The sequence below is a fragment of the Medicago truncatula genome, chromosome 4, assembly GCF_003473485.1.
Source record: "Medicago truncatula cultivar Jemalong A17 chromosome 4, MtrunA17r5.0-ANR, whole genome shotgun sequence".
NCBI lineage: Eukaryota > Viridiplantae > Streptophyta > Magnoliopsida > Fabales > Fabaceae > Medicago > Medicago truncatula.
The window spans coordinates 3,714,286-3,771,614 of NC_053045.1; the positions used below are offsets into that span (position 1 = coordinate 3,714,286).

Here is a 57,329-nt window from a genome sequence, read left to right on the forward strand (position 1 = left end):
ACCGGGGACTAGTATGCCTATTATTTGGGCTGCCCTCCTCCAATCTTGGAGAGGACTATGGAGATCATCCCTCATGTCGAAATCAATAATTTGACCAATCTAGGCCCTGTTGGTCAGAGGATACCTTCGTTGAAAACTTTTCTGTACACTATACTCTAACAATTCCATGCAACTGAGCAGTAGTTCATGAGCTACGATAAGGTCTATCATGGACAAGCATCTTTATTAAGAAACTCAACCAATTCAATTGATTAATCTTCAAATTTATAAATGTCCATCGGGATCATCATCATTTCAAATTATTTTGGCATTTGCTACTTTGATCACATTGTGGTAGAAAAATTCCCGGCTAAAACATCAGGCATATAGTTCAGACACATTATAGAAAAACCTAAAAACATGTTAACATAAACCATAAATAATTCGTGAATAACATAAACATAGTTCAATAGAGTCATGTAGATTAAACCAAGGGAGTTAACAGTGGCTTTCCAAGGAAATGAGCCTCCAAGTTTCCAAGAACAAGGTCGGCCATGGCAGTTCTAGTTTCTACCGTGCCACTTCCAACATGAGGCAGCAACACAACATTTTCTAGCCCAAATAGCTCTTCGGGAACATGAGGCTCGTTTTCAAACACATCAAGTCCAGCTCCACCCAAACGACCTTCAAGCAGTGCAGAGACCAGCTCTGGCTCATCAACATGCTTACCTCGACCGATGTTAATTAGGAAACCCTTCGGACCAAGTGCATTGATGACCTCCCGGTTGATGATGTGATGGGTTTCATCTGTAAGAGAGCAGGCAACGACTAGTATGTCGCAGTTGGATGCTAACTCAACAACATTTGGATAGTACTTGTATTTTGGTTCCTGCTTTTGAGTTCTAGAATAGTAACATATTGAACAATTAAAACCTTCAGCTCTCTTCGCAATTGCTGTGCCAATCCTTCCCAGCCCAATAATGCCAACCGTTTTACCAGAGAACTGCAAAGACACAATTAATTTGTCGTTGGAAAATGGCGGGGAGGAATACTACATGAGAATACATGTAACCGATTTTAATGAGAAGTATGGCACAATTATATGATTGAAGTTTTGCAAACCTTACAGCATGATAAATCACTGTGTCACATTTTAAATGTTTTTAACCGTTTCTTGAAAGCTTACAAACTGTAAATATTGAAAAATAGGTGGTTTTGTCAATCTAAGAAAATTGAATTGGGATTCATGCTGAGAGGTGCAGATGATATTCACGCTCTGATATGTATGAATTATGTTAATAAAGTTGTGAGTTACATAACTATGACAAACAGTGGAGATAAAAGATCTTAAAAGTGCAATACTATACTCCGAACCTTTATATTGTGGCAAATAGTGAACAAATGCTGTCACAATTGTGACTGTGATGCCGCTGTGATTACATCTAAAGCTTTTATATTGCAGCTGCAGTTGCAAACCATAATTTAAAACTATGTTCCTACTTAAAACGTTTTTAGTGTAAGTTTGGATTGAAAGTGAGAATGGTGGAATAACTGCAAGCTGCAACGATTTTGGTGGTGAAAACTACAGTTCAAAGTCTCAACAAAATCACAGTACCATTTTGCCAAACTCAACATCAATCCAAATATACAATTAGTTTGTTTCCACATTGGTTTCACCACTACTACCTTTTCATTATATTAAGAGTCGCGACCCGCAATATGACCATAAACGCAACGAGACTTAAAACAAAAAGCCATGGTTATTCTCATCAATACTATTAGACCACAATTCTTCACAATATCAAATCCACAAAAGAAAAGCAACATCAGTTTAGGAACTTGGTTATAGGATACTTTAGCTTTTGCTTTTTGGTGTATATAGAAGGAGCACCATCCCTATAACAAACCACCAAGCATTTTTTCTTCACTCTAATTCTCTCATTGATCTTCATCAGTCAATAATTAACCACACCACACTGTGAGTGCCAAAAATCCGATTGTAAGATTATTCCTTCTATTTACTAATGCTAAATCATTCTAGTTATTGAATGGCCTTCAATTTGCTAAAACATAATTTTGTATGCAATTGAACTCAATTTTCCTATCTAGAAACGTTAGATCATGCAAGTTAGATAACCATGATGAAATGAACAATGAAGATAAAACTTTTTTAAGTCTTGTAATGTCATTCCAGAGACCTCAAACTTTATGACTATGCTCCTATACCTTAAACATTTTTAGAGCATGTTTGTATTGGCGGTAAGATTGGTTAAATCACGATGAACTACCTCGATTTTGACAAAAGCTACAATGACTTGTGAGTTTCTACAAAATCACGGTACAACTGTTACCTTGTTAAACTCACCGCCAATCCCAACATACAATCAGCATGTGTGTTTTTACATTGGTTTCACCACTACTGTTTTGGCAAAAGCTACAATGGCTTTGGGGTTTCAACAAAATCACGGTGCCACCATAACTTTGTCAAACTAGTAGTTTTTCATAATACTATCAAGAATCGCGTTACAGCCATGATCATGACACGACTACGACCATGATCGTGACAAGGCTTAAAACAAAAAACCAATATGATTAGAAAGTTGGGTATTATGGTTTTACCTTAGTGGTCAACTTATAGTCACCATGCTTCCAGTCTCCACTTCTAACAAATCGATCACATTCACAAATCCTCCTAAGAAGTGTAAGCATCAAACCAATAGCTAAATCAGCAACATCATCAGTCAACACATCAGGTGTATTCGTCACACAAATCCCTTTCTCCTTACACTTGTTAAGATCAATCTTGTCAACACCAACGCTGAAGCTCGAAACAATCTCTAGATTTGGCAGTGCATCAATGAGCTCAGAATCGGCGCCGCAGGATCCGTTTCCCACCACCGCACGGATCAACGCGCCATGTTGAGTTAAGAATTGAGATTTTTGCGGGTAATCACATATGCGGAAAAGGTTGTAGCGTTTGCTGAGTTCTTGTTCTAAGTAAGGGAGTACTTGAGCTACGAGGAGAACATCTATGGATTCCATTAGGGTTAGTGTTTTGAAAAATGGAGTTGCATATGGTTGGATTTGGTGCGTTAACTGGTGGAATAAGCACACGAAGACGATGCTGATTCATATAGTAACATTAATTTATAAAAACAAAAGTTCTTTTATAATAACAACAATATTCTATCAAAAGAAACCATAAGTTGTTTTTAACTCTGTCATGTTTTATTATTTTTGTTTACATGAGAAAAGTCAAACCAAAAAGAAAAACTAAACGACACACATGATATCAGCTAAGAGGGGCATCCTGCACCTAACTGATTAATTAAATGTTCAATTTTGTTAATGAATCATGTTGCTAGGGAACGAACAAATGAATGAAGGTGGTATTCTTATTTTATTCTATCACAAAGTAATGTTTATTTTATCAGAAGGAAAAGAAAAGACAACAGAAGAAACACTATTTGTGGAGGATGAGAATTTTATATCTTCAAAGTATCAGTATTACAATATTAGCAGCCCCAAATTTAACTAATCAATCTGCACATATTGATGTTGAATAAAGCTATATTGATTCCAAAACACAGAGTATATGACAAAATTCTAATATGTATATAAAAAAAAGGATCAGAATTCACTACACTTAAATACTGGTGCAATCACCGCAGATAAAATAACTGTTTCAGAATTTTTATATTTATATCTGACAAACCTGCTCCATACGTACCATATTATTTGTTAGTTGATCAATAAATTTGAAGCCAACTTAATAACGTAGTTATTTGAACATGTCATTTCTTGGCTAAAGTTCAACCAAATCATGATTGATATTCAGATTAAGATGTCACACGATTAAGATGAAATGATTTATTCTTTACAACAATTGTTGAAGCACCAATATAGATATCTGAAGCTCTCACAATCAATCAATTCCATATCACAAGAATCCTTAATTGATGATGTAACATCAAATTTTCTGGGTCAATGGCCAATCAATCATATGTCCATAGTTCAATAGAGTCATGAAGCTTAAACCAAGGGAGTTAACAGTGGCTTTCCAAGGAAATGAGCCTCTAGGTTTCCAAGCACAAGGTCAGCCATGGCAGTTCGAGTTTCAACCGTGGCGCTTCCAACATGAGGCAACAGTACAACATTTTCAAGCCCAAATAGCTCCTCAGGAACATGAGGCTCGTTTTCAAACACATCAAGTCCAGCTCCACCCAAACGACCTTCAAGCAGTGCAGAGACCAGCTCTGGCTCATCAACATGCTTACCTCGACCGATGTTAATTAGGAAACCCTTTGGACCGAGTGCGTTAATGACCTCCCGGTTGATGATGTGATGGGTTTCCTCTGTAAGGGGGCAGGCAACAACTAGTATATCACAGTTGGATGCAAGCTCAACAACACTTGGATAGTACTTGTATTTTGACTCCTGCTTTTGAGTTCTCGAATAGTAGGATATTGGACAGTTAAAGCCTTCAGCTCTCTTGGCAATGGCTGCGCCAATCCTTCCCAGCCCAATAATGCCGACAGTTTTCCCAGAGAACTGCAGGGAAAATACCAGACAAAAGAAAATTAATTTCTTGTTGGAAAATGGATGGGGGGAATACTGCATGGGAATACATATAACCTCCCTTTTTTGTGGTACAAACATATAACCAATTTTAATGAGTATGACAATTATATGATTGAAGTTCTACAACCCTTAAAACATGATGATGGATCATCGTGTCCAATTTTAAATGTTTTTCACTGTTTTCTGAAAGCTTACAAATTGTAATTATGGAAAAAAATAAGTGGTTTGTCAAACTCGAGAGCCTGTGCAAACAAGTAGAACTTCTGCAGATTCATAAAAATATGTCCAATAAGATCATTGTGTCGTAAGGAAAAACAAGTCAAACTTCTGCAGACTCGATAAAAATATCATTTTTTAAGTGAAAACAAATGTCATAAGCAAAAACATTTAGAAACCAAGTCGTCCAACTCGGCCAGTTTCTGGGATGTACCCACCATGATTGAATTCATATCATGTGATTTAACTGAGATTCACATCTCCCAACTCCATGAGATTCAGCAAATTGAATTGGGATTCATGATGAGAAGTCCAAAAGAGATTCACACTCTGATATGTATCAATTGTGTTTGATATCGTATCAAATCAAGATGTTAATCACATGAATCGTGAGATAGTGAGGACACTTGAGTATAAATTTGCGATTCTAATCAAGAGTATGTATGAACGAGTCCATACAACTTCAACTGAGTGCTAAATCAAGAGTTTGTATGAAATTGAACACAATTTTCATATCTAGAAACGTTAACTCATGCTTGTCGACTTGTGTGTTAGCTAATCATGATGAACAGTAGAGATAAAGGATCCTAATAGAGCACTACTAGTACTATGCTCTGAACCTTGATATTGCAGTAAAATGAGGACAAATACAACCGATGTAGCCACAATTATGATTGTAATGCTGTATGCAGCCGATGTAGCCACAATTGTGATTGTAACGTCGTTGCAGAGACCTCTAAAACTTATACAATGTGATTATAGTAGTGCCCGCAATTTCAAACTATGTTCCTATCCTACCTAAAACATTTTTTGTGCATGTTTGGATTGGTGATAAATTTGACGGAATCAGATGAACTGCCGCGATCTTGACAAAAGCAATAAGTTTCAACAAAATCACACACCACTCTGACTTTGCCAAACTCATTGCCAATCCAAACCATAGAACTGTGTTAGTACATTGGTTTTCACCACTACTATTTTGACACTAACTACATTACCTTCAAAGTTTCAACAAAATTACAGTGCCACCGTGACTTTGCCAAACTCACAGCCAATCCAAACATACAATCACGGTGTGTTTCTACATTGGTTTCACCAAAGCTAATTGTTTACAATATTACGTAAGAAAAAAAAAAAAAAAAAAAAACTTTTTTCAGGTATCTGGTCTATAACTTATAGACAGGATACATCAGTTATTATTCAATGAGTCCGAAAAACAATTTTTACTTATATCTAAGACCGGAGCGAGTATTACGATTGGCAATATGATTGTAATCGCCACAAGACTCAAAAAAGCAAATCAATTGAGAAATTTGGTGGTGATTAGGGTTTACCTTTGTGGTCAATTTATAATCACCATGCTTCCAATTTCCACCTCTAACATAACGATCACATTCACAAATCCTTCTAAGAAGCGTAAGCATCAAACCAATAGCCAAATCAGCAACTTCATCAGTCAAAACATCAGGTGTATTCGTCACGCGAATCCCTTTCTCCTTACACTTGCCAAGATCAATCTTATCAACACCAACACTGAAGCTCGAAACGATTTCAAGCTTCGGAAGTGCTTCAATGAGGTCAGAATCGGCACCGGCGAATGCATCTCCGACCACCGCACGGATCGACGCGCCGTGTTGAGTTAAAAGTTGAGATTTTTGTGGGAAATCCCATAAGCGGAAGAGGTTGTAGCGTTTGTTGAGTTCTTGTTCTAAGTATGGGATTACTTGATGAGATACAAGGAGAACGCCAATGGATCCCATGATTAGGGTTAGGGTTTTGAGAAATTGAGTTGCAGAGGGTTCGATTCAGCTACGAGGATGGTGATGTGATGATTCAGATAACATTGTTTTTTTTTTTTTTTTTACAAATATAGTAATATTTGCATTGAAAGTTGTATAATCAATGCATTTGTCTTTTTTAACTTGCAATTTTTACTTTTGGTTTTCTTAACCAAACGAGGTTAACAAGACCTTTCTGTTTTTAGAATTTATTGAAACAGTAGAATGTTTATTTTTATTTTTGGTGGTGTTCTTTTTTTTGACAAGTATTTTTGGTGGTGTTGTAAAATGTTTATTTTAATTCTTGATTTTTTTAACCGAACAAAAAAGTAAAATGTTGTTTATTTTCCTCCTCTCCTAAGAGACAAAATGACAAAACAATACCATAATATCCTTTAAAAAAAACAAGGGTTAACATGTCTTTACCCTTTTTAACATAGGTAATTTTCAGTTTTTCTCCTGTAATTTCTTTTTATTTACCTCTGTACTTTTTTTTCTTTCAGAATACCAACTAATAGATCATTCGAAAACCTTTTTTTTTTTCAGAAATTTTCGTTTTTGAATGACCTATTAGGGGGTAAATAATTTTTTTTTTTACAAATGGATGAATAAAAAATTTTACAGGGAAAATCCGAAAATGACCTATATTACAGAGGGTAAAGACTTATTAACCCAAAAACAATACCATAATGGATCACTTTCATGTTAAATGAGCTATTTTTTTTTTTTTATGGTGTTCGGGGTTTGAACCCCAGACTTCGCATATATTATACATTATCTTTACTCAATAGGACATCAAATTTTACTTTTAAAGAGTATTGTCGATTGTCTTAGAATTTCTTATAATTTTAAGCACCGATCTAAACCATAACATTCACCTAAACTAACGTACATCGAGTGGAATATTTAGATTGAACCCGCAACACCATAGAAAATATTTGATTTAACAATGTCGACATTGTTGATTAAGATAAGTCTTACAGATATAATACAATATTTTTTATAGATAAAAATTTAAATGTGTTGAGTATATCCGCTCTCAAGGGGTAAGACAAATCTCAAGCCTCGTGAAAGCAGGCCGATAAACTGTCTTGATAATGAAAATTGAACTCACATCTTTGCATATGTAATTGATCAACTCTAACTTGAACGTTTAAGTGTTTGCAGGTATACCATCCTATACAAAATAGCAACACAACCATCTGTCACATTCGATCAACTGTGGTTGTCATCTTCTGTGCGGCCATAAGATATTTAGGTTGTGCAGATGCATAAGGCCCCATAAAATTTGGGGCACGGAAATTGTTTTTTATAATTTCAAAAGGTATGTAGTTTAAAAAATTATCATAATATATTTTATTTAACATTTCTTTTTCAATAGATATAAAGTCAAACAAAAAATAATTGAGACCGAGAATAAGAGACGAATAGAAAGAAGGTGCACAAACATTAAAAAAGGAGTGCGAGCAACATTAAGAAAGGAAACTACTACGCTCATTCTAGAAAATTTCAATGTATTACAGTAGATCCATACAAATTTTTTTTTTGACAAGCCAGTAGATCCATACATGTTTTTTAATTTTTTTCTAAAAAAAAATACATATTAATTCAATATTAACCATAGTTTAGAATTTCAAATCACAAAAGTCAAACTTTCGTTGAAACTACAAATGTAAAAAACAAACTTCGCTATGTCATTACTGGTAACTATATATACATATATACTAGTCAAGAAAAAATTAAAATTTGCGGCCTAAAAGAGGAGCTTTATTGATCAAATGGTTGAGGCGACGCTCTAATTTTAGTATCGATATGACACTCAGAATCTCAATACGCCTCCCCTAATAAAACAAAAAATGTCTTGACGACTTTGCATCTATATCTATACTTCTAATAAAGGAAATATATATTTTTTTTTTAAACATAGTTTTTTTTTTTTTGTGTAGCTTAATTTTAATATATATTTTAGTACAAATTTTTAATATATTTAAATTAGCCTCAAACAATTTTACTTATGATTCAGGTGCTACTATAGCCTATAAGTGCGTCTTTGTACCCTTAACAATTCATTTTTTTTTTTTACAAATTTAAATTTAAGTATACATCATAATTTAATAAACTAAAAAAATTAAGTCCTCGTGAACTTAGCTCAGTTAGTAGGGACAATACATAATATATACAAGGTCCGGGGTTCCCCGACCACCACCAAAAAAACTAAAAAAATTAACTACAAATGTTAGCATATCTTTTTCTAAACCATTTTTTCTTGAGTATAGAAATTATAAAATTCAAATAAATGAATTAAATTAAAATTGATATAATACAAATTGAAAATACACATGCTCTTCTTTATGCTTGTATATTATACAATAGGGATATACAATTTGGTTCTAAAAAATTTCTTATGACACGATTTCTTCTTAATAGATAAACGAAATAACAATAACTGTTGAAAACTCAAGGACGCCACACAAAGGAACAAACCAAAGTGTAAACTCTAATCACTCAAGGACGCCACATAAAGGAACAAACCAAAGTGTAAACTCTAGTCACTACCTTTTTCAATTGAGCTGAGATTTGTGGATCGCAAAGGCACGATATATATTTTTGAGAAATGTTAACATGTGTCCTTAAGACACAAGTCAATAAGTCCAAAGTAGAAATATTTTGTTGTAATCAATGCATTTGAATTTAATTTATTTTATTTTTGATTAATTGAATGCACAAAATATAAGAGAATGTTTCTACTTTTGGATTGTTTATTAACATGTTCCCTTAGGACACAAGTTAGCATGACCCTATATTTCTTGGGATAATAATCACTTTGGTCCATAAATGTGTAATGAATAGTCAAAATAGTCCCTCAATGTACCAGAATTTCAAAATAGTCATTGATTGTGCATTCTGTTAGTTAATATAATCCTTGACACTAAAATAATAGGCTTAATACATGCTTTGGTCCCTTAACTTATTTTTATTTTGGTTCCTTAACTATAAAGTGTCTCAATTTGGTCCCATAAGTTTTCCTCTGTTTACTAATGTAGTCCTCTCCATTAGTTTTTTAATGTCTAATTTTTTTTATGTGATTTTAACCATTTGATTGCATGTCCATTGTATCTAATAGTGAACCGTCAACACCTAATTTTATTTTTCACTTTTCATCATCTTCTCTCTTCCTCCTCCTCATGTCTTAATTAACTTTTTTTTTCTTTTCAAAAACCTAAATCCATCTATATACATAACTATAGTTAATAGTGAAGAGGTGTGAACAGAAACCAGACACAACACACACTTTACCCTTTAGGTTCTTGTTATTTGACACTTTCATTTCAGTGCTTAAACTCTATCGCTTTACCATTCAACAGTTGAAGAAGTTATAGATATGCTTTTATCTTCTTCCTCTTTTCTTAACACTAGCCTCAAACCCTTCACTTTTCTTCCTCCAAAACCTCGTTTTAATTCTACAGCATTCAAATATGGAATATTAAACCAAGTTTTGCCAACCCATTTTAGAAAGATCCACAACCATGATTTTTGTCTTTGACAACAACAACAACAAACTCATCGGAAAATCCATAGATCTTTGATGAAATTAGAAGAGTGTAGAAAATGGATCTCTGATTTCTGGAAGAGAGAGGGTTTGTTGTTGTTGTTGTCACAACCAATGGACTTGAATTGGGTTGTGTGTTTGTTGTTGAGAAGAGAAGAAAACATATTGGAGAGAGTAAAGAGAAGGACCAAGAGAAGATAAGGAAGATAAAGAGATAATGAATTTGATTTGTGTTTTTTTTGGGATTTGATGTTGTTGCTATTGTTGTGTTATTGCTGTGTTTGGGTTGTTTTTTAATGAACTGGTACAATTTTTAATAAAAAAATTATGGATTTGTGTTGTGAATCATGGAATCTCAGGGGGATAAAGGTCATAGTGATCAGCTAGAGAGAGCATAGTAGTATTCATGTGGAAAATAACCATAGAGACTCATAGGAGAATCAATAGATTTGATAAAAGATAATGAATGAGTACAATAGTGTTCCTATATATAGAGATTAGTTTGAGTAACTAACTCTAACTAACTTCTAACCAAGCTACTAACTTTAGTTTACCTATCAACTAACTACAGTTGATTATTCATACTCTAATAGTTTGTAATGAACATTATGAACAAGTTGATGATTTTTGTGTTTTCTGAACAAGTTAATGTTGTTGCTGGTTTGGGCGTGTGGAGAAGAAGAAAAAATTCTGGACTGCTATGAAAATGGAGGAAAAATTATGTTGAAGATGATTAAGACTAGCTACAATGGGGTGTTGAATATGGGATTCAACATGTTGAAGCCTTGCAATGGAGGGTGTTGAAAGAAGGAAAAATCTGAGTTGGAGGAGGGAAGTGATGAAAGAGTTCAACTAGTTGAATCCTGCCACGGGGGACAGCTGTTGCGCGCGGATTTGCCATGCCAGGCGCGTGCGCTACACGCGCGGACAGGGAGAGTGGGCGACGCACACGCGGAGAGAGAAGAGAGGAAATGGATAAAGCAAGACACATGGCATTATGTGATTGGCTGCTTGGATTTTTATCTTCTTAATAATTTGGACTCAATTATTTCATTGCAAATAATTTTTTATTTTATTTTTTTTACCAAAATTCGTAATTTTTTTTTCTCTATAAATAGAGACTTGGATCATTTGATTTGGACACAGAAAAAAAAATCAAGTTTTTCACTCTCTTAATCTTATCATTAGCTTTGTATTAGCCTTTCTTTTGAAGTTTTAGTGTTTATTTAGTGAAATGGATCCCACTAACAATCAATTCAACACCCAAAATTCTTCTGATTACCATTTTAGCTACCAAAATCCAAACAATTATCAACACCCAAATCAATTTCCCAACCAACATCCTCAAAACCCAAATCAATTCCTCAACCAACATCCTCAAAACCCAAATCAATTCCCCAACCAAAATCCTCAAAACATGTCTAATTTTGGTTTTGCCTCAAATTTCAATCACCCATCCTCTGTTCCAAACAACTTTAATCCATATTTTAGATCTATGATGGGATATCCATCTCAAACACCCCCATTTAATGGTTATATGCCAATGGTGAATGAAAATTTTCAGAGTGTTGGTGAATATCCTGAATTTTCATCACAAATAAATCGTGGTGGAATGACACGAGATAATGAAGTTGCTCCAACTCCAGAGGATACAACTCCAAAGAGCAAGAGAAACCAACAACCATCATGGAACACTGAACAAAATTTGGTGTTAATTAGTGGGTGGATAAAATATGGAACATGCAGTGTTGTCGGAAGAAACCAGACAAGTGAAGCATATTGGGGTAAAATTGCTGAGTATTGTAACGAGCATTGCTCATTCGATTCTCCGCGCGATGTAGTTGCATGCCGAAACCGTTTTAATTATATGAACAAATTAATAAATAAATGGGTTGGTGCTTATGATAGCGCTAAGCGTATGCAAGGAAGCGGTTGGTCGGAAGATGATGTTTTCAAAAAAGCTCAAGAATTATATGGATGTGGGAAGAATGTTCAATTTACTTTAATGGAAGAATGGCGCGCTCTCCGAGATCAACCACGGTATGGTAGTCAAGTGGGAGGAAATGTTGACTCAGGAAGTAGTGGATCTAAGAGATCTTACGAGGACTCTGTAGGATCTAGTGCTCGTCCAATGGGTAGGGATGCAGCTAAAAAAAAAGGTAAGAAGAAAAGCAAGGGCGAGACATTGGAGAAGGTGGAAAAGGAATGGGTTCAATTCAAAGAATTAAAAGAGCAAGAGATTGAACAATTGAAAGAGTTAACTTTGGTGAAACAACAGAAAAACAAGTTGCTGCAAGAAAAGACTCAAGCTAAAAAAATGAAAATGTATCTAAAGTTAAAGGACGAAGAGCATCTCGATGACCGGAAGAATGAGCTGTTGGGGAAGTTGGAGCATGAGCTGTTTGAAAATTAATTTTAATCAAATATTTGTTTGTATTCAGTCAACATTATCAGTGTTGTCTAGTCTCGACTGTTTGCTTTAATATTTGTCAGTGTTGTCTAGTCCGTAGTGTTTGCTTTAATAATTATCAGAGTGTTGTCTAGTCCTCACTGTTTGCTTTAATATTTGTCAGTGTTGTCTAGTCCGTAGTGTTTGCTTTAATAATTATCAGAGTCTTGTGTAGTCCTCACTGTTTGCTTTAATAATTATCAAAGTGTTGTCTAGTCCTCACTGTTTGCTTTAATAATTATCAGAGTGTTGTCTAGTCCTCACTGTTTGCTTTAATAATTATCAGTGTTTGCTTTAATACAATACAATAACTTATTTCGAATCCGTTAGTGTCGTCCACACAATGTACTTATATATAGGGACTCATGTCTACTTCCAATATCACAAATCTCATTCCTATCTATTTCCAATATCACAAATCTCATTCCTATCTACTTCCAATATCACCAAAGACTATCAATGGATCCTTTTGATATCGAAACCTACAAACAAAAACGTGATATTGAAGACACTTATATCGTCAACCGATTCATTCAGCGTCGAAAAGAATTAGAGGAAGGTAGTGGATCTCGTAGTAGAAAATATCTAAATAGAGATCATGCAGCGGCAAACCAAAGACTCATTGACGACTACTTTGCCAATGAGCCTACATATGACGATGCAATGTTTCGTCGTCGGTACCGGATGCAAAAGCATGTTTTCCTTCGAATCGTTGGAGGCCTTTCAATTACTGATAACTACTTCACCCAGCGAGTTGATGCCGCCAACAAAGAAGGTATATCACCGTTAGCAAAATGTACCACAGCAATGCGAATGTTAGCATATGGCGTGGCAGCAGATGCGGTCGATGAATACATCAAAATAGGAGGTACTACAACATTGGAGTGCTTACGTAGATTCTGTAAAGGAATCATACGATTGTATGAGGAAGTGTACCTGAGAGCACCAAACCAAGATGACCTTCAAAGAATACTACATGTTAGTGAAATGCGGGGGTTCCCAGGGATGATCGGGAGTATTGACTGCATGCACTGGGAGTGGAAAAATTGTCCTAAAGCATGGGAAGGTCAATTCACCAGGGGGGATAAGGGAACCACCACAGTTATTCTTGAAGCAGTTGCATCTCATGATCTATGGATCTGGCATGCCTTTTTTGGATGTCCAGGAACGTTGAACGATATCAATGTTCTAGACCGGTCACCGGTGTTTGATGATGTGGAACAGGGAAAGGCTCCACGCGTGAATTTCTTTGTGAATCAACGTCCCTATAATATGGCATACTATCTAGCTGATGATATCTACCCTTCTTATCCAACTTTCATCAAATCAATTAGACTTCCTCAAAGTGAACCTGATAAGTTATTCGCAAAACATCAGGAGAGCTGTCGGAAGGACATCGAACGTGCTTTTGGAGTGCTTCAAGCTCGATTTAAAATCATCCGTGAACCAGCTCGCTTGTGGGACATAGCCGATTTGGGTATCATCATGAGGTCATGCATCATATTGCATAATATGATTGTTGAGGATGAACGAGATACATATGCTCAACGTTGGACCGATTTTGAGCAATCTGAGGGAAGTGGATCTAGTACAGCGCAACCATACTCGACCGAGGTGTTACCCACTTTTGCAAATCATGTGCGTGCTAGATCCGAGTTGCGTGATCCAAATGTTCATCACGAATTGCAAGCAGATCTAGTGAAGCACATATGGACAAAGTTTGGAATGTTTCACGATTGAAGATGATTTGTATCGTACTAAGTAAATTACTTGTGTGTTGTGTGCTTGTTTGTTGTCTTGCATTTTAAGCTATTTGTGTGACCCGTACTTAGTTTGTTGTATTGCATTTTATTTATGTTAAGAAAATAAAAATAAATTATTTAAATAAATTTTGTTTTTACAAAAAAAAAATTTGTTAAGTGTTTCTTCATTTTAATTTAATTATAATCGATAATTGTAATTTTATGTAATTATAAAAACAAAAATATAAAATTAAATAAGAATAAGAAATAAAAGGTGGTGGGGTAGGGTGTTGAATGAAAAAACCATTGGAGAGGTAAAAATTGAATGGGTGTTGAATTAAGAGAGAGAAAATGATGTGGAGTGTTGGGAATTGAAAAAGTGGGTGTTGAAGGTTGTTGAATATTTGTTACCATTGTAAATGGTCTTAAGAAGAGGATGAAGAATGGAGGAAAAATTAGTTGTAAATGGTACACCATAAGATAGAATAGACATGCACAATCCAACGATCCTCTTTTTAATCAAAATATCAAATGGTTAAAATTAAAAAACTTAGTAAGGTCTATGGTGGACCGCCTATAATGTTGGTCGACCTTAGACATTTAGTGTTAAAAACTGACGGAAAGGACCAAAATGGTAAACAGTAGAAGAGTTATCGGACCAAATTGAGACACTTTATAGTTAGGTGATCGAAATGAAAATTAAAAATAAGTTAAGGGGACTAAAACATGTATTAAGTCAAAATAATATCTCAATGCTCATAATGACTCTTTACTTATAAGGACTAAAATGCCAATAAGTAAGACAATCCACAACATAGCATCCTAAATTAGGTGCTTACATTTATTTCATATGTCCACATCACTCATTTTACGGTAATACTTAATAAGCACCATTTTTCTCCAACCCAACACCTCAAAATAAATTATTAAATAGGTCCCACAAATAATTTTATATCATTACATTTTTTACAATATTTATTTATTTTATTAAGATTTATTAAATGAGACCCATGAAAAATGAAGAGAGAGAGTGCTTTCATAGCCACCCATCTCCATAGCCACCCATATATTATTCTCCACAATGGGGGTGCCTATTTAATGTGATGCTAAATAGGTGAAGCACCCCACCGTTGTGGATGGTCTAAGTACTTGTACATACTGATATGACAATATGTAAGTATATTAAAGGACTAATATAAAAATATTAATGAAATATTTTAACATCTGAAACTATTTTGACTAACGAATTGCACAATCAACGACTATTTTAATTTTTTTATACATTATGGAGTATTGTGACTACTAAATTACATATTGAAAGACCAAAATAACTATTACCCTATATTTTTTGGTATTGACTATTTTGGTACATTGATGGTCGCATGTTGATATGTTTAAAAATGTTTTATTGGTATTTTGTAAAAATAAAAATAACAATTATAGTTCTCGCGGCAATTTTGAGAACATAAAATAATTCAAAAAAAATTAACATTCCTGTCCTGCTCCTGCATCTTCGTGATCCCAATCGAACTCTCTGCAACTCAATTTCTCAAAACCCTAACCCTAATGGGATTAATAGATGTTCTCCTCGTCGCTAAAGTAATTCCATACTTAGATCAAGAACTCAATAAACGCTACAATCTTTTCCGCATTTGGGATTTCCCACAAAAATCTCAACTTTTAACTCAACACGGCGCGTCGATCCGTGCGGTGGTCGGAAATGCAAGCGCCGGCGCCGATTCTAACCTCATTGAAGCGTTGCCGAAGCTTGAGATTGTTTCCAGCTATAGCGTTGGTGTTGATATGATTGATCTTAACATGTGTAAGGAGAAAGGGATTCGCGTAACGAATACACCTGATGTGTTGACTGATGATGTTGCTGATTTGGCTATTTGTTTGATCCTTACGCTTCTTCGGAGGATTTTGGAATGTGATCGATTTGTTAGAAGTGGAAATTGGAAGCGCGGTGATTATAAGTTGACAACTAAGGTAAATCGCTAATGATTAAGTTTCTATATTGATGTTGCTTTTTATGATGTTGATATTGTGAAAATTTGTGGTCTAATTCTATGGGTTTGTTTGGCAAGTTCCATTTTTGAGGTTATAGTTTATTGTTTATATGTCTTATAAGTTCATTTGACTGAAAAGACATGTTTGGTAACAGTCACTTTATTGCGAGTTTATAGCTTATTTTTACTAACTTATAGCGTTTTTTGATAAGCTAATTCAAGTAGCTTATAGCTTATCATTATATATCCAAATTTTACCCCTGTATTCTTAATCGAAAAGAATTAGATATATTATTTTTATGTCATTTCATATTTATAAGTTAATTCAACTGGTAAATTTACCAAACACTACAAATTTACCAGGCAGAGTGTATTAAGTCTTGTTGTGTTTAGGGTTTTATCACATTTCACGATTGTTAATATTGTGAAAAACTAATAGTGGCGAGTTTGACAAAATCACAATGGCAGCATGGTTTTTGTTGGAGCTCTAGCATTTGCTAAAATCACGACAGAAACAGTTTTAGGTCAGAACATGAATTAAAAATGTTTTAGGTAGGAGTTTTAAATTGTGGTTCGCAACTGCAGCCATAATAGAAGAGTTTTGGAGCTCTCTGCAGGACTGCACTGGCATCACAATGATGATGTTAACTGCATCGGCTGCATTTGGTTGCAATATCAAGGGTTGGAGTATAGTAGTGCTCTATTAGGGCCTCTTTATCTCCTCTCTTCATCATGGTTATCGATCTCGCAAGTTGACTTGTATGAGTTGATGTTTCTAGATTAGAAAATTCAGTACCATACAAACTCGTGCTTTAGCAAACTCTGTTGAATTAATACGAAGCATAGGGCCTTGTTCATATATCATACTTTGAGTTTATACTCAAGTAGGTGAGTTTGATAAAAAGACAACATAAGAATCAATATCATGTTATTCATTGTAGGGTTTCTACATTTTTGTTCCCTCTCAGTGCTTCCCTGCAAAATGAAGCTGGATTTGCCATTTCTGAATCTCACATAGTTAGGAGTTGTGAATCACATGAATTGCATGGTTTGAGTTCAGTCATGGGTGCATCCCAAAAACAAACCACCTTGCGTGACTTGGTTTTAAAATGTTTTTGCTTATGTCATTTGTTTTTACTTAACAATGTGATTTTTCATGATAATGTATCTTATGATTCATAATAAGATTCAATTAATTTGGAAAATAAGTTTTCATATTCACAATTTAAATCTCGATTTGATAACCTTGGTTCCCGCCTTACCACCCAAGACCTACTCAATTGTTCACTCCTTTTTTGGCAATCTTCCAACAACCCCCAGTAGAAACATCTGTCTAGTGATCCAATTCACTCATGAAGAGTCACCACTGCATAAAAGCAAACCTGTGGTGCTGCTCTTGCCATTAATAGGTTCTTTTAACAATACTTTTATATTTGGTAAACATGTCGAGTCTGCAAAAGCTGTACTAGTTTGCGCAGACTCTCGAGTTTGACAAGCTACAGATATTTCAATACTTACAAATTTGTAATCTTTTATAAAACAGTGAAAAACATTTAAAAATTGGACGCAGTGATCTATCATCATGTTGCAAGGGTTGCAAAGCTTCAATCATATAATCGTGTCACACTGTTCATTAAAATTGGTTATGTGGATTCTCATGTCGGACCCTCCCCCTTTCATTTTCCAACCTGAAAATTATTTGTTTTTTCATTTGGTATTTTCGTTGCAGTTCTCTGGGAAAACCATTGGCATTATTGGAATGGGAAGGATTGGCACAGCAGTTGCCAAGAGAGCTGAAGGTTTTAATTGTTCAATATGTTACTATTCTAGAACTCAAAAGCAGGAACCAAAATACAAGTACTATCCAAGCCTTATTGAGTTAGCATCCAACTGCGACATACTGGTTGTTGCCTGCCCTCTTACAGAGGAAACTCATCACATCATCAACCGGGAGGTCATTAATGCACTTGGTCCGAAGGGTGTCCTAATTAACATTGGCCGAGGTAAGCATGTTGATGAGCCAGAGCTCGTCTCTGCATTGCTTGAAGGTCGTTTGGGTGGTGCTGGACTTGATGTGTATGAAAACGAGCCTCATGTTCCCGAAGAACTATTTGGGCTAGAAAATGTTGTCTTATTGCCTCATATTGGAAGCGGCACGGTAGAAACTCGGGCTGCCATGGCCGACCTTCTTCTTGGAAACTTGGAGGCTCATTTCCTTGGAAAGCCACTGTTAACTCCTTTGGTTTAATCTGCATGCCACTATTGAACTATGGACATAAGATTGATTGGCCGTTGACCTAGAAAATCTGATGGAATGGCCTCCATTCAGTTACATCATCAATTAGTGACTCTTTTGATGTGGATTTGACGATTGTGAGAGCGTCAGATATATTGTTGCTTCAATGATTGTTGTAAAGAATAAGTGAGTTCATCTTAATCGTGTAACATCTTATTCTGATTATCAATCGAGATTTGTTTTGACTTTACCCAAGAAATTATCTGGTGAAATAGTTTTCGTTATTATGTTGCCTTCAAATTTTATTGCTCAACTAATAAAAATATTGTTGACACAGAATTGATACTTTGATTAGGTCGAAACTAGGGTCTAATTTTCTATTTGCAGGTTGTATTGTTCTTCAATCACAATTAATCGCGTAGACTGTGTATCTAACATGGCAAGTATAACTATTTTAAATATAAATATAATTGAAAAGTTAGTCAATTGGTGGACATGTTTTTTCTGTCATGCACTGTGCAGATTTAGGAGCAGGTGGACATGTTTGAAGTGGAGGAAAGAAGGCATTATGAAAATAGTAGTGTGCAATTAGGATAAGGAGTATCTGCTTTTTGTACAAGGCTCTTGAGTCTATGCAATTTTCGAATTCAAAAAGTCAAGATTGGCTGCAGGTTGTGTGACAATTCCTACTTACATCGAATGTAAAAAGGTTGGCATCACAGGGAAATTTGGTGGATTGAAAGCCTTATGTGATGGTTCATTGGCAATGCATATTTGTAATTCTTAAGACTTGTGTGTACTGATACATTCTGATCATAGGGGAATTTGATTTTCAAGAATGGCTCTTACTGTGTTGTTAGAGTGAAGTGTTTATAAAAACTGATTAACTATTATAACATTTGTCTATAAAAAATAGAATAAACATTATGTTCATTTTTTTTTTTTAAGTAAGAATAAACATTGTTTTTTTTTGTTTTGTTGAGGAAAATAAACATTATGTTATTTCCCATAAGAAATGCACTACTTACATGTTTTTATTTATTTTTTTTTTATTTTTTTATTTTATGGAAGCCAAGTATGTGGTTAGCAAAATCATATTTTGCTTCGGCTAAGAAACACTTGGGAAAGGGTTATAAAGAGCCTCACTCAACCATAAGGAGACATTTATTATGAAGACTTTTACTAGCAAGTAAGTGCAGTGCCCTCAAGGTACCGAGTGAGATAAACTGGTACCGCATTGTCAGGATGAACGAATTCATCACCACCATAGGCCATCATAAAGGATGAAGCTGCTTGCTTTAAATATAAAGCGCAGAACAACCACCCAGATTTCCGACCAAGGTGAACAATGCGAATAACAACAAGATGGATCCCCACACAGAGTTCCTTGTCATGAAAGGTTAAAATGAATTGAAATTTTTATATTGTTTGCTTTTTATGGCTTTACTTTGACCTTTTGAGGGTTTGGGTTGGTCCCCCTCGTATAAAATTTTCCATATTAATATTTACGAGTAAGGTGTCATAGGACGGGGTTCTCTTTGAGGTGTCAAATTAGTTGCGATGTCCGAATCTTCCCTTGATTTCTATCCTTTCTCTTAGTTTATTAGAAAAAAAATGATTTAATAAAAAAATATATTGATCCTACCATTCGTTGTTCTTGTGCATAAATTTATTCTGACCTCAATGTTGTATTATACCTTGATGATAACTTTACCATGGTAAAAAACAATATATATTCTCCTTTACTTGCTGATAACTTTACCATGGTAAAAAACAATATATATTCTCCTTTTACTATCATGAAAAAGGTTAAAAAAGAATTGATTTTTTTTAAGAAAGAAGTGATGAAAAGTTAGTTAAATAATATTCAATTTTCATGATTAAGTTTATTATATGGCCTATATTCTCCTGATGATTCGCCGCATTTCACGGGGACTTAGCGTCAATGTATAATTGACTTTTCCCATATTTTTTACACATTCCATTTCAGTACTGACTTGAGTGTTGTAATACTAATGTACCTGCAAGTACCTTTCATTCCACCGTGAAGACCTCGTCTCCACCGTATCGGAGCACCTTCCGCCACCATTGCCTCCATCAGTTCCTCAGAGGACAAGTCAATTTTTACTTCTGATATGGATTTTAATCTTTGTGATGAATTTTTTTTTTGTCACAAATTGTGACGGTTATAAAAATTTCTCACTAATATTCTATGAGGCCTGTTTTTGTTATGAATTTTGGTGCGTCACTAAATCTATCACTAAAATAGTTTGTGACAAATATTTCTTAATTCGGTGACGGATTTGTACCCTCTAAGTTTAATTTTTTTTTTTTTGTCAAGTAGTCTAGTTGTTAGACATTAATGTACAGCTGTTTCTAGATGCATCAATTTCAAAGTCAACACATCAATTTTCATATCAGTAGTTTATTGCATCAGATTGCAAATATTCATTTGAATTCATTGTGTCATTATGTTATAGTTGTAGCTTAGAATAAGTCAACAACGTCAACTTTAATTCCTCATTATTTCATTATTATTATATGGTTGTATATATACTATGTATGTAATTTGTAATTAGAATCAATAATAATATAGCCAATTCTCTATATGGTATCAGACTTAGCCTTAGCCTAACAGCATCTCACGATCCATACATCCTTCACTATGGCAGCCACCACAAACCCAACAAAAACAAGTCTTCTTATTCATGCTTCCATCACTATTAAGCTTTCTCGAGCCAGTCATCGTGCCTGGAAACGTCAGGCTACCTCTCTTCTCTCCGGTATCCAAGACATTGGCCATATTGATGGAACCACACCTTCTCAAAGTCCCACCATTGTTACTGCTGGTGTCTCAACCCCAAATCCACAATACACAAATTGGTTCACTATTGACCAACTCATCATCAATCTTCTTATCTCCTTTATGACAGAAGCAGACAGTATATCATTTGCCTCCTATGACACTGCTAAAACCTTGTGGGATGCCATTGAAGCCCAATATGCAAACACCTCTCGATCTCATGTAATGTCAATCAAAAATCAAATTCAACATTGTACCAAAGGTGAAAAATCCATCACTGATTATCTCTTTTCTGTCAAAAGTCTCGCTGATGAGTTAACTGTCATTGACAGAAAAATTTCTGATGATGATCTCACCCTCTATGTTCTCAATGGTCTTGGTTCGGAATATCGTGATATTGCTGCCTCAATCCGAACTCGTGAGCGTCCCTTCACCTTTGAAGAGCTTCATAGTCACCTACTAGCTCATGATGAATATATTCGTCGTGAATCTCAAGTGGAAATCTAGATTCCAACATCAAACTTTGCTCAAAGAAACTCAAAGAATGATGGTATATTACCATCACCAGCATATGGTCGTGGTAACTCCTCCCTCCACACAAGAGGTTCCAATCATGGTCGTGGTTATGGCCAGTCACGCAAGTCTCGAGGCTTCAACCCTCGTGGAAATAGACCACCTCCACGTTGCCAATATTGTTCAGCTATAGGACACATTGCACGTTACTGCCCAGAAATTTCTAAATCCAGCAATCCTCCAATAGCTCAGTATGCATCTGCTTCCTCCACCACTCCTAACTGGGTGTTTGACACTGGAGCTAGCCATCATGTTGCCAACAGCCTGAACAATATGCACATCCATTCAGAATATGATGGTCCAGAGGAAGTTCAAATTGGTGATGGTACAGGTTTAAAAATTTCTCATGTTGGCTCTACCCCACTCCCCACACAAAATACTATTTTCAATCTAAAAAATATTCTATGTGTTCCTCATGCAAAACACAATCTAATTTCTGTCTCTAAGTTTTGCAAATCTAACAATGTTTATGTTGAATTTCATTCTTCTTTTTTTTGTGTGAAGGATCAGGTAACGGGGGCGGTATTGGTGATCTATACATTTACAACCCAAATTTCACATCACCTACTGCCTTATCAACTGTCACTTCAACTGTCTCCCTCTGGCATGCTAGATTTGGTCATCCATCCCCTAGAGTCCTTACACAAATGTTGTCAAATTGTGGTGTGTCTAGGAATTTTAACAACAAATCTTTGCATTGTAATTCCTGCTCTATTAATAAAAGTCATAAACTTCCTTTTTCTATATCTTCAATACAAACTTTCTCTCCATTTGAACTCATTTTCTCTGATGTTTGGGGACCATCCCCTATAACGTCCATCAATGGTTACAAGTATTATCTTGTCTTTGTTGACCATTTCACTCGCTACACGTGGATTTATCCACTTAAAAACAAAACTGATGTAGCTATCATATTTCCTCAATTTCATTCTAAAATTGAAAACTTTTTCTCCCACAAAGTCAAATCTATTTACACTGATGGTGGAACTGAATACTTTAAACTCAAGCCATACTTCAATACACATGGAATATCCCATTACATTAGCCCACCTTATACTCCTGAACACATTGGCATTGCTGAACGCAAACACCGCCATATAGTAGAAACTGCTCTCACACTTCTCTCTCACTCTTCTGTACCTCAAACATTCTGGTGTTATGCTTTTCAAATGGCAGTTCACCTAATTAATTGTATGCCCACTCCTCAATGTCACAACAAATGTCCTCATGAAATCCTTTTTGGTTCCAAACCCAATTATCTCAATCTTCGTGTTTTTGGGAGTCTTTGTTATCCTTGGTTGCGTCCTTACTCTAAACATAAGCTATCTAATAGAAGTATGCCTTGTGTATTTCTAGGTCCTTCTAATCAGCATCATGCCTATCAATGTTATCACATTCCCACCAAAAAACTTTACCTTTCAAGACATGTTGTCTTCCACGAGTCAATTTCCCCGTTCACCTCAACCGTATGTGACTCTACAAACCCATCTCCACCATCATCCACTAACAATCAAAATATCTCCATGTCTCGCCATCCACTAATACTTTCACAACTTCACCCCACTATCCCTCCTCATAATCCTCCACCAACCATTCCTCAAAATTCTACCACATCCATAATCACTCCCCCTGTAACTTCAAATCTTCCACATACACCTACCTCATCTGCATCCTCGACAAATCAATCTTCCCCCCAAACATCTATAGACTCACCATTACAGATGGACTCTCCTGCATCAGTACAACCTCTGCAACCTGTGCCTCTTCGTCCAGTCACAAGAGCAATGAACAACATTCATAAACCGAATCCTAAGTATCTTCTCACCACCAAGCATCCTCTTCCTATCACAATTGAGCCAACATGTCTGACCCAGGCAATCAAAACAAGTGAATGGAGAGATGCTATGAGCAATGAGTTTAATGCTTTAATCCAACAACAAACATGGGATTTGGTACCTCGACCATCTAATAAAAATCTCATTGGGTGCAAATGGGTTTATCGAGTCAAAAGGAAAGCAAATGGTGATATTGAGAGATACAAAGCCAGATTAGTGGCGAAAGGCTTCCACCAACGACCTGGACTTGACTACACACAAACATTCAGCCCAGTGGTTAAGCCCATCACAGTACGGTTGGTCGTTTCCTTAGCCCTACAACACAATTGGCCATTACGTCAACTAGACGTAAACAATGCTTTCTTACATGGTTCTCTAACTGAAGAAGTTTACATGCAACAACCTCCAGGTTTTATCCATCCAGATAAGCCTCACCATGTTTGTCACCTTAGAAAGTCAATATACGGCCTCAAACAAGCACCACGGGCATGGTATCAAACTCTAAGTAAGTTTCTTTGTGACTATGGGTTTGCTAATTCCAAATCTGATTCATCTCTGTTTGTCTTTCGTAAACAAGGCATGGTACTATACACGTTAGTATACGTAGATGATATAATTATCACAGGGAATTCCACTGCTAAAGTGAATGAGTGTATCAGCAAACTTGCTTCTTCCTTCTCCATCAAAGATCTAGGTTCATTGCACTACTTCCTTGGTGTTGAAGTCATTCCAACCTCCACAGGCCTATTCCTTTCCCAACATAAGTATATAGCTGATCTTCTTGAAAGGACAAAAACGACAGATGCCAAGGCTGTACTCACTCCACTCTCCACTTCCATTGCCCTAACAAAAGATGATAGTTCGCCAAATACTGATGCTACCTTTTATCGTATTACCATAGGCAGCCTCCAATATTTGTCCACGACACGGCTTGACATTGCTTTCCCTGTCAATAAACTTGCTCAGTTTATGCAAAAACCAACAACTACTCATCTTACAGCACTAAAGAGAATTCTTCGCTATCTCAAAGGAACTATTTTTCATGGTCTCCTTCTTCAGAAACCAGCCACGTCTTCACTCATAGCATACAGTGATGCTGATTGGGCCGGAAATAAGGATGATTACACCTCAACATCTGCTCATCTTGTCTACTTTGGATCTAACCTCATCTCGTGGAAATCATCTAAACAAAGAGCAGTAGCAAGATCTTCTACAGAAGCAGAATATAGAGCATTAGCCAACACTGCAGCTGAAATATCTTGGATAAACTCCCTTCTCAATGAATTAGGAGTATCATCTTCCTTAACACCAATTATCCTTTGTGACAATCTCAGTGCCACATATCTTACTCAAAATCCGGTATATCACACTCGCATGAAACACATCTCCATTGACATTCATTTTGTTCGTGATCTAGTCCAACAAGGGAAACTCAAAATTCAGCATGTCAGCACTACTGATCAATTAGCAGATTGTCTCACAAAACCTCTCTCAAAAGGTCGACATCATTATCTACGAAACAAGATTGGAGTTTCTGACGGCACTCCAACCTTGCGGGGGCGTGTTAGACATTAATGTACAGCTGTTTCTAGATGCATCAATTTCAAAGTCAACACATCAATTTTCATATCAGTAGTTTATTGCATCAGATTGCAAATATTCATTTGAATTCATTGTGTCATTATGTTATAGTTGTAGCTTAGAATAAGTCAACAACGTCAACTTTAATTCCTCATTATTTCATTATTATTATATGGTTGTATATATACTATGTATGTAATTTGTAATTAGAATCAATAATAATATAGCCAATTCTCTATACTAGTGGCTAGAATTCACCTTATAATGTGAATAAGTAGGGAGTCCGGGGTTCGAACCCCGGCCTTTGCATATAATAATGCATTGTCCTACCAACTGAGCTATGTTCACGGAACTAAGTTTAATTTTTCTAGTAGTGTCTATATAGTATGGGTTCATACGAGTAATGCCTCAATTTTTTCCCCAACATAAAGAAAATTCTAAAACTTACAGTGTATATACTATAAAAATTAAAAATAAGTAATTTAAACTCTACATGTGAAATTTTTCACTTCAAATTTTGCAGATACTTGTATCACAATACAAAGAGATGTTTACAAACTTTGGTTCCACTTTGATTAGATATTGATTTTATTTTTCACCGAGACGTGCAAAATCTTAAAATTTGTAATGTATGGATTGAAGGCGAGGTGATACCTTCAAATTTATTTGATTAGTTAAATTCTCATGATGAAATTTTTTTTATGCGTTATTTCATTTTAGTGCCACAAACTTAGAGTACAAAAACATAACTTCAAGGTACATGAAATTAGGAAGAAAAAAATTATTCAGTGCATGCATAAAAGCTAAAGGACAACAACTGGATCATTCCAGTATAATGTATATGGTACAACTGGATCATTCATTTCAGTAGTTTCTCCCAACACCAACACAATAGCCTTTACGACACTTACCATTAACCCCACGATGTTTTGGACAATCCTTATCGGTTATACAAGGTTTTAGCATCAAGGGAGCGGAAGAAGTAGATACTATTATGGAAAGAAATAGAATCAGAGCATAAACAAATTTTAGAATTTCAACCATATCTTTCCCTCTTTAATTTGTATATAACAAACAATATATGATTTGATATATTTATAGTGTATAAATTTCATGATATTATACAAATAATTAAATTGTTTAAGCTTTTGTAATAACCCATCATAAAATTAGAATAATCATCAAGCATCTCTTAGGTATATCAATGCGTTGTTTTTTTTTCTTCCCTTTATTACTCGTAGGAAATAGGCCATATAACAAACTTATTCATAAGAATCTAATATTATTTAACTAACTTTTCATCATGTTTTTCTTAAAAAAAATTTAATTCTTTTTTAACCTTTCATGATAGTAAAAGGACTCCTTCAAAAAAAGAAAATGATAGTAAAAGGAGAATATATATTGTTTCTTACCATGGTAAAGCTATGAGCAAGTATAATACAACATTGGGGTGAGAACAAATTTATGCTAAGAGAAATATAGGAATTAAGGGGAGACTCAGACATCGCAACTAGGTTAGCGCCTCAAAGAGAACCCATCATATGGTACCTTACTAATAAATATTAATAAAAAATGGAAAAATTTATACAAGAGGGAGACTAAACCAAATCCTCAAAAGGTCAAAATAAAGCCATAAAACGCAAACAACATACAAATTTCATTTTTTTTTAATCGTTCATGATAGTAAAATCAAAATATATATCGTGAGTTGTTATATAAAAATGCCAAGTTTTCATAGCGGAAGCCTCTATCCAAATGAGAATATGTACTTTGATGTTAGAGTTTGAAAAAATGACTAAGAAAGAATGACATAGATGTTGAAGAGGAGCACGGGATACCAATGGTTCATGGATTTTTCTGTTCTTATTTAAATCCAAAATTAATAAAGTTGAGTTTTGGAATACCCAACTAACAAATTCAACGATGACAGAGTGGAGAATTTATGACACCCTATACAATGGTTCTAAAATCTAATTAAAAGATTCAAGGTATGTGCTGGTGGCATCTTACCAAAAAAAGAAAGCCTAGTATAATTAAAAAACTAAGGACATTTTGGACTTCCCAAGTGCTACTGTCTCCATTTATAAAAAAAAAAATACACTACTCTCTCCTACTATATATATTATTTAAAAATGTATTTAAAAAATATGTATATTTTGTGTATGGATATGCTTAAAATACATTTTTTGTGTAAAAACATATTCAACTATTTTTTTTTGGTACCAAAATATGTTCAACTCTATCACCACAAAAAACATGTTCATCTCCACCTTTATATCTTTCGATACTAATTAACACTTATTTTTTAGACAAAATTACATAATTAGTCCCTTAACTTTATTTTAGGTAACACTTTTGTCCTTTATCTTTTTTTTGGTCACGATTTAGTCCTTTATGTTATAAAATGACAATATCTTATCATTTTTTATGAGATTCTTTTCAAAGAAATTTGATTTTCTAGGCTTGTATGATGAAGATTTACGTTTGCCTATGAGTTTGATGAATTTTTTTTGGAATTTTTTATTATTTTTTTCATAAAAAATGATAACTATGTTGTTATTTTATAACATAAAGGACTAAATTGTGACAAAAAAAAAAGATAAATGACGAAAGTGTTACCTAAAATAAAGTTAAGAAACTAATTGTGTAATTTTGCCTATTTTTTAATATTCTGGTTCAGTAAAGTATGATCGAGTATTGTTCTATACAAACATCGAATTAGGTTTTCTTGAACAACTCATCCGTATCCAACAATTTGACATAGAACTATTTAAAATAGAACTTATACGTTTTTTTTTTTTTTTAAATGAGAGTTAATAAAGATAGTTGAACCTATATATTGATTGAGATACATCTCTTTCAAGTGTGGCATGTGATTGGAGAAAGCAAAGTCAAGTTTATTATTTTCTTTTGACGAAAAAGTGTAAGCAGCATACATATCTGTCTTCCCTGGTCTTAAGCAACATTTGACCCTTAAATTAGAACCTTAACTCAACCACCAAATTTAACACATCATTGTCAAAACAGATTCCTCTATACATAAAGAAAAAATAAATAAAAAGTGCAATTTTATTTATTGTTTTTTTTTTTTTTATTTCTCAAACTCTTAAACTCATTAATTTCTTACAACATGCACCCCACGTTCAATGAACCCAGCTCAAAAAAGAAAGGAAAAGAAACCAACACACAAACCCTTCCATCAAATAATCACATCCAACCTTTTTCTCAAATTCTCTTTCTCCTAAAAAAAACCAAAAAATAAAAAAAAAAAATTAAGAAAAACAAACTCCTTTTGGTTTCATTTGGCTTAATCAAATCTCCTCTTGGTGTTTTCCTTCTCTCCCTTGCAATGCAAGAAACATAATTACCCTATAGGGAGTTGGAAATGGAAACCCCATAATTTGTTCTTGCTTGTTCACCATCCCTTTAGAATTTTCCATAGAAAATTTATAATAAAAAAGGGAGGAAATTTTTTTGAAAAAATAAAAAGGAAATGGTTAGAGCTATAGAACAAGAACAGGAAAATAACAAATCCAAACTATTCAATTCCAGAGGAATGTTTGAGAATTCAGGAAGACATACAAAAAGTTTAAGCATTGAAAGTGCTAGCACATTAGATCCTACTTCTGAAGATGATCCTGCTTCATCAAGAAGTCAAGGATCAAAACCTTTAAATGATTCTGAAAGGGTTCTTGCTGAGAAATCAAGAACAATCAAAGAGGAAATTTTAGCCAAAGAAGCCAAAGAGAAGATATCTCAAGGTAAATATTAACTTTGACTACTAGATTTTAATATACATTCTTTTTGGTAAACCAAGATATTTCTGCGCACAACTGCGAAATTTAATCTCTCGAGGGGATTGATATTCATTTACGGATTTGACCTTTACCACCAAATGTTTTTTGCCATACGCACCGGTCAGGGATTAGACCCCTAACGAAATGGTTAAAGGAAAATCTCAATATACATTAATACATGATCATGCAAAAAGTTTTATATATTTATAACGATTAAAATGCATAAGGGATTTTTGAAATGTCAATCATTGTCACACATTTTATTGGGTTTGTTTGTCTATAAATTTTGATATTTATGGTTGGATTAAATTCAGAAATGGAACAGATGAAGGAGAGATTTGCTAAACTACTATTGGGGGAAGATATGTCTGGTGGAGGAAAAGGTGTTTCTTCAGCTTTGGCATTGTCAAATGCATTAACAAATCTTGCTGGTATGGTTTCTTTTCTTTCTCCTTGAGCTAAGATAATAAAGCATTCTCTCTATACTTCTGAATTTTGATGGAGAAACATTTTGCTTTTTCCTTCCATTTTCAGGAAATGTTTCCAATTATTCATTGTCAGTTTCTTGAATTAATGCAGCTGCTGTTTTCGGTGAACAAAAGCGCCTAGAGCCAATGCCACCGGAAAGGAAAGCAAGATGGAGAAAAGAAATTGATTGGCTTCTTTCGGTCACCGATTACGTTGTTGAAATGGTTCCAACACAGCAGAAATCCAAGGATGGTTCAATCATGGAGGTAAAAAAAAACATTCTCTTTGTTCTCCCCATATGTTTAGTTCATCACATTCTTCTTATATCTGACTCAACATTGTCTTTGATTAATAGATTATGACAACGCGACAACGGACTGATCTCCACATGAACATCCCTGCCTTGAGAAAGCTTGATGCAATGCTTATTGTAAGATCACAAATCCTGAGTTAAATATGATCATTATATGTTGGGTTAAATATGTTTTTAGTCTTGATAATTATGCCGAATTTTGTTTTTAGTCCCTGTATTCACTTCTCAGTCCCACAAGTTACAAAATTGCACACTTTTAGTCCCTAAAGAGAGTGGCGTTTTGTGATTTTTACGGACTAAAGTGGATACAAGGAATATAAACAAAAACTGTAAGTTTTATAGGACTGAAGATATATTTAATCCTGATTTGTTATATAGGATTCAATTGGTTGAAATTTCTGATAAACTTATGATGATGATCAGGATTGTCTAGATAACTTCAAAGACCAAAGTGAATTCTACTATGTATCAAAAGATGCTGATGATCCAGATAGGTCAAATGGGAAAAATGATGACAAGTGGTGGTTACCTACACCTAAAGTACCTGCAGAAGGTTTATCTGAAGCAGCAAGAAGATTTTTGCAGTATCAGAAAGATTGTGTGAATCAAGTACTTAAAGCAGCAATGGCTATAAATGCTCAAACTCTATCAGAAATGGAGATTCCTGAAAGCTATATTGAATCCCTACCTAAGGTATGTCAAAGAGAATCTGTGACAGTTCGAATTGGCTTATTTTAGTTTATCTATTGGCATAAGCACTTATGAGACTGTTTGAGAGAACTTATGAAAATAGTGTATGACATGTCCACAAACTATCTAGGATAGCTCATGAAAGCAACTCATAGGTTATATGAAAATCATTTGATTTGATTTTATCTTTTGTTATAAAGAAACTTATGCATTAGCACTTATATAATAAACGCTTAATTAAGTTGTTTGTACAACGAGGGCGCCTAGTATTTGCTTAGAAGCTATGTTGGTTCATATTCACACACGACATTTGTTTTCACACCTTAAATTTTTGTTTTCTTTCATCATTCACAGAATGGAAGAGCAAGTCTAGGAGACATAATCTACAGGAATATTACCGATGAATTTTTCGATCCCGATCAGTTCCTAGGGACAATAGACATGTCATCAGAACATAAAATTCTTGATCTCAAGAATAGAATTGAGGCATCAATAGTGATTTGGAGGAGGAAGATGAACCAAAAAGATTCCAAATCAGCATGGGGTTCTGCTGTGAGTTTGGAGAAAAGAGAGCTCTTTGAAGAGAGAGCAGAAACCATCTTACTTCTCTTGAAACATCGGTTTCCTGGACTTCCACAATCTTCATTGGATATAAGCAAAATCCAATTCAACGGGGTAAGAATATTTCCTGCACGCATCTTGATCTCTTCAATTACAATGTTGCATAAACTTTTGGCAATTCTCAAAATAAAATCATACTATTAATATAACAAGTATTATCGGAGATGTAGGCACAACCACACTTTTTGTTTGTGTTTATTAATACGTTTTCTTAAGAGCCGGATTTTCTGTTCTAACAAGTATTATTTATTATGGCAGGATGTAGGGCAAGCTGTTCTTGAAAGCTATTCAAGAATATTGGAAAGTTTAGCCTTTACAGTTCTATCAAGAGTAGAAGATGTACTCCATGCAGATAACCAAACACAAAATCCAACTCAAGGAAGAAGAAGCAGTGTTAGAAATCCAGTTCCAAAGCCAGACAAGTGTCCAACTCCAAGAGATGTAGACAGAAGTGACGCGGAAACACCTTGTTCGATGACACTATCGGATTTCATGGGTTGGAGCAATGATCAGGCTGAATCGTTCATTAGAAGGGATCCTTTCGCTGTTTCAGATGATTTGGACAAAGATATTGATACTGAAAAGCTTCCAAAACTTCAACCCATAGTGACTGATAAGAAAGCGTCCTACCTTGAAAATATAGGAGGTTTGAGAAGTCCAACATCACGCCATTGATTATTAAGATAAAAAAACAAAGAAATTCTATATAGCTTCAAAAGAGGGAGAGAAGAGAAAGAAGAATTATTCATTTATTCTTCATCATCTATTCTTTCTTTTTTTGTACATAAAAAGATGAATACACAAAATCCAAAAGGTTTGAAGCATTTTGTCATCTATGGTGTCCTCCTTGTAAGAGGGGTTTGTTGTAGTCTGGAAGCTACAAAATGTGATTCATTTTACGAATTCATGTTATTTCATTGTAACTTATGAAAACCAGATACAATATTCAGCCTATGATGGAAGGAGGATTAATCCTTTATGCATACATGTAATCAAACCCAGAACAGTTATTCTTGCTTTTGGATTTTCCTTTCACTTTCTATCCTGTGTAATATCCCCAACATTTTATTGTTTTCTGATGAGAAAGGAATGGGATCTGGTTTCGAGTACGAGAGAGACTCCAATTTAAGACAACTGAATAATTTGATAATAATGGCAGAGCCAATTCTTACATATATATAGTCTTAATTCCTGAACCCTAGTAATGAGTCACCAATACAATCATAAAAGAACCTTCTAGAATTACCCAATGTTCCCTCTACGCCCTTACACATAATCAGCTAGGTGACGTGGCTTAGTAATTGCTCTCTTGGGCCTTGGTGAATTGGGCTGCTTGTCTTCAGGCGTATCATTCGCTTCCCCAACAAAACTATCCTTGTCCTCAAGGATGGAGGTGAAATCCAGCTGAGCACGAGGAAGCCAAATAGCATCTTCCGGAGCCAATCCTTGCCATTGAACTAACACCATTGAAGTGGGGGGATCTGTAGAACCATCAACTTTTGAGTTCAAAATTGCAGCAGGTGTGAGTATGGGACAGTTCTAAAAACAGCAGCAGGAAGTGGAGAGAGAGTGTCTGTAGGAGGGCCCTGGTGTGGCTTAAGGACCGAGCAATGAAAAATGGGGTGAATTTTTGAATTTGAAGGGAGCTCCAAACGGTATGCGACCTTACCAAGACGCTCAGTAATCTGATAGGGTCCAAAAAATCGCTTCAGAAGTTTGTTGTAATTGTTATGCCCAGCCACCGAAACTTGCCGGTAAGGACGGAGGCGCACATAAACCCAATCTCCCACCGCAAATTCTACATCACGGCGGTGGTTGTCTGCAATCTGCTTCATGGCCATTTGTGCCTTCAACAGATTTCGTTTCAATTTTGCCAAGACATCATCTCTGGATGTTAACAGAGTATCCACAACTTCCACTTGTGAGGCCTGAGGTAAGTAGTCCGGAACAGCAGGTGGGGAATGACCGTAAATTACCTCAAAGGGAGACATGCCGGAGCCGGAATGGACCGCAGTATTATAGCACCACTCTGCCCATGGAATCAAAGACTTCCAAGAAGTGGGTTTGTGTTGAACAAACGCACGCAAGTATTGCTACAGTGTACGATTGACAACCTCAGTTTGTCCGTCGGTCTCGGGATGATATGCAGTTGACATTTTCAAGTGAGTACCGCAAGCCTTGAAGAGTTCCTGCCAAAAGCGACTCAGAAATATAGGGTCTCGGTCAGAGACAATGCTCCGAGGCATTCCATGAAGTTTTGAAACTAGCATGATGAACAATTGGGCCACCTTGTAGGTAGTATATGGATGAGCCAATGTGCCAAAGTGAGCGCCCTTTGAGAGTCTATCCACTACGACGAAAATGATTGAGTGTCCCTCTGATGGAGGTAAACCACCGACGAAATCCATAGAAAGGTCTTCCCAAATACGGTGAGGTAGGGGTAGAGGCTGGAGTAAATCCGCAGGTCGTTTGATAACATACTTCGTCTGCTGGCAAGGAACACACTCTTTAACGAAGGCAGTCACTGAAAGGGACATGTTGGTCCAATAAAAATTCTCTTGCAATCGAGCCAGCGTCTTTTTGGTACCCATATGGCCTCCGGTAGGAGTGGCGTGAAACTCAGCAATGAACAGTGAAATAAAAGAGCAATCCTCAAGAAGCCACAACCTATTATTGTAATGAATGAGACCTGAATCTAAGCGGTATTGTGGCAGAGAGTCCGAATCATTTTCCAGCTGGTTTTTGAGGGCAATGAATCTGGCGTTGTGAGCTAATTCATCCTTTAATTGTTATAGCCAAACCGGATTAGGAACATAAATCACAAAGCATCCGCCTTCGCGGCGAGATAGCGCATCAGCTACGACATTCAAAACTTCTGGTTTATATTGAATTTCATAGTTGTAGCCCATAAGCTTGGATAAGGAAACCTGCTGTTCAGGGGTCTGAATATGCTGAGTGAGAAGCTCCTTCAAAGGTTTGTGGTCGATTTGGATGACGAAAAAGTGGCCCCAAAGGTATTGACGCCATTTTTTGACTGCGGTAGTAATGGCATAAAGTTCCTTAATGTATACAGAGCTGGTAAGCATTTTGGGGGTAAAAAGCTTGCTGAGAAAAGCGATAGGCTTGCTTCCTTGTGACAAAACCGCTCCCATTCCATAACCGGATGCATCTGTTTGTAACACAAAAGGCTTAGTAAAGTCTGGTAGGGCCAGCATGGAGGCATCAGTCATGGTCTTTTTGAGTGCGGTGAATGCTTTAGTGGCCTCCTCACACCATTGGAACACGTTTTTCTTAAGCAAAGCAGTTAAAGGTGCAACAATAAATGCGCAACTCTTGATAAATTTCCAGTAGAAACCAGTAAGACCTAAGAAGCCCTTTAAACCCTTAAGAGATGTTGGAAGCGACCATTCAACCATGGCTTGAATTTTTGCGGGATCAGGGGAAACTGCACCGTGATGGACAATATGGCCTAGGTACTCAATCTGTTGCAGGCCGATAGCACACTTTTCGGGCTTGAGATAGAAATGCCCTTGTAATAAGCACTCAAACACCTGTTTCAAGTGGATCAGACCATGAGGCGCTGTAAATCCAAATATCGTCGAAGAAGATAATAGCAAACTTGCACAGAAAAGGACGAAGACGATCATTCATGGTGGACTGGAAAGTGGCCGGAGCGTTACATAATCCGAAAGGCATAATGCGAAATTATTAGTGGCCGTCATGGGTGCGAAATGCTGTCTTGTGAACATCCTCTGGTCGCATACGGATTTGATGATAACCACTGAGAAGATCCAGTTTTGAAAACCAAGTAGCATGACCTAATTCATCTAACAATTCATCAATAGTCGGAATTGGGTAGTTATCACGGATGGTAATGGCATTGAGACCGCGATAATCCACACAAAACCTCCAGGACCCATCTTTCTTCTTAACCAATATAACTGGTGATGCAAAGGCACTATTGCTAGGTTGAATTTCACCCAAGTCTAACATATGAGCCACTTGTTTTTCAATTTCCATTTTCTGAAAAAAGGATATCGGTAGGGTCGTATTTTGACGGGAGGTGCATTTGGAACGAGGGGTATGGAATGATCAGAGGGGCGTGAAGGTGGAAGAGTGGTGGGAGGTGTAAAGAGGGGGGTGTAGGTTGTGAGAAGAGTCTTCATGGTAGGCGAAGTGGTTGTGGGTAGAGTAGGCGACTGTGTATGATTGGAAGTAAGAGTTAGGTAGAAGAAGCCTACTGATTGACTAGGAGATAATAACTTACACAACTGATGTAAAGAAACCTCACTAGGGATAGGATCAGGGTTGCCCCGCAGTTGAATCATACGACCTTCATACATGAACTTCATGGTGAGTGCGTCATAGTCAGTCAAAACTGGTCCCAATTTGCGAAGCCATTGAATCCCCAATACCGCGTCGGTACCGCTCAAATCAATGAGGTGGAAGTCCACCGTAAATGGGTGTCTCTGGATTGTCAGCTTGGTCCCACGTGCCATGTGGCCACAGTGCAGAGACTCACCATTACCTACCAGGACAGATAGAGGACATATATAGGTCTGGTGGGCTAAGTGGAAAGGCCCAGTTGTTTGGCTAAACGGGCCTGCAGAAAATTGTGTGAGCTACCACTATCCACCAGAATTTGAATGGAGCGACCCGCCAGTTGGGTTGTGACCCGGAAGGTTTGCGGGTTATACTGTCCCATGAAAGCATTAATGCTAAGGCGACCGGAATCCGCTTCTTCCACCGGAGGGTTGTCATCCGCCGTAACAAACGAAAAGTTTGATGCCTCGCTAGAGAAATCGTCGTCGTCTTCTGCCAGGAGGAGGAGGAAACGACTCTTGCAGCGATGAGGGAGGCCAAAATTTTCCTCACAATTGTAGCAGAGCCCTTTCTCACGACGGATCTGTCGTTCAGGTGCAGTTAACCGTTTGAAGGGTAATGGAGAAGACGTCAATCCTGGTGAGCTAGGTGTGAGAGTTGGACCGGAGAGGGGCGGCGGTGGTTGAGCTGGTGAGCGAAAACAAGCCTGTCGTGATTCGTTGAAACGTTCCTCTTGAAACTTTGCGAGTTCTGTTGCGTCAGTGAGAGAAACAGGGCGAAGAGCAAGCACTTCGCGTTGAATCGGTGGTTTAAGGATGGAAATGAAACACTCTAGAAGGAAAGAGGGAGGAACGCCCACGATCCGATTTTCTAAGGATTCAAATTCGGTGAGATAGTCGGACACAGATCCAGATTGCTAAAGCTTGCAGAGACGACCTTGGGGGCTACGAAAACTTGACGGAGCGAAACGGTGTCAAGCTGACGAACAAAATCTGACCAAGAGTGAAAAAGGCCGTTTCGTTCTACCCATTGAAACCAACAGAGCGCCAGACCTTCCATGTAGAAGGACACGATGCGAAGACGATCCGTATCGGAGATCTGGTGGTACTCAAAGAGGTCATTTTGAGTGGAAATCCATGACGGCGGAGCTGTCAAATCGAGGGCAATCCAACCGGACCTTGGGTGGAAATCCAAAAGAGGTTGAGGAACTGGAGCCAGAGAGTGGTGTTTTGGGGGAGGTGGATTTGAGATCCGCGATTCCGACGTGAAGGCGTCGATGCGTTGGGTGAGGGTGGTGATGAGTTGTGTCAAGGGGTCATTTTGGGTGGTGTTAACAGCTTTGGTCATGGTGGAGGGTAGAGTAACAAGAATGAAAGCACCAAATTGATGAGAAAGGAATGGGATATGGTTTCGAGTACTAGAGAGACTCGAATTTAAGACAACTGAATAATTTGATAATAATGGCAGAGCCAATTCTTACATATATATAGTCCTAATTCCTGAACCCTAGTATTGAGTCACCAATACAATCATAAAAGAACTTTCTAGAATTACCCAATGTTCCCTCTACGCCCTTACACATAATCAGCTAGGTGACGTGGCTTAGTAATTGCTCTCTTGGGCCTTGGTGACTTGGGCTGCTTGTCTTCAGGTGTATCATTCGCTCCCAAAGTGGAAAGATAAGGGGCCAAAAGTGGAAAGATAGGGGGTCAAAAGTGGCCCTAGGACAAAACTGTCAAAGATCCAATACATAAGGGGCTGTTTTGTATTTTAATTAGTTAAGGGGTCAAAATCACAACTTTTGAAAAGATAGGGGGCCAAAAATGCAATTAAGCCAAAAAATTAAACTCATAAGTTTTTTTTTTACTAGAAAATATTTATATCCCCCCAAAAGAGATTATATAAAAAACTAAATTAAATTAAAAAAGTTTAAACCACAATTTTTGTTTAAATGAGTTTAAACCACATTTAAAAGAGTCCGGGCATGCTCCATTTAAGCTAAACTTCATTTACTCCATTTAAGGTTTGGATGCAAGACATGTTGCAAAAAAATATCTAAGGGTTGAGATTTTATATTAAAAACAATAAAAGGTTGTTGCGATATGAGAGAAGAAGGAACATGATTTGTTTGTTATTATTATATATTTTTATTAAACAAATATTTGTTTTTTCTAATTAAAATCTCAACCGTTAGATATTTTTTTGCCACATGTCTTGCATCCAAACCCTAAATGGAGCATATTCGGACTTTTTTTTTTTTTTTTTTTGAAGGAATGTCCTGACTCCATTTAAAAAGTACAGGGCCAACCCTAGGAGAATATAAAGCTAACTTTTGGAGCAATCCCTATAACTACAACGACGCTGCCTTGGTATTGGAAACAATCAGCCATGTCTACGATTCCGTCGCCGGTGTTCTTCTCCGATGATCTCCTCGTCGAGATCCTTTCATTACTTTCTGTGAAATCTCTACTTCGATTTAGATGCGTAAGTAAGTCTTGGAACGCTCTAATTTCTGATCCCAATTTTGTGAAATTCCATCTCAAGAGATCAAAATCACAAAATCAACTCTTCACACTAGTCACTAAATACATCAAAACTATTATGGGAGAATCCCCTTACGGAAGTGACTATGAATCTGAGACTGATTACGGTATCATTCCATACCCTATACCCCGTTTACTCGATAACCCGTCCTTTACCCTTATCACTGATCCTCGCTCTCTATTGAATGAAAAAGACTGCTCTGGTATAGCAGGTTCCTGCAATGGGTTGATTTGTTTGACTGGTTATCGTTCCATTTATTGGTCCGATGATGATGAATTATATGACTACTGGCTACGTTTATGGAACCCAGCCACTAGGAAAATATCTCCAAAAATTGGTTGTTTTCGTGATCTTCCTGGTTTCGTCTTCAATTTTGGTTGTGATGATTCTACCGACACTTTTAAAGTGGTTGCATCACGTTACATTCGTGATCGTTTGACAAGTGAGGTTAGAGTTTTCAGTTTAGGTGATAATGTTTGGAGAAATATTGAAAGTTTCCCTGTTGTCCATCTTAATTTGTATTATGAAGGATTTGAGCATACTGATGTGTTTCTTAACAGCACTTTTAACTGGTTGGCTATTTACAATGACATCCCGATCACTTGGTATTGGTTTCCTGATCTGGAGGATATTACTGTCGAGCAGATTGTTATTGTTTCACTTGATTTGGGGACTGAGTCATACAACCAATATCGGTTGCCTCGGGGTTTTGATGAGATGCCGACTGAGGAGCCAACCGTTGGTGTGTTGAGGGACTGTCTTTGTTTTTCTTATTCTTACAAGGAAACCGATTTTATTATATGGCATATGAAGGAATTTGGGGTTGAAGAGTCTTGGACTCAATTTCTTAAAATTAGTTATCATGATCTTCAGTTGAACTATGACTTTAGTGCTGTTACGCTGAAGTATCATCTTCAATTCTTGCCAGTGTTTCTTTCTAAGGATGGTGATACACTGGTATTGTCTAGTAGTCAAGAAAGGGAAGCAATTCTCTATAATTGGAGGGATCATAGAGTGGAGCGAACAGGAGTCACTCTGCATAAAACTAGTTTTGATGATGGAAATAGAAGTTATTTATATTGGGACTTTGCCAAGGGTTTTGTTGAAAGCTTAATTTGGATTTTTTGAATCTTGAAAGTAAGTTCCTCTTCTATCGTTTACTTGTTTGAATTTATGTAAATTTGTATATGTATTTTTCATATTAATAGATTGTGTGAATATTCATTTTTATGATTGCGTTTTGGTTTATTGTGTTTTTAAATGACTATCTACTAGCTATCATTAATAAGTCGACAATTCTTATGGATTTGATGTATTTGTTTTTATATTCTTATTATAACCAAATGGTTTGGCGATTTTCAGCCATCAACAAACAGCATGCCAAAAAGGATATTGGATGTTATTTTTGTTTTGATCTTGTTTACACCCTTTCAAGTACATTTATGCTGAATTGTTTGATAGTATTTTTCTACTTGCATGTGCTTCACTAACTGACCTTTATGTCGAAGACTGCCTCACAACTTATTGATGATTATTATGTTGTTGTTTTGCAACTGTTTTAGGACCATATGACTGAATTTCCATTATCACTTTTTTCCAGATGTACTTCAGATGCTTCACAGCGATGTGGCTTTTCGGAACAAAGGTGATGTTGGATGGAGGAAAACAATAAGATGCCGGGGAAATTACATTGCGTAGAACGTGAAGGGAAAATCCATATTCAAGATCAATTGTTCTGTTTTTTCCTTACATGTTCTGGTAGCCAGACTACAACAAACCCTTTTACAAGGTGGACATCATGAAATGACAAAATGCTTCAAACCCTTTTGATTATTTATATTAATCTTTTTATGTACAAAAAAGAAGATGATCAAGAATAAATAAATTATCATAACTTCTTTCTCTCATCTCCCTTTTTAAAGCTTTATAGCATTTCTTTTTTAGCCTCTTCTTCCTTTAATTTTGATGGATTTTGTGTTTAGCAATCTGCATGGAGTACATCTTCTATTCTCTCATCTCCATTTTGGGGCAGTTGTGTTTATGTCTTCGACAACAAAGTCCGAATTTGCTCCGTTTATCTACCCTTCATTTATCGTCCATTTAAAAGAGATAGACATAAGTGGAATATAACGAGGTCCACTTATTAACATGAATTGTTCGCTCCCTCACTATGCTACGCTGGGGTGTCTACCTCATGAGACACAAGTGTGAGAAAATTATCTCATTTTCATCAAAATAACCAAGTTTTTTTTACAAGATTTCTTGATTGCTTGGCTTCCTTAATTTTGATAAATTTGGGTCTTTTTTTAAGCATTGTTAGTTTAATTTGGGTCTTGCAAAATTTGAAATCTTTTAATTAGAATAAACCATCAATTAGTCTATAAATTAATGGATTTTTATATACTTTAGAGTCTAAATTGACAAATTGGACTATTTATTATATTTATATAATGTAGGGAATAAATTGGAGAGTGAATAGTTGTTTAGGGACTATTTTGAAGATTTATTACAATTAAAATGTCCAAATTTCGTTAAGCCTTAGAATTTATGATTTATTTCCAAATTTCTTTAATCTGCTAACGAAACCAAAGGCAATGGATTATTGAAGTAGAAAAAGTGGATCAGAAGCATGATTTATCGACTATTTATTTTTCAAACAAGACATTTCAATCAATCGATTATGTTCCTCATAAGCATGTAATAACATTCTCATTATGGTCAAAACTAGGTATAGGCTTCAATGCAAGCACCCATTTGCAAAACCAATGTTTTAAACACATAACAAGACAATCCATGTTCACAGTTCAACCGATTTGACCATTCGGTTTTTAAAACATTTGATAAACCGTGTTCTTAAAAAAGTGGCACAGAAACACCTTGCTCGATGACACTATCTTTCAAATTTCATGGCTTGGAGAAATGATCAAGGTGAATCAAACATGGACAAAAAGGATCCAATTGAGACAAGTGTATTGATAAAGGAAAGCATAGAGGGATTATTATTTATTCTTGAAGCATTTTGCCATTTATGATGCCCTCCTTGTAAGAGGGATATGTTGTAGTCATGGAGCTACAAAATGTGATTATTTTTATGAATTCACATGTTTCATTGTAAGAGGATTAGTCCTTTATGCATACATGTAATCAAAAGCAAGCCCTTGATCTTGCTTTGCGATTGTCCTTTTACCTTCTATCTTGTGTAGTATCTCCAACATCTTATTCTTTTCCTCCTCCATGAATGAAACTTATATTGAAGTTGTTCTGGATAATTTCTTCCACCAGCAACCTAGGAAGCAAATAAAATAGCCAAAATGTATGTTAGGAAATTCAGTCATATATTAGTCCTCTGTCCAATTGAGACAATTATGCACTGATGCAAAGCGGGGCAACGCCTTTCTTTGACAAAATATTGGAAGTACATCAAAAACACCGCCACATTCCAGTTCCGAACACACATCAATATTGGAATATGGTCTCATGTATTCATCAAAAACACCGCCACATTCCTTCATTAGTATCATATAAAGAACATAATTCAAATAATGTACTGTCCTTTCAAATCGAGGACTGTTTCATACTTCAGTTTTGTTCATATAATTAAGGCTAGCAAGAGGCAGGCTGTTTGTCGACTCGTTAACGATATCCCATAGATAATCATTTAAAAGCACAGTCAACCAAATATTAACACAATCTATTAACACGAGAACAATATATAAAGATTTACATAAATTCAAACAAGTAAACCAACGAAGAGGAACTTACTTTCAACAGATTGAAATTAAGCTTTCAACATAACCCGTGGCCAATTCCCAACATAAATAATTGTTACTTTCATCATCAATAATAGTTTTATGCACGTTAACTCCAGTTCGCTCCACTCTGTTATCTTTACAGTTATAGATAATTGCTCCCCATTCTTTAGTACTATGCAATATCAGTGTATCACCATCTTCAGAAAGAAGCAATGGCAAGAATTGATGATACCTCAAATAACTAAAGTCATAATCTAATTGAAGATCATGATAACTAATTTTAAGAAATTGAGTCCAAGACTCTTCAACCCCAAATTTTTTCATCTGCCAAATAATAAAATCGGTTTCCTTGTAAGAATAAGAAAAACAAAGGCAATCCCCCAAGACACCAAGATTAGGCTCTGCAGGCGGTACCTTATCAAAACCCCGAGGCAACAAATATTGATTGTATGTCTCAGTTCCCAGATCAAGCGAAACAATAACAAACTGCTCAACTGTAAAATCTTGCACATGAAGCCAACTATATTCGATGTTACTGTGAACAGCCAACCAATTTAAAGTCCCATTAAAAAACACACCATCACACCCGTAATTCTCTAGTTTAAGAAGGCTCACTCGAAGAGGAACAATAGGAAAACTTTCAATATTTCTCCAAACATTATCACCAAAACCGAAAGCTCTCACCTCGCTAGTCAATTGATCACGAATGTAACATGACGCAACCACTTTATAAATGCCAGTTGAATTATCACAACCAAACGTGAATCGGAAATATTCATGTTTCACGCTAAAGTAACGAAAATACCCTAATTCTTCAGAAATTGTCCTAGTGGCTGGGTTCCATAAACGGAGCCAGTAATCTTGATATGCATCAGTAAGAGACTCACCGGCCAAACATATCAATCCATTGCAGGAACCAACAAGATGAGAACATCCTTTGTCTTTTAAACAATAGTAAGGATCAACATAAGGGTAAACGACGGCTTATGGAGTAAATGACATATAGGGTATGGAACAATGCTGTAATCTTCGTCGTATGCATCATCAGTACCATCAGGGGACACTCCTGTGATATGTTTGATGTGATTTGCAAATAGTGTCAAGTACGGATTTCGTGTTGTTGATTTCTTGAGGTGTAATTTCACGAAGGAAGGATCCGAAATGAGAGTGTTCCAATATTTACTTACACATTTGAATCGAATTAGAGATTTTATGGGAAGTAACGAAAAGACCTCTACGAGGAGCTCGTCGGGGAAGAAGAACACGGATGACGGAGTCGGACACATCATTTAAAGTCGTTGGAGCAATGCTTTAAAGTAAAATATCATAAACGTTATATGATTTTGAGTTATAAGCAAGTTTTGACAGGATCCATTTTTTATGCTGACTTTGAGAAATTCTCTCATTGGCAATTCTATTTTTAAAAATTGTTTTAGAGATGAAAACAAAATAAAATTTGACGATTCTATTTTTAAGAATAAATTAGAGGTGAAAAAAATGAAAAACTTATTTGGTTTAAAAACCTATGTCTAGGTGAAACTCATATTATCAAAATCATTATAGGCCGTTAAAAAAAGGCATACTAATTAATCGAATTTGTCTAGCTGAACTACCTTAGCAAATAATATATCTAGGTACGGTTAGAAAACCTAGTATTAATAGCGAGGTATAACCTACAATCGATTCATAATTGATCAAAAGTTGAAAAGCATAAAAAACAAGATATATCAAGTAAACATTAGTTTGAATTGCAGTAAGAAAATGACTCATAGATTGTGTGTTTCCACATACACAGTAAAGTTTCCTCATTCAATCATAATCTATAAGAGTTTAGTTACACATAATAATGGTAACAAACAACATAATTATAATCTATAAGAGTTTAGTTACACATGATAATGGTAACAAACAACATAATTCAAAAGATAAGAGAAAGATACACTGGAAATGGTGTAGATGTTCCACTTTGTTTCCACCCTTCAATAATGTCACCTTAGGGTTGATGGATCACACCTTACACCTCAGAGCCGTCAAAATTTGGATCCCTAACATCTAGGTGAAACTAGCGCTATATATAAAAGTTGCAGGTCGTGCATGGATCCATAAGCCTCACGCGTATCATTAATTAATGTGAAGTCATCCTATGATTGGTCTTTTGCGTGCCTCACACATGGTGTTGTCTGCCTCGCGCATGTTCACATAAGCTCAGGATAATTTTCACCTTCCACGAGCCTCGTGCATGGCCTTGTGTGCCTAACACGTAGGGACAAAGTGAAATCCTCTTTGTGGTTCTCAATTCTTCAGTTCCTAAATATTGCAACCCTTTATGTGTCTTGTAACAAGTGTAACTTTTACCAAGAGTCATCTAATTGGATCAATCTATCAAAAAAAATACCAAAAAGACCATGACACCTACAGAGTCGTCTGGTTAGAGAAGTAAAATGACTTACAAAGACTATTTTCTATACAAGACTGACTTTTCCTGAAAAATCATGAGTAACTCACTCTAAAATCCTCTAAAAACTAAGAATAAAGTAGCAAGAAAACTCAATAAAACCCCTTAATACATGATATGACGAGGACTCATCAACATCCCGATTGAAAAGACTTAGATCTCTTACCCCAAGCCCCCCATTTGATTTTGGCTTACAAGCATCCTTCTACTTTACCCAACAATTTATCGTCTCTCCCGCCACCCCTCCCCCCACTAAAATATATGTTGCATCTTTTCCATTTAACTCAACACAAAATTTAGCATTTTGAGGAAAGACGGGATAACTCCCAATGTGACATTAATTAGCAACACTAGATATGTCTAATTCACCTAATCTTAGGTCTTCTCAAAGCTTATCACACCTGTACCAATCTGACGCTAAACTGTTGTTACCACCCGATGAGTGAGTTCACTACATCATATATTTCCTCCACCAAAAAGAGGATTGGAAAGGTTACCACACTTTCCAATACATCATCATTTCTATCAAGAGGAGTACTAACGACCCTCGTTCAAACATTCACTCTCTAATTGGATAAAATCATTGTGAGTTCTATCATTTTATCTAGCCCCATTTCAAAAGTATATGACCCAGATTGATTTATGTCAATAAGTTAGTGAACATTAAAGAGAGTGTTGAGCATCCTATTTGTTTGTTTCGTAACATACACCACTACAAAGTAGTTTCTAGAAAACAAGAGACTTCTACATTTGAGATACAAGGTCACCAAACTCACTAGTAGGAGTGATTGTGTTGGCGAGCACATCAGATAAATTTTGGAATCAGTTTTGAACAACACAACTTGCATACTGAATGAATCTGAATTAGGATCCCTTAAGCAATGTCTCGAGTTCGAGCTTTGTAAACGAAATTAATGCGATGATGAGGGGAGCCCTTATCGAAGATGGACAATAAATTATTCGACGAAGATCAGTCATTGACAAAATCAGCGGATATTTCACACTAGTAACACAATTATAAAAAATTCTTATATTTATGGGTCCGTTTGGATTGACTTGTTTTTGAGCTTATGCAAAACAGCTTATGAAAATAAATAAACTTTTATATATTATTCATAAGTTTGTCAAGGTAGTTTATGAAAAACAAAACACTTATAAAGATAAACTTATAAATTAACATAAAAGATTATTTATTTGCATAAGCTATTTTTCATAAGCTCAAAAATAAGTCAATCCAAACGTACCCAATATCTATAATTTTCTTTACTTATGGTTTTGATAACTTGATTAATCTTTTTTTCAAGACAAAAAAAAACTAATATTTAATTTTAAAAAACATATTTAATATTTTCTCTGCTTTAATTTTTTTTTCTTTGGTAAATCTTTTCTAAAACTGATTTTTTTTTTCTTCAGTTAATACACGAAAATGACAAAACCATCATAAGCTCACACAGTAGAAGTGCCGGGTTCGAACTCCGATGATGCCATACTTAAAAATTTGACATTTTGCAAGTTGAGTTAAGACGGACTTTTCTAAAACTTATTTAACCTATTTAAAATATACCCAAACTGTAAACTGATTTTCTACCGTTGAACTATTTAATATATTTGTGAGCAATCCGGAGAAGCTGCTTTGTTATCGGAAACAATCAGCCATGTCTACTCGTCCATCGCCGGCGTTCTTCTCCGATGATCTCCTCGCCGTGATCCTCTCGTTACTTCCTGTAAAATCACTTCTTCGTTTCAAATGTGTAAGTAATCCTTGGAACACTCTCATTTCCGATCCCAATTTTGTGAAATTCCATCTCATGAAATCAAAATCACAAAATCAATACTTCACACTAATAACTCATCACCTAAAAATTATCAAGGGAAATTCCCCTTATGGTAGTGACGATGAAGCTGAGATTGATTACAGTATCATTCCATATCCTATACCTCGTTTACTCGATAACCCGTCATTTACGGTTGTTGCTGATCCTCACTCTATGTTGAATGAAAAAGACTGCTCTGGTATAGCTGGTTTCTGCAATGGGTTGATCTGTTTGACTGGTTATCGTTTCATTTATGGTTCTGCTGATACTGAATGTTATGAGTACTGGCTCCGTTTATGGAACCCAGCTACTAGGAAAATATCTCCAAAAATTGGTTGTTTTCGTGATCTTCATAGTTTCGTCTTCAATTGTGGTTGTGATAATTCCACCGGAACTTTTAAAGTGGTTGCGTCACGTTACATTCATGATCATTTGAAAAGCGAGGTGAGAGTTTTCAGTTTAGGTGATAATGTTTGGAGAAATATTGAAAGTTTCCCGGCTGTTCCTCTTCGTTTGGATTATCAAGGATTTGGGCATACTGATGTGTTTCTTAATGGCACTCTTAACTGGTTGGCTGTTCACAACGACATCCCGATCACTTGGTTTGGTGATCCGGCGGTGGAGGATATTACTGTTGAGCAGATTGTTATTGTTTCACTTGATTTAGGGACTGAGTCATACAAACAATATCGGTTGCCTCTGGGTTTTGATGAGGTTCCGACTGAGGAGCCAACTGTTGGTGTGTTGAGGGACTGCCTTTGTTTTTCTTATTGTTATAAGAAAACCGATTTTATTATATGGCAGATGAAGGAATTTGGGGTTGAAGAGTCTTGGACTCAATTTCTTAAAATTAGTTATCATGATCTTCAGTTGAACCATGACTTTAGGGATGATACGCTGAAGTATCATCTTCGATTCTTGCCATTGTTTCTTTCTAAGGATGGTGATACACTGGTATTGCGTAGTAGTCTTGAGAGGGATGCAATTCTCTATAATTGGAGAGATAATAGAGTGGAACGAACAAGAGTCACTGTGCATAAAACAAGTATTGATGATGGAACTAGAAGTAGTTTATGTTGGAACTATGCCAAGGGTTTTGTTGAAAGCTTAATTTCGATTTGCTGAAACTTGAAAGTAAGTTCCTCATCCTTTGTTCACTTGTTTGAATTTATGTAAATTCATATATGTTGTTTTCACATTAATAGATTGTGTGAATATTTATTATTTTTTATTGTTTTTTGGTTGATTGTGTTCTCAAATGACTATCTATTGGCTATCGTTAACAAGTCGACAATTCTCATTGATTTAATGATTTTTTATTTTTTTTTATATTAATTATTATAACCAAAAGGTTTGGGGATTTTTAGACATCGACAAGCAGCCTTAATAATATGAACTAGAATATGATTCTTATTAAAAGGTATTCTTGATTATGTTTGACTTTAGAATTTTTTTGACAAAACTGAAGTGTGAAACAGTCCTGGATTTGGCAGGACAGTACATTATTTGAATTATGTTATTATCTCAATAAGGATAAGAGGGAGACTAATGAAAGAATGATGAAGGCATGAAACCATGTGCCAATATTTTTGTGTGTTCAGAACTGATGTATGTGGCGAGGGAGTGAGAATTTTGATGTACTGTCAACGAAATGTGCTGCACTGCTTTGGTTGGGATATCCTTCCTATAATTGCGGTAATTGGACAGAGCACTAATATGTATTTGTTTGAAATTTATGGGATGGTTATGCTGTATGATCGAATGTATCAATGGTGGCAGAGATTAGCAAAGTATGTAAGAGGTGTTACGTAATTTTTTTTAGAATGTTAACAATATGTAAGAGGTGTTACGTAATTTTTTTTTTATACTGATCTGAGTTGTGTAAGCGGTGTAATGTACTATTAGCACAAGCTCCTGTTAATAAAATGTTAGCAATATGACTCGTAAGGTCAGAAGTTACAGAATATTAGTACAATGTTTATTTAATATATATTACAAATTAGTAACTGCTATCTGCAGTAAAGGTTATCTGCCAAACTTTTATGTAACTGTTATAAATAAAGATGCAGAGGAAAAGAAGGGGCATTCGGATTGGAATAAAGGATAGGTAGGGAGAGACCAAACTATCGAATTCTTGGAGGGGAGAGAACCAAGACAATTGAATTTCTTGAGATTGTATTGTAATATTACTATTAGGTTATATTTTGATCTCAGTTTCTATCATAAAATTTCTTTTACAAAAACGCACTCTAAAACATATAAACACATCTATAGGCTGGAACAAATTTGTTATATCTACATATCTTATTTCTTCAAACTAGTACTATTTTATTTCTTCAAACATACATTAATTTCATTTGCCTCAGACCTTTGTTATAAATATTGAGTGCATTTGTCTGGAATGAGTGTCCAGTATGTTTGAAGCAGAAAAAACACTTCGCATATTTATACATAAAGGATATTGGATGTTATTTTGTTTTGATTTTGTTTACACCCTTTCAAGTACTTCTATATTGAAACATTGATTGATATTTTTGTACTGGCACGTGTTTCACTGATCTTTATGTCGAAGACTGCCTTACAAGTTGCTGATTGCTATTGTTCTCCGACTGCTTTAGGATCATAGGACTGAATTTCCATTATCACTTTTTAGTTTGTTCCTATATTTTTAATCTCTGACATTCTTTTTGGCTATTTTATCATCTTCAGATGCTTCACAATGATGTGGGTTTCAGAACAAATGCTGGACCGAGGAAAACAATAAGATGTCGGGGAAATTACAATGAAAGGGAAAATCTATGATCAAGATCAATCGTTCTGTTTTTTATTACATGTTGGCATGAAGGACCGATCCTTCTCCCATCATAGGCTGAATGTATGTATCTGGTTTTTTTTTCTTTTTTTCAAGTTACAATGAAATAAAAAGAATCACATTTTGTAGCAGCCAGACTACAACAAAACCCTCTTACAAGAAGGATAAAATGCTTCAAACCCTTTTTATTTTGTATATTCATTCTGTCGTGTACAAAAATAAATAAAGAATAGATGATCAGAATAAATTATCATGTCTTCTTTCTCTCCTCTCCCTCTTTTGAAGGATTATGGCATTTCTCAGTGTTTATTTAGCTTAATAATCAATGGTGTGATGTTGGACTTCTCATACCTCTTGTCTTATCAGTCACTATGAGTGGAAGTTTTTGCCGTTTTCCACTATCAACAAATTGTCCAATTCATCTGAAACAAAAAATCTTATCCGACACTCTGTTTTTAAGTAATTTGTAAGGAGAGAAATTGTCGTATCTTCCAGTATAAGGAGACTCCGATGCATCAATTAAGTGATAAAGTGAAACTTTTCCTTTTGGTGGTTGAAAGCAAAAAATGATAATTTTGATTTTAATTTGTGGCGGGCGCGTGGATAAGCTTATTTTCCACGCGCTAAACTTCCTGCAATTTTTTAAATATAGAAACGAGATTAAATTAACTTTAACTATATAAAAGAAGGACCTGAACGAAGGATAAAACTTCCTGCAATTTTTTAAATATAGAAACGAGATTAAATTAACTTTAACTATATTTATTAGAAATTCTTAACCCATTTCACCAAAAAAAAAAATGCTTAACCCGTTTTATCCTTCGTTCAGGTCCTTCTTCCTCGCTGGTTCCCATTTTTTGGTTGTTTCATATTGATGAATGAGTAATTTTAGTGTCTATGGTTTTATCTACAAACCAATGTATATATGATATGCACTCTTTATTAGTTCATTGGCTTGTTTTTTCTTACAGTTTGTTGTTTGAGTCCTATTTAGATGCATTGGCTTATGTATGTTTTTATGGAGTAAGTTTTGTACTGACAAGCACAGATACCCCTCGGTTTTGTGTGTTCCGGTGTCAGAGGACACCGACACATATGATTTAATTGAACTATGTCATTTTCTCAAATTACTTTCGGTGTCGACGTGTTGTGTCTGTATCTGGACTTCATAGGTTTTGTATTTCCAACTTGATTACAGGATATTGATTATAGTTGGCTTCTGATACTGATAAGCACTCCTGGCCTATGCTGCCAACTGGTTTCAATGATGCATAAAGAAAGGATATGCAAATGGAGGAGCTCCTTATCAAATTAAATTGCTGAACTGTTGAACACAAAGGCCTTACTGTGTGAACTGATGAAGATTGCTTGCTTGGTTGAAATGACTTCAGAACTTCCTAAAATCACATGACATGGGGTGATAACTATGCTGAGATAGGAAATTTTTGTTCACTTTATCCATTTCTTGAGTACCATATTTTATTCTAAAAATGTCCTTGAGCATTTCATATGTTATAATCCGAAAAGAGTTTTTCCCCTATTTTCGGGGAAAAAAAATGAGTTTTCCACCAATTCGGATTATAAAATCCAAACAAATAAGTAGCTCGGATTTTATAATCTGAACACCCCAAAAAAAGGGTGTGTTCCTTGCTTTTTTTCAGATTATAAGATGCATACACTCCTCTTGTGCAAAAATTCAAGGAAAAACATAATCAAATTATATAACTGGAACTGTATCAAAACAAATATTGAGCTTGATTGTAACTTGTCTCCACCTGATTTTTTCAGAGTGAATAGACTTGATAGTCCCTGGATTATTTTCATCATTTTCATAGATCAACTTGCTCTGCAATTTTTATTAAATAGCTAAATAGTCTTCAATTTCACTGACGACTATTAAATAAGCCCATCTGAGTTTGGTCGTTAGACATGCTGCTAACATGTATTAGAAAACGATGAGTTGTTTGTAATAGCTTCATAACTCCTAAATTATTTTGAAATAGCTAACTAGTCTCTCGACCTCTTCATTTTTTCCCTCTTCCCAAATATTTACCCTCTTCTCTTTCACTTTTCTTCTTCTCTCTTTAAATTAACTGCTTTGACTCAATAGTCTTTACCTATTACAAAAATATATTAATGAGTAAAATTTATACTATGTACTTGTCAAAAAATACTATACTATGTGACATAAAGTAATTAATACTAATAAAATTAATACTCAAGTGATTGGTTTGGCCATTTAAGTTCCTCTTTTAACAATCACCATGCATTTGTTATAATGAATCAGCATATCATCTTTTAATTCATTGTCCTACTTTTGGTTCTCTTTGGCAACATGTGAAGGCTTGGGTTAGTGTGTATTTTGTGGATCCCCAGTACATTTTGGATCATTTTACACAATTTGCTTACACTTCAGGTGATTTTAAACCGCGGCGTTCTTTTTTGCAATTTAATTGGCTATTCAGTGTTTGGGAGGTATGGAATGAAAGGAACTACAGGCTTTTCTCTAATAAAGCTAAATCTATTACTCATCTAGTGGAAAAAGTAAAATGTTGTTCCTTAGGTTGGCCGAAAGCTAACCGTGTCTGTTTTCCTTTTGGTTACCATATGTGGTGGCAGCAATCTCTTGCTTGTCTGGGTATAAGTTGACTGTCATTTTCTTTGTTTCTTCAGGATACTTTGTGGTAATTTTGTTATACTCTCCTTTGCACACCTTGTGCTAGGGAGTAGCTTTTTTCCTTGTGGTAATAATCTCCATGCAAATTCTAACGTGAACCTTTCACATGTAAGAGGGATATGTTTGTAGTCTCGCAGCTACAAAATATAATTATTTTTATGAATTCACATATTTCATTGTAACTTCAAAAAAAAAAAAAATACATATATTAACTATTTAGGCAGGAGGATAAGTCCTTTATGCATTCATGTAATCAAAAACAGAACAACTGATCTTGCTTTTCAATTTTCATTTCACCTTCTATCTTGTGTAATATCTCCAACATCTTATTCTTTTCCTCCGCCATGAGTGAAACATCTGAAGTTATTTCTGGATAATTTCTTCCACCAGAAACCTAGGAAGCAAATTAAATTGCCAAAATGTATGTTAGAAATTAAAATTATCGAGACGGATTAAAAAGTGATAATGGAAATTTAGTCATCTCATCTTAAAGCAGTTAAAAAACAATAACATAACAATAAACAATTCCTAAGGCACTTTATGCTGCAAATATACACAGATAATCGGATTCACCCAAGACAAATGATATTATCTCATTCCATTTTATTGTGGATACTAACAAGTGTGTTTCATGTTACTTAGGTTCCATTTTATTCTCAAGTCATGAATCATGGTGTTTCCTATTTTGAATTGTTACAGGTACTAAATCTTTATAGTCACTGATATTTTTTAATTAAATATTTTGATATAAATTCATCGATTATGTCATTTTTTCTTTTGGTAGGCACAACACCATGTGAATCATCCATCTCGTCACCAATGACACGTGAATCATAAAGATGTGTCGTGTAGCGATGATTGGTCATTTCGATACTATTTAGAATCGGAGGATTGCTCGATATTCTTCATCGGCTACTTCAAATATGTCACTGCTAATTGGAGTGGTTTAGTTAGTTTGTATTTCATGCTTCTGTAAAATTTGTCTGCATAAAGTTTCAACACATTTTAAAATTTGCTATGTAAGGCTATGTTACAATGGTTTAAGCTTGGCATGAGTGTATACTTTTATTCTACACAATTTCAGAAGTTTTGGTGTTCTTTATTTTTTAACGTTGTAGCTTGGTTCATTATTACTCCATGAGTTCCAAGATATTCCTGAAGATTGTATCTTTTGTTTTGTTGAATTTTTTAAGGCTTGCTTCTATTGAAGTTTGGATATTTTTTTAAGGTTATTTATAGTTAGATGCTACATAAGATACTATAAATGCAAGTGATGGGCTATTCCTCTTGGCACATTTATCGAAGTAAAAAAAACATAAGATCCTTGACATTTTTGTTCACAACCTGCTAATGTACTTGCGTCCTTTGTGGGCAGTGCTAAAGTGAAAAACATAAGATACTATAACAAAAAATTGATGTTTTTTGAAGAATACTACACATGCTAGGCAGCAAGTATGATTGTATTATGGTAATAAGCATTGACATAAAGAATATGCAATAAGCTGCCAATAGGCCTGCATTGACTCAACATAAAAAAAATTAAACCACTCTAGTGCAGCTACTCAACAACAGATCCGCAGACCCACATGAGCAAAATCGCTTTAACCAAGTGAGATAAACGATGAAATACAGTTGAGCACGCTCCAATCACTGATACATTTACATGACATCTGCAGGGGGATAATGGACCAACATGTTCTTTCGCCTTTGCATGAATTCTCTTGTGAATTACTTTTGGATACACGGGAAGGTATCGATGAATAGTTTCATCTTCATTTTGTTGTCGTTTTTCAATCTTTCGATTTACTTATCAGTCTCGAATGTCATCACTAAATTTCCTTGTGAATGAATGCGATGTGAGTCCAGCAGTTAAGCCATGTAGAGTAATATTGAACCAGACACTTGTTTCATTCCTGGAAAATAATGTAACATATGGTGAATTGCTGATACAGGGAACTTCAAAATGCCATAAAGAGTATTCACTTCAAAATGCCAAAACTGAGAGTTATATAACAAGATTTCACAATTTAATTTAAGCTTACAAAATCAAATTATTGGTGATAAGCCAGTTTATTGTAACCAATTCTTTTACTTTGACAGCATCAAAACGAATTCCATGATAGTAACTCCATAAGCAATTGATCAACCTTTAACAAGTTCTTTCCCATTAACTCACATCCCTCCATGTTGTTTGCCTTCAACTCTTAATCCAGAAACACTCATTTCCTTTTTATCAACAACATAAATTAACTATTTGGGCAGGAGGATTAGTCCTTTATGCATACATGTAATCAAAATCAGAACAATTGATTTTGCTTTTCAATTTTCCTTTCACCTTCTATCTTTTGTAATATCCCTAACATCTTATTCTTTTCCTCCTTCATGAATGAAACATCTGAATAAAGCAGAGTCAAAACAATAACATTACAATCAACAATTTGTAAGGCGCTGTGAAGTGAAACACGTGCTTCAAACAAAATCAGCATAATTGTATACCTAATCAGACCAAGAACAATATCTAATCTAATATCCGCTCAACGCAACCAGACAAATGGACTCATATTTGTAACAAAATGTTGAGGTAAATGAAATCAATGTATGTTAACCTCTCAGGCTCTCAGCTGAGAATAACATCACAAGCTTCTTTGTCTGACAATTTATCTAGGATGCATAAGTAAAGGTACTAGGCAGAATCACGAAAATACCCCATTTTTTGAGATATTTTCCGGGTGGCAGGGTTCCAGAATCGGAGCCAGTACTCTACATGAGTATCAGTGGAATGACGACGGCAAGAATCAGCCAAACAAGTTAATCCATTGCACGAACCAACAATATTGTAATGATTTTGATTCAATAGAGAGTGAGAATCAGCGACAAGGGTAAACGAAGGGTTATCAAGTAAACGAGATATAGGATATGGAATGATACTGTAATCTTCCTCATAGAGATCGTCCCTACCGTCAGGGTCAACTCCTTTGATTGTTTTGTGGTTCTCAGAGATTAGTTTGAATTGTGGATTTTGTGATTTTGATTTCTTGAGATAGAATTTCATGAAATTGGGATCGGAAATGAGAGTGTTCCAAGGATTACTTACACATTTGAAACGAAGAAGTGATTTCACAGGAAGTAATGAAAGGAACTAGTGAGGAGATCGTCAGAGAAGAAAACGGACGGCATGGTTGATTGTATGACCAGCTCCGATTCATGCAGCAGAATTGTAGTTCAAGGGTCAATTTAACTTATCTTGCTCATTTAACTTTGTTCTATGGATGATTAAGTTGTACTGCTATAATGATTTGATCAATTATGAATTTATGATCAAAAGTTTTGCTATCACAGAAAGTATTATCAGTGTCATGGATTTGGCAATCAATTTATGATCAGAGACATGGTTTGTGTGCATTTGTAAATTGCAAAAGGCTGCTAGCATGATGTTTCACAAATAGACACTTTCTAGTTCAAAGATGACATCAATTATGGTCGAAACTAGTGTCAGACCTCACTGCATTTATCAGCATTCTCATTATGGTCAAGACTAGTTCAGCATTCTCACTGTATTTATGTAGTCGGGAAGCTACAAAATGTGATTCTTTTTATGAATTCACGTTATTCCATTGCAATTTAAAATAACCAAATACATATTCAGACTATGATGGCAGCAGAATTAATCCTTCAGGCATACATGTAATCAAACGCAGAAACAAAACAATTGATCTTGCTTTAGGATTTTCCATTCTCCTTCTATCCTGTGTAATATCTCCAACATCGTTTTCCTCTTCCATGAATGAAGCATCTGAAATGCTTCTTGATGACTTCTTAAACCAGCAACCAAGCTAATAAAATGCCAAAAAGTATGTTAGTAATTAAACATAAAGAGACAGATAAAAAAGTTATAATTGAAATTCAGTCATATGATCAAATTCCGCATAAAAGGTCTGAAAATCAAAATATTTGACTTTTAAAAAATTAATTACTTGTTTTTATTTTTTATTTTTTTTTGGCTTTCTCACCGGTTTCCGACACCTAAGGTGAGCGACTAATCCGACTCGTGCGTAGAGGCATGCGCACTGGCCAAGTGTTGTTCTCCCTGGGAATTGAACTCGGTATTCCCTAGGTACGTCCTTGGAAGGAGCTCCTTGCCACTGGAGCCCAAGCAACTTGGTTTGTTTTGAAATATTTTAAAAGTGATTGAGACACACGTTAACAACACATTTTATTTAATGAACCTAACAAGTGAAAAATTGTTTATAATTTTTGTTGTTTCCATAATCCATTCCAATTACGAGAAGTGGTGTCAGAAGATGAGGAAATTTCTTCTTGCAATGACATGCATAACATGTAGGCTGATTTGACAGTGTAGTTACCGTTTACAGAGTGATTCCATACGCGAGTATCATGAAAGTTACATGCATGGAGGGGCAAATCTTTAATGGCTGAAGCATTTGTGACTGTAAATAAGTTGCTGACAACATTCACAATGGCACAAAAAAAAATTGTGGATGTGTGTTTTAGCCAGTTGTTCACAATGCACACAGTTATCATTGATTAGGAGACCCTTTTCTAACAAGCGGGAATGCGTAGGAAGACATTAATTTGGGAACCATCGCCAATCTTCCATCTATAACTTAAAGTGATAAGGTTTTGGGAACTCCAAATACTCCTCCATGTAAAGCTTGGATTGTGAGTTGTGACCAATAGTTGCATCGAAAAAATCCCTTCGAGGGAAGTATTTGGCTTTAAGAAGACAAGTAAGTAGAATCATTGAGTCGTTTCCAACCTTGTTTACTGAGTATAGATAAGTTGAAAGCTACAATGTTTTGGAAAAGTTCCCCTAAACTTTTGTGGAAAGTAAGTTTAGCCCATCTCATCCAATTAATTCCTCCACAAAAATTCTTCTTAGAACCCCAATAAAATGAATTCATTATTCGTTCACTCTCATCACACAAGGTGGAAGGAGAAAATCACCCATACAATATGACGAAATAGCCTGAGCAACATCAAATTGCAAGCAAGCAAAGGCCTTTAGTTGCTATACCGGCGAAAAATAGACACTCGTTGTTAGACTATTCGGAACTGTAGCCGCCGTCAATTCAGGTATGGGGTGAGAGAGAAGAGTTCGAGATCATAGCGTAAATAAACTGAGATGAACAGGAAAGCCGTATTTCTCAAAGTTCATCTGGGCTTGCCGCGACGGTGGAAGCCTTTTGAGAGAATAATTAATTAATGTCCAAATTTAGAAGTGTGAGGTTAAAAGAAGATTTAGAAACATTATTTATTAAGGTGTTGTTTGATTTAAATTATGTCAATATGGTATTTGATGTCATCGATAAATTTTGTGTGTGCTCATGCTTGATTTGCCACAATTATTTGGAGATGACAGAGTTTCATAAATTGGAGATTTAGGGAATATTGTCTTGATATAATTGCACTTTAGATATAGTGTTGCAAGACCAGTATATTGTCCTTATCTAGTGCACTTGGAACTATGATGCCAAGAGAAAAGAATGATTGAAATAGGATTTAGTTCTTTCTACTTTAAGTTGCCCGTGTTATATACATTAAGACCAAGCAAATTACCTTGACCATTACCTTCTCAATTATCATTGATTTATACCCCTCTGCGCGTGTTCGAAGGACCTGATCAATGTTCTTTTGGTTATAAAATAAAATAAAATAAAATAAAATAAAGGGATGTTGACGTAGGAATGAGTCATGATTAAGGGTTGGGTTA

The 57,329-nt window shown here is 35.6% G+C and overlaps 7 protein-coding genes across 7 annotated transcripts; 6 read left to right on the top strand and 1 right to left on the bottom strand.

Annotated features, from left to right (window-relative positions):
* Window positions 1–382: 382 nt before the first annotated feature.
* Window positions 383–6,665, bottom strand: LOC11418154 (uncharacterized). Its single transcript, XM_003604447.4, has 4 exons — window positions 6,111–6,665; window positions 4,018–4,530; window positions 2,599–3,108; window positions 383–982 (listed from the first exon to the last, which is right to left on the bottom strand). Exons 1-4 carry the CDS (start codon window positions 6,534–6,536, stop codon window positions 464–466), a joined length of 1,968 nt encoding a protein of 655 aa, XP_003604495.2. The 5' UTR covers window positions 6,537–6,665; the 3' UTR covers window positions 383–463.
* Window positions 6,666–11,477: 4,812 nt separating this feature from the next.
* LOC112421345 (glutathione S-transferase T3) lies at window positions 11,478–12,517 on the top strand. Its single transcript, XM_024782791.2, has one exon. The coding sequence runs from the start codon at window positions 11,522–11,524 to the stop codon at window positions 12,515–12,517; it is 996 nt and encodes a 331-aa protein (XP_024638559.1). The 5' UTR covers window positions 11,478–11,521.
* Window positions 12,518–13,012: 495 nt separating this feature from the next.
* LOC112421346 (uncharacterized) lies at window positions 13,013–14,374 on the top strand. Its single transcript, XM_039833812.1, has 2 exons — window positions 13,013–13,966; window positions 14,363–14,374. Exons 1-2 carry the CDS (start codon window positions 13,013–13,015, stop codon window positions 14,372–14,374), a joined length of 966 nt encoding a protein of 321 aa, XP_039689746.1.
* Window positions 14,375–15,727: 1,353 nt separating this feature from the next.
* Window positions 15,728–18,824, top strand: LOC25491400 (glyoxylate/hydroxypyruvate/pyruvate reductase 2KGR). Its single transcript, XM_013599304.3, has 2 exons — window positions 15,728–16,284; window positions 18,034–18,824. Exons 1-2 carry the CDS (start codon window positions 15,862–15,864, stop codon window positions 18,550–18,552), a joined length of 942 nt encoding a protein of 313 aa, XP_013454758.1. The 5' UTR covers window positions 15,728–15,861; the 3' UTR covers window positions 18,553–18,824.
* A 9,664-nt stretch (window positions 18,825–28,488) lies between these two features.
* LOC25491404 (rop guanine nucleotide exchange factor 12) lies at window positions 28,489–32,218 on the top strand. The gene is made up of 7 exons (XM_024781765.2): window positions 28,489–29,093; window positions 29,444–29,560; window positions 29,709–29,863; window positions 29,953–30,027; window positions 30,334–30,603; window positions 30,955–31,275; window positions 31,480–32,218. Exons 1-7 carry the CDS (start codon window positions 28,826–28,828, stop codon window positions 31,894–31,896), a joined length of 1,623 nt encoding a protein of 540 aa, XP_024637533.1. The 5' UTR covers window positions 28,489–28,825; the 3' UTR covers window positions 31,897–32,218.
* A 5,661-nt stretch (window positions 32,219–37,879) lies between these two features.
* On the top strand, window positions 37,880–39,968 carry LOC25491405 (F-box/kelch-repeat protein At3g23880). The gene is made up of 2 exons (XM_013599308.3): window positions 37,880–39,225; window positions 39,689–39,968. The coding sequence occupies exon 1, from the start codon at window positions 37,933–37,935 to the stop codon at window positions 39,214–39,216; it is 1,284 nt and encodes a 427-aa protein (XP_013454762.1). The 5' UTR covers window positions 37,880–37,932; the 3' UTR covers window positions 39,217–39,225; window positions 39,689–39,968.
* A 5,914-nt stretch (window positions 39,969–45,882) lies between these two features.
* On the top strand, window positions 45,883–49,205 carry LOC25491407 (F-box/kelch-repeat protein At3g23880). The gene is made up of 2 exons (XM_013599310.3): window positions 45,883–47,243; window positions 48,819–49,205. Exon 1 carries the CDS (start codon window positions 45,951–45,953, stop codon window positions 47,232–47,234), a length of 1,284 nt encoding a protein of 427 aa, XP_013454764.1. The 5' UTR covers window positions 45,883–45,950; the 3' UTR covers window positions 47,235–47,243; window positions 48,819–49,205.
* Window positions 49,206–57,329: the final 8,124 nt, after the last annotated feature.

Coding starts and splice junctions, on each gene's coding strand:
- LOC11418154 (XM_003604447.4), bottom strand. CDS start 6,536: ATGGGATCCATTGGCGTTCTCCTTGTATCTCATCAAGTAATCCCATAC. Junction 4,531..6,110: donor ATTATAAATTGACCACAAAG/GTAAACCCTAAT, acceptor TTTTCCCTGCAG/TTCTCTGGGAAAACTGTCGG. Junction 983..2,598: donor ACTATAAGTTGACCACTAAG/GTAAAACCATAA, acceptor GTGTCTTTGCAG/TTCTCTGGTAAAACGGTTGG.
- LOC112421345 (XM_024782791.2), top strand. CDS start 11,522: ATGTCTAATTTTGGTTTTGCCTCAAATTTCAATCACCCATCCTCTGTT.
- LOC112421346 (XM_039833812.1), top strand. CDS start 13,013: ATGGATCCTTTTGATATCGAAACCTACAAACAAAAACGTGATATTGAA.
- LOC25491400 (XM_013599304.3), top strand. CDS start 15,862: ATGGGATTAATAGATGTTCTCCTCGTCGCTAAAGTAATTCCATACTTA. Junction 16,285..18,033: donor ATTATAAGTTGACAACTAAG/GTAAATCGCTAA, acceptor TTTTCGTTGCAG/TTCTCTGGGAAAACCATTGG.
- LOC25491404 (XM_024781765.2), top strand. CDS start 28,826: ATGGTTAGAGCTATAGAACAAGAACAGGAAAATAACAAATCCAAACTA. Junction 29,561..29,708: donor TGCATTAACAAATCTTGCTG/GTATGGTTTCTT, acceptor GAATTAATGCAG/CTGCTGTTTTCGGTGAACAA. Junction 30,604..30,954: donor ATATTGAATCCCTACCTAAG/GTATGTCAAAGA, acceptor CATCATTCACAG/AATGGAAGAGCAAGTCTAGG.
- LOC25491405 (XM_013599308.3), top strand. CDS start 37,933: ATGTCTACGATTCCGTCGCCGGTGTTCTTCTCCGATGATCTCCTCGTC.
- LOC25491407 (XM_013599310.3), top strand. CDS start 45,951: ATGTCTACTCGTCCATCGCCGGCGTTCTTCTCCGATGATCTCCTCGCC.